The sequence below is a fragment of the Protobothrops mucrosquamatus genome, unplaced genomic scaffold (genome assembly GCF_001527695.2).
Source record: "Protobothrops mucrosquamatus isolate PMUCROS unplaced genomic scaffold, P.Mucros_1.0 scaffold12, whole genome shotgun sequence".
Classification (NCBI taxonomy): Eukaryota; Metazoa; Chordata; class Lepidosauria; order Squamata; family Viperidae; genus Protobothrops; species Protobothrops mucrosquamatus.
Window position 1 is genome coordinate 2,089,584 of NW_015386399.1, and position 71,620 is coordinate 2,161,203.

Below are 71,620 nucleotides of genomic sequence, written 5' to 3' on the forward strand. Positions count from 1 at the left end.
CAAGGCTTTCCGCAGATCCTTAAACTGGTTTAGGGGTCGACCAAGACAAGATGCTAGTTCCTCATATTTGCAAGGGGTAGACTTAAAAATAAAAATGACAAAAAAAAAAAATGTTTTGTAAAGCCTGGAAACGTTCTAATTTTTCCCCCACAAGAATTGTGTAGTTGTAATATGTGGGATACACATGCTCACAAGCCCCCTGAGAAAGGGCAGTGTTCTGACAAGGCAAATGTCTAATTCTCTGTATACAATTCCCTCCCCCCCCCCCCATAAGCTCCAAAGCATGTTGAAAATGAAGCTGCCCGCTTGCCAGTCTCTCTTTTTCCATTTTAAGTCTTGAAGAAAAAATGCGGATTTTTTCCTTCAATTCAGAAAGGAGATCCTATACGCTGCATTCTCCCTGGAAACCTGCTTAGAAGTCCGGTGCGTGTGCCCACCCGCTCAGACAGCCTAGAACGACCATTATATTTTTATAATATATTGTTTGTTGCATTTCATTTACACCTGTGTTATTAAATGAAACGTCTACACCTACTATACTTTCTTCTATATCTAACGAACTCCATGCCCTTCAAAAATATTCCCTCAAATAGGGAGACATAAATTGCTTTGTTATATATTCTGAGAAATCTTTGTTAAAGCGAAAGAGCACCAGTTTCAAAATATTTTCCAATTATTAACGTTGTAAGTCTGCTTTCTGCATTAGGAAACAAAATAGTTACTGATTGAGCTTGATTACAGCTTTGATTTTGCTGTTTGGCATATATGAGTTTCCCTCTCCTTAATTAGTCTTGCCTGTTCAATTAAAAGTTTATATGAGTTACTTAACTTCCGTTTTGCATTTCACCACAGGTGAAGTGGTTCCAAATAGCATCACCAGGTTAGATTAAAGGTATTATCTTAACAATAAGAATTACATACCTAACTACGATAGGCCATAATCTGATCACATAAATTTTATTTTTATTTTCCACTAGGACCATTTATTAAATATAGATGTTGCATTCCCTCAATATTTTTAAGGGTCAGATATAATTGGCTGTTTCCCTAATGTGGATTCTTAGTATAGCATTAAACCAGAATACTTTCCGTGCTTAAACCTTGAATCTTCCTTCACTGCTTCTGCATGATGGATTTGTGTGTGCATTTGTAGGTGAGAAAAAGGATGTACATTTTCAACATTTTCTCAATAATATCATATTTTTCTTTCATTTTGATGCGATGCATTTATGCTTCTTATATTCCAAAGACCTATTATAGATAAACACGAATTTCAATCATCTAATTTTCAGAAGCCAGAATGTGTTCCTTGCTGAAATGAGAATAAATGCAGTCCTCCAGAGCAGAAGCAAAAATGAATCAATTTTTGATCAGAAAAAAAAAAACAGAAAATATAAGAAACAAAAAAAGGTCCCAGAATTAAAAAAAAATACAGACTTTTGTACAGCCATTGGTATATCAGCTTGTGAGCATTTGCATAACATAATTAAATCGGATCCCACCGAGTCAAAATTGTTTAGGAGAGAACAGAGCCCTTAATTGCAGAAAATACATCTGCTGGAAAATTCAGTGGCTGGTAAATAATTTTCAAATTAAAAATTAGTTGGTTTATCCTAGCAATTCGGTTTGTGTGGCTTGGGGGGGGTGGGGAAGCACAATTTCAAGGACGGCCTGACCACCAAAGCAGGGCAGAGTCACGTTTGGGGAATGTAAACGAGGCTGAAGAAAGATACCCTTGTATTAGAAATAAAGATATTTGCGCCATAGAGGACTGCCTAAAATCCCTATTAAAACGGGGCTTATTTGTTGTGTTATGTTTTTCCAGGGGAAAAAAAATTCTGTCTATTTGTTCCTTTTGGAAACATGGCCTTTAAGCTCTTTCTTAGGGTTACTTCTACCAACGATGCAATCTTTCAATCATCCACTGTGGCTTTCCCAGATTTGAATTTTTGCAGCTGTAATATTCCTTCTATGCTTTCGGTAAAGATGGTGCAGCCTACTTATGTTTAAATTCTACATACCTTTTGCGGTGCGCTATTAAAAGCCCCGTTAGAGCATGCTGATGGAATACAATTGCACACAATCACACCATCATAAGACCATCCTGGGCATATTTACTAAAAAGTAAACCCCACCTAATTCAGTGGGGCTTACTACCTAGAGCAGCTTCCTGCCAGGGTGAGATTCAGGAAATATAAATAATTGTGCTGTGCGAATATATTTGCCTGCATGATTTATATTTGCATACAGATATCAATTTGTACATATCACAGCCAGTTAAATTATGGATCTGTTCTAAACACAAATGCATTTTTATTTTATTATAGGTTTAACAGTTGAAGATTTAATTTCTCCAAAGATGATACATTCTTGCATATATCCATAGGGATAGAATCCAATTCAGCCTCTTTATTGAGCTGAAATGAGCCATTTTAAAACCTGAAACGTGTGTTTGCATAGATGTGTCTGTATGTGTACACATCTATAGATATGTAGATGCACACATACAAATACACGCACATCACATATTACTCATGTCTGAAGTCACAACATACAAAATCAGATCTTTGATACATTTTTAAAATAATAAATAAATAAATAAATAAATAATAAAAAGCCTAATAGGTGAAATTAGGATTTACAATAAATGACATGCTGGTGAACAACTGGACTCATTTTTAATAAAAAAACTAGTTTAAATTCGCACTGCTTCCTGAGAACCTGTTTTTGGTGTGAATAAATCTGCATCCAACCCAGCATTGCTGCATTCTTTTTTTTTAAGCATTCAGATGTTCATAGGGCTAAACAGGCAATGAGCACTTTTGTCCTTTGTTAAAATCCAATCAGCAGTTTCCAACCCCCGCATATACAGGATGCTGCTTCCAGAAAGTCGACATTTTAGAATCTTCCTTTGGCAGCCATAAACATCACTCTCGTTTCCATGGAACAACACTGCCATCTGCTGTTTCTTCGTGGTCCTTGCAAGGGATCCAAAAGGTGCAGGACTCTTTACAAATGCGTAAAAACTGAGGTGCTCCCTGCACTGCAAACGTTTTAAATAATCTGCCTCGCGGTGCCTTGGCTATTGTAGGAGAAGTTCCCGGCGGCAAATTCATTATAGATAAACGTCCACCGTTCAAGCCTACATTCCAGAGGAAGGGGACTCATAAAGGCAGGCTATTTCCGCAGTCCGGCTTTATCTAAAAGAGCCAGACAAAACAAATGAAAGGGCTTTTGTAGAAAAACTAATTGCGGCTGGACAGTTGTAAACTCATTAAGGGCCGAATTCCAGACAGTTTGCAGACCCGCCGTTTATTAGGCCCTCCAAAGGCTGGAGCTTTGAAGTGCCCCCCCCTCCACAACAACAGAGGGCGTCCCAGATCCCAAACTCCTGGTGCAGACAGTAATTCCAGCTTCCTCGGCCCCTCCAATTTCCTTTCCCGTCGCCAACACAGACCCCGTTTTTCCACTTGTCAAGCATTGCTCAGAGATAAGTCCCACCTTTTATTTTTTTATATTTTTTTCCCCCCTTCGAGGCATAGTCAGAAACAAAAATAAAAAAATAACAGCCAGCCAGACCCTGTCCCGGCCCATTCTAGGGTTTCCGGCCCTTTGCACTCAGAAAGGGGTTATGGCCGTCATTTTCTTTTATTATATGTTTCTGATAACTGTCTTTATCCCAGACTTAGGAGTTCGGCGGATGGGATCGCATTTTTAGCTTTGAAAGGAAGAGGGGCATTCCTACAGTTTCTGATTGTGGGTGAAATTCTCTTCAAGTAGTTTGTGGAACCTGATTCTAAGTGCTTTCCCGAGATTCACTTGGCATTCATCTCAGTCTTGCTTACTGCTTTGAATCTAATCCCCATCCCACCACCACTTCACCACCCCTCCCATCCTCATATTTGTTTGTTAAATTGTTAGCTATGTCCAGCAAGCTGTTGCAGTAACATTTTGTGAACTGGACTTAAAACCACTACCTGGGTAATCATGCTAGAATCTGACTTTCCTGCTTATAAGAATAAGAACTGAGTTTTGCTATCTTTTATTGGAGATAAATGCCACACCTTGATTTGGGAGACACTGTAGAGGGAAATGAAAAGGGTGGGTGCCTTTCACAGAGGCAAGCCCATTCCTCAAGAAGTTACAAAGTGATCTTTCATACCGGGGCTATGTAGCTATTTGCCTCTGAGAACAGCTTGATTTTGTATGAGTTCAAAATGAAACCAATAAAAAGAGCATAGGTATTTTTGCCCTTGAAGAAGACAGTCACAAGCAGCTGCTTGGTGTATTGTTTTGTTTTTAAATAAAGCCTCTATTTGTATATGCATCATTAAAAATTATGGACTTCCAGCAAGATGGCTAGTATTTTCAATAGTCCGTTGGGTGGCAGGGTCATTAAATGCTGTGATGTCAGGAAAAGGATGCACAGACTTATAAGTGATTTCATTCATAAGTTCCTAATATCCAAAGTATGGAGTAAATGCTATTAAAGGAGTAGAGATTTACTTTGGAATAATTGGGCTTAGAATCAAGGTTTTGCTGCTGGTTACTCACCAGAATAGATGCCATCTATGGGCTGAGCTTGTGGAGCAGCGCCCATAATAATCTTAAAACAGCACAAAAATATAAAAGAATCAATATTTTTTTTTATTTAGCAAAAAAGTTAAATATCATTTTGGACAAAACTATTTGGTCAGTAAGCCACGAGGTAAGTTTTGCAAAATATACAAAGTGTAGCTTCTGCATAAACATAAACTTTCAGGTTGTTAAAAAAAAATTAATACACATCTGCAATAACCAAAGGTAGTTTTTAGTGTATAATTTATTATCAATAAAATTAAACTTCATTACAATAGGAATCAAGTTATTTGATTAATCTTAAAACGTAAACCATAGGTAGTAGTTACCTTTTTCACATATAGGTATAGCTCCGATATCTGAGAACTGCTCACGGGTGCAAAAACAATATTCAAGCTAATTTGATTATTAAGGGTTTCTTTCTTTAATATATAGATAATATATATACAATTGACGAAAACTGTACTATAGATAGATAGATAGATAGATTGTGTGCATACTTAAATGAGTGGTTTCAGAGGAACCAATAAGCTCCTTTTTTATTCCAGATATTTGTTTTTCTTTTATGTTTAAAAGTTAGGATATGAAATGGATGATTTATAATTTTTATCCCGTAGGATCCAAGGTTAACTGTTCAATGGTACAGAAAAAAAGACTCCGTCCTTACACTACAGAGCTATACTCTATGCAATCTTTATAATAAACAACCTGAGTTCAAATTGTATTCTAGCTTACACAATCACATCTGGTACAGCACCCAAGCACAAAAATTGAGTCACAAATATAATATACCACAGTAAAACACAGTGTTCAAGTATTACAGCAGACCTTTCTCTCTCTGCCTTGCAACAAGCAAATAAATTTAACTACTTCAACTAACCTATACAGTCCATAAAGAATTGTGCATTAAAAGGTAGTTTTCTTTCTTTCTCTTTCTTTCTCTTTCTTTTTCTTTTTCATTCTTTCTTTTTTTTTTCTTTTCTTTCTTGACAGGTAGATTTAGACAAAGCAACGTATCACCCTGGTGCGGTAATGTCCCTCCTTTGCTTTCCTATGAGTAGAAAATGGAAAAAAAGACGGTACCTCCAAAATAGCACCAGGACACAGCGGTCTTTCTGGACGCTGGCGAGGTACATTCAAGAGCTGAATTGGCCAAGGACAAACAACAATGAAAAAATAAAAATATGCGAGGCCTGGGTACAGTTTCAGGATAGGGGTAGAGAAGTTGCATTGTGTGGCGCTGAAGGACCGCAGGGGGGAAGGGCGGATTTTGCTATTTTGACACAGATTAAACCTGCCGTCCAGGATCATTCATCCTTTGCTCGGTCTTTGTTAATTTTCTTCATTTTCATCCTACGATTCTGGAACCAGATTTTCACTTGTCTCTCGGTTAAATTCAGGAGCCTGGCCACTTCATACCTCCGGTCCCTGGTGAGATACATATTGAAGAGGAACTCTTTCTCCAACTCCAGTGTCTGATGCTTGGTGTAAGGGCAACGCTTTTTCCTAGTGGACCTTGCATGTAACCAGTTTGCTGCTGGATTATCTGCAGGGAAACAATACTCAGGTTGAAGGAAGCAAGGACTTTCACATACAAATGTATTTTTTTTTTTTTTTTGCCCTCATCACTACCCACTCTTAACACAAAATATTCTCTCACTGGGCAACTGTGGGTTTCAAACTGGGACACACTAGAGAGTCCTGTGGAATTGCAGTAAAATGTCAGCACCCAGTGTCCCTGATACTGTTTATCCAGAGTCTACTTTTAAAGCCGGCATTTCCGGCTTTCTCCCCACCTTGCCCCTGTCTCCTTCCTCTTCACCTCCCCCCCACCCACCCCCCAGCTATTGAAAAGATGGTGGTGAACAACCCATAAGAACAGGGCACCCTTTGTGAATACCTCTATATTCTCTGGTTATAAGGGGACAAAAGACAAAAAACCTCCCCCCACATTCCAGCTGTTAAGGATAAACCTGCCTATGAACCTGATTTGTGGGTGTGTTCCTCTCCAAATTCGGCAGAGAAAGAAGGTGATTTTTTTCCCCCTGAACTGGGTGTTCTTGGATTTGTGAGCTAACGGAAAGGGATTCATACCCAGTGTTTTGGATTTCCTTCCCTCACAGCTCTCTCTCTCCCCCCCCCTCCACCCCCACACCTTTCTTTCCCCCTGCCCCACCCGAATTTTCCCTATCCAGCCTTCTAGCAGAAGCCATAGCCAGGGAAAGCATACATGTGACACTCCCTTGCACAGTGGGTCTGAGAAAGGCAGTCTGAAGCTGAGAATCAGACCATCTTTATGAACGGTCTTTTCTCTGCCAAGCCCACCGCGCCTGCAGATTCCGAGAAAGAGAGGCGAGGGAGAAAAGAAAAAAGAAAAGAAAAGAAAAACAACGACACACACACACACACACACACACACACACACTCACACACACAGACAGAGGCACACACATAGGGCTTCTCACCCCCACCCCCCCAGTTCCAGGGAGCCCCAGCGCTTTCCCTTTTCTGACCACCCATCCTAACACACACAACCACCCCCCCCCCCAATCCTTGCCGCATAGCTCAAGATGGATCCTGCCTCAGAAGCCAGCCTCGGCAGACCCTCGCTCGTTCCCTCCCTCTCTCCTTCTCTCCTCAAGTCCAGCGGGGCCCTGATGCAAGTGCACTTACTTGGATCCAGCTGGGGTTTGTCTCCGTTTGCCTCGCTCTCGCCATTGTTTTCCGAGAATGCCCCGTCGTTGGCTGGCTTATCCCTATCAGCTGGAGGAGAACCACAAGCATAATCAGTCAGAGAGAGTGCGTGCGTGTCAAAGGTGGTACAGTCACCCCTCCTGGCCGTGAGCGGTTCAGGTTTAATGCCGTAATGCCTGCTAGCCGGCAAGCCGGGGAAAGACAAGGAGGCCGGCATCGGCTCCAGCCACGAACGCATGTACCTGCCGTCGGGTGGCTGGTGATGCACGTACGGGTGGTAGACGGCCGGCACATTGTTGGCGCTCGGCGGGTGCACGGCATTCCAGGAAGTGCTGAAGACGGACGCTTTCGACTGGAAGCTGCAGGGGCTGAACTCGGGGTGCTCGCCGAGGGTCGCCTGCCTGGCCGGCTGGCCCAGGGGGGCCGAGGCGTAGCGCGACTGCACCAGCTCCTCGGTCTCGTGGAGGAGGAACGAGTCCACGTAGTAGTTGCTGAGCGTCCCCGACGAAGACATCGCCGCCCCGGCCAAACCAAAGGAGAGGCGAGCCCTGGCGAAATTATGAAACTACAGATTTCATGTAACAACTTGGTCCTTGCGAAGTAGTACAGTCACCTAATAAGTTGAAGGCTGCCTGTCAGCCCATTGGCTGCCGCGTGTCACGTGCCCGGGCAGCAGAACAATAAAGAATAAATCAGTCCGCAGGCTATTAATGGGTCAGTGTTTTCCAGCCATCATTTTTATAGCAAAGCCATATGCTCCTTTTTTTTTTTTTTTAATGCAAAGGAATAAGCAAGTTGTAGAGCAAAGTTTCTTTTAATTGTGGCCAAATGAGATAAAAAGATCAGACTATTTTTTTTTGAAGGGGGGTCTATTATGATCACTCTTTTTAAGTGGACTATTTTATATCATAATTAATCATTCCATCAATGGTTCTTGTTCCTTGGGAAAAGAGAAAGAGGGCGAGGGAAAGAGGGCACCGCGCAGACATGCTGCTCTTCTTGTGATCGGAGACCTTCACATAAAATTATACAATCGTTTATGCCATAAAGAAAGAAAATAACATTGGCGGCAATCTGTATTTAAATACATATTTATTATATTTCATAAGGAGTTATTGTTCCGGGAGCCACAGGCTGTTATTAAGTCAGTAACTATGGGCATATTCATTTGCGTTGCTCTGTTTCACAGTCGTAAAAATTTACGAGTGCCTGGAAAGGTTAAATTATACTGTTGTGTTTAGTTTGGGAACTCACTGTAAATAATAGCGCGCAGCAGAGTTCAGAGCTAACTGGGGCTGGCAGGAAAAAGTCAAATCCACCCCTGGGCTCCTCCTGAAAGACGCCCTGGTCCCAACTTTAGGGCGCCCCAACAGCGAGGCAAGACTCAGGAGAGGCTCCCGGCTCTCAGAAAGACCCACTTCTTTAAAGGCGCCTCCGATGCGGATTTTTCTGACTCGCAAGAGGGGTTGTTGAGTCGCCGGAGCTCAAGCAAACTCGCTTGAAGCTGAGGATTGCCTCTCCCCTCCCCCCCCCACCGCCACCGCCAAAACCAACTTTTTTCAGTTTTTGTGTGGGGGCTCAATCTATCACTTTATCTTTTGCCACTAAGGTTAGATAACTTGCAGGTGTGTTGCAGGTTCTCTTGCTCTTTTTCGCACACACATGCACACACTCACTCTCTCTCTCTCTCTCTCACACACACACACACACACAGGCATTTGTGGCTGATTCCTTATTTCTGTGGCACTTCCCAATCTTATTCGGGACATCTCCCTGTGTTGGAAGGTGGAAGAGAGATATACTTCGGGGCAATGGCACTGGTAACAACCAGCAAAGGAGCGTTTTTTAAATAAGAGAAATGAAGGGGGGGGGGGAAGACGGCGAAAAGTGGAGAGAGAGAGGGGGAGAGAGAGAGAGAGGGAGAGAGAGGAAGACAGCGCGCCTAAACTGAAGGGAAGACCCGGACTTTTTTACGGACGAAATAAAGACCCCCACCCTCGATCAAGTTGACTGCAAGGAGAATCCACCCCCCGAGATTTGTAAGCCTCTTCCAGAACTGTTACAACACCTTCTCCTTAGGACGGCGCAAGCACGGAAAGGTTATGTGGGACGGGTGTATTGTGCGCTTGGGAGATATTGTACATCTATATAGGCACACACATACACACACACACACACACACACACACACACACATGCACGCGCACGCACGTAGGTATGTACCCCATACGTCTGTATGCGCGCTGGGGAGCCTGCAGATCGATCGCTTGGGATGTCTGCGGCATATGTATTTATGTATAATATCTGTGTCCTTGTATCTACGGTTGATTCCTAAGAAGGAATGGGAAAGAATAAGAAGCCGCCTTCGTCGTCCGGTCAAAGCGTTTCCCCGCTGGGCTTTTAAAGAAGGATTTGAGTCCCAAACAACTAGGTTTGGGGTATAAGTAGTTATTTCTTCCCTGGTCTGCTCTGCGGCAGAACCTGGCACGTCGGAACTGAGCGGAGGGTTACATCTTCTGGCGAAACGAAAAAGGTGATTCGGTCCTCAGATCAAGTCCAGTGTTGTGAATTAAAGTTATGGCTAAATGCGGGGTGCCTGTGGCATTTGAATCCAGTATCTTCTCCGGAGGGTTCCTGCGCTTCCCCCTTAGGAGTTTTTTCCTTTATTCTGTGGGTGGGTTTTGTTTTTTTGTGGGGTTTTTTTTTTTGAGGAGGGGAACCTGTATCTCCATCACTAAAAGGAAAGAAAAAGAGATCTCTACAATCTCTATATTTAAAAAAAAAATTGCTTTAGGAAGAAAATGCAGAGTGAGGGAGGAACTGTGTGCTAATTAAAGTCATGTATGAATATTCAGCACCGAAAGGATAGATTTATTATTTGCTTTACATTCTTTGCTCATCGAAGGCTAAAAGTTGAAAGAAAAAACATAAAATTAGGAGTCCGCCATGTATTTTTTTTTTTAACCTAAGATCTTAAAATTACAAGAAATAATACGTTACACATATGAAGAAAAAAGTTTCAAGGGGGTATTATTAGCCACCTCATCCCCACCCAAAATTATTTTAAAACCAGAGGAAGATTTTTCTATAGTAAAACAGTTGAACTCTATGGTTGTGGTAGGGAGAAATAGCCCTATAGGCCACAAATGAATAAATGAATGAATCTATATATTTATAAATGTGTGTGTTTAATCTCTCTCTTCTATACGTACACATATCTAATGTATATTTATAAATGCGTATGCCTCTCTTTGTTAATACATGCAAATGGATGGCTTACATAATTTTGTTTAAAATCTAAAGTTTGGTATTGTGATGAACTTCCCCTCTCTTAGAAGGAAAAAAAATCTTAATAGCAGGGTTCCTAAATGTTTATATTCTATACTATGTTGCATTTTGGAAGCTACAGTTATTTATATTTCATTAATTTCTAAAAGAGAACTAGGTTTTATAACAAGTTATATTTATATTAAAAGAATAAAGTCTATATAAATTATTTAAATAGAGGCTGTGGAATAACTATAATAAGAAATGTAGATAAAGGGATATATTTCAATTTGAAATCACAGAAATGGATAAGGTACAACAAGATATAAGCAGACAGTTCCAATTTTATCTCTCTTGTATTCTTCCCTATGTCAAGATTTTATTTCAGTAACATCCACATTTTCACAACAATTCTTTGTAACCAATCTGTATAATTTTAATATAATAACAATGTGAAACTGGATGAAACTGGTTGGTTTGGTTCTGCTTATAATTCTATTATCATTTAAGTAAGTATTAAATTACTTAATGTGGTGCCCTGCCATATAAGGAAGCTAAAACAATTTTTTTTAAAACCCTGAACAAAAATATTTGGGATTATTTTCAAGAAAGTGTACTTAAGCATGCCCTTATGCATAAGTACACTTAAACATAATCCACTCATGTACAATACAGGGATTCACATAGAGTGTTTTGGGACATTTATTTCCTAATTCTGAAATACTAGTTCTCAGCATTCCCCCCCCCCTTCCAATCTAACCCCCAATTCTATTCCTAAGTAAGTCCCACTGATTTAAATAGGCTCTACCTCAGCAGGTGTTCACTTAACATCCATGGAGTACCACTGGGCTGTTTAAAATATCTACTAATTTTAAAGATAAAGTATTTGAACCTGCCTCCCAGAGAGAGCAAACAAAAGTTTTGAGCTGTTGAGTTCTTTTTTCTTTTTCTTTTTTTTTCTTTTTCTTTCACAGATTCTGCCAGTTAAAAAAGACATTTCAAAACCTTATTCCTTTTGCTTTCAAATACAGATTAGATTCCTCTATATTTAGACTTCTGCACACAGAGAGACAAGTCTGAATCTCTTCCACATCCACCCAAAAGCACTTAAAATTTAGAGGAAAATTTGATAGGAGGCCCTCCGCTGTGGAATTCAGGAGCTGTGAGACTTTTGGGGCCCCATAAGAAATAAATAAGAACTTAGCAAGAGAAGTAGTCTAGCACACATATACCCAAGAATAGCTCTTCAATGTCATTGTAAGGAGCCTTTTCCTGTTTATATATTTCATTAAAAAGTATGGTTTTTAGTTCAAAGTGTGTAATTCACACAGAGACACACATTACCTGCTTGGATGTTTATGTATATGTGTATAAAGGCAGGTATATATAGATGTGTATTTACATGCTTCACCATCAACCTGGATAATATATAGGGATTTTGTGTGTGTGTGTGTACCAATCTGGATAATATATATATAGTGTATGTGTGTTTATAAATACATGCCTATGTTATAAGCAAAAAAAAACAACAAACCCCTGTGCTGCGAAACGTGAGCTTTTCACCAATATTAAACGAAAACGCAAGGTCTAAAACAAATTTACAAAAATTGGATTTCCATCTCCAGGCCTCCTTTAATTGAAGTCTGAAGTCTGAAATCTGAAAGGTTTTTTTTAAAAAAAAATTAAAAGTGAGATGAGACAAAACAGAGACCAAGAAAAACGTCCTATTCTTGCGAACCCCACGTCGGCCTGCCCGCCCGCTCCCTCACACCCTCTGACACCCAGGAGAAGGGCCTTGTTCATTTACACTAGCGGTAAATAACGTGTGTGCGGGATGTAAACAAGACGGCGCAGCGCCTTCCTTCCGTCTCGCGGGGCTGCCGGACATAAAAGGGGAAGGCGAGGGGCCGGCACGCCGCCTCAGCCCGAGCGAGGTCGCTGTTGCTTATGCCGCCTCACTGGAATGCAGGCGCCCGGACCCATTCCAATAATGATCGTAACCGAGGCCTTGCCAGCCCTGGAGGAAGCGCTGCGTCCTCGCCTCTCGGGGCCCTCCGTCTTCCTTTCACCTTGCCCAGAGCGGTGTGTGTGTGTGTGAGCGCGCGCGCGCGCGCGGGTGGGCGAGGCGCCCTAGATGCCCCACTCCCCTATCCTCCTCCTCAAAAAAGAAAGAAGGAAAGAAAGAAAAAGAAAGAAAAAGAAAGAAAAAGAAAGAAAGAAAGAAAAAAGAAAGAAAAGAAAAGAAAGAAAAGAAAAAAGAGGTGAACCAAATTGGGGAGGGGGCGAGTGAAACCGAGGAGGAGGAGGAGAGTTGAAGGCTCGCGCTAGAAGAAGTTAGAGCCAGACAGGCGTCAAAGTGCGCGCGCGTCCCTCGCCGGCACCCCTTTTAATGCAGTATAGCTCAACACTGAAAATCGCTGTCAATTTTTTTTTCCCTTTCCTTCTTTCCTTCCTTCCCGTAAATAAGAGAGAATTGAAACCGGTAGAGCTGTGGAGAGGAGCGGCGGCAATATTATCCCACTTGCAGCAGAGCCTGCAGCCAGGGCCACAATCCCACCGCAAGGACGAGCAGCGGAATGGGTTCCTCGGACAGGAGAAGCATAATAATTATTTAATGCCCCTGACCTTGAAAGGAATCTCGGAGTTGTGGAAAGGAGTCCCCCCTTTCAAATAGAAATAAAAAATCCGAAGTCAACGGATGCCGCTTAGCCCTGAAGGTCTCTTCCATTCGGCTTTTTCATTGTTTCTTTCTTTTCTTTTCTTTTCTTTTTTAACGCCCCCCTCCTCCTCCGCCTCGGTTTATTGGGAGCAGCATTTCGGCGCGCAGAAAGAAACAATGGCGTTGGGACTTGACGCCTCAGGAGACAGCGTGTGTGTGTGCGCGCGCGCGCGCGCGTGTGTGTGTGTGTGCGCGCGCGCGCGTGGGGGGGTGTCTTCTCCTCCCCCCCCCCACAGATTCCTTCGGTAGTTAAAGGCGATGCTTTTATCCTCCTTAAGCGTCTGTTTGGGATTGCACACATTTTGATGATTATAAACTGAGGTGATGAAGGCAGTTTCGTGCTGCAGAGAGAGAGAGGAATGTTCAGCCTCAACAACGAGAAACTACCTAAATCACCGACCAGTTTTCAGCTTTCTAATTAACAGGGTTCCCCGTGGCCGCTTTCCTTTAAGCAAAAGAGCCCCGGTGTGGGGGAGGAATTAAAAAGAAAGAAGGGGGGAAACCCCCAGCCCATTATATAAATAAATACAAGCCAGTAAACGAAAGCCGAGCCTTCCTCCTTGTGTCCTCCTCCCCTTCTCCCACCAACAGCCCCTCCACCTCCACTTACCAAACTTCTTTGTTATAAATATTAGGAAATCTGACTGGCCATTTTTAATCGTTTCAGTAGAATGTTTAGAATATAAACAGGTGTGCAATGAGAAGAAGTAAAGGAAGAGTGGGGAGGTAGGCCGTGGGTGATTAAAATGTCTTCCCCGTAAATAGTCATTAAAAAAAAAAAAAAAAAAGATTATCAGGTCTAAAGTCTCCTAGGAGGACAAGGAGAAGGAGGAGAAGGAGGAGAGGAAGAGGAGGAAGAGGGAAGAGGACGAGGAAGAGGAAGGAGGAGGAAAGAGGGAGAGGGGTGAGAAGGAGATTATTGGCTGTAGCTTACTATTCAAATTCCCATCAACCTCGCCCAACAATCCTTGCTTTAATGATTCCATTGTTTCAATCTTACAGTTGATAGATATGGGTTTATACAGAACCCCAAGATGACATTTCTGCCTAGTCACATCCTGCAGCCAGGTGAATCATGGCAGAAAACCTGCAACACCGGCCAGTGAAGTTTAAAATCCAGATTCTTAGGGCTCCCCTTTTCACACTGTTTTCCTTTAGTCCTTTAGGTTTTGCTTTGGAGTTCATGCTCAGAGGCTGTACTAGATTAACTGAGAATCATACTCACGAAGTAGTGACAACAACAGCAGCAGTGCCAATTCTCTGCAGTCAAAGATAAGATTCTCAGTTTGGTTAGTCTATGCAGCTCCTCTCGCTCAACTGAAGATACTTTTCCTCTAAGATGGCTACAGTCCAGCTATACTGGCAAGCCATAAAACTGAACAAAAGCTGACAAATCTTACTGCACCATTCCTATGTGGCCCAGGCACATTAAGACTGTCTACCGTTCAAATTGATTCCTAAAATAATTTTAGGCGGCTTAGTCAACTATTCTTTAACGTAAAAGTTCACAAAATTTAATAATAAGAGTTCTGAAAATAAGCAGACACCAAAACAGTTTATTATTATTATTATTATTTGATGGTGGTGGTTGTTTTATGGAAACTCACAAGACATCTTTTTATTCTTCCAATAAAATGTGAACAGCGTCTCCAGTTTGCTTTATCTTCGTGCATAGCTGCATTAGGATATTAATTTTATTAAAGATTTAAGGTAAGAGCAAGAAGTAAAGCTAGCATCTAAATAACGAAAAGAATGCTTTGCTTCCAACTGTATTGGTATTTTAATAATATTAATTATTTTAATAATAATAGACATTTATACATATCTATTTCATAGGTTTTTTTCTTCTCTTTGTACTACACGCTTGATTTTTTTTCAATGCATGTAATTTCACAGTATCAAGGAAATAAGGGTTTTCTCCTTTGCTATTTCATACAGTCAGGAAATTCTTCAGAGTGTGTGTATGTGTGTGTATATAGACATACACACACATACACACACAGAGAGAGAAACACACACACACACACACACACACACAAACATTTCTAGGAATAGAATAGGCAAAACCGGGGGTCTTCTGCCCCTTCTCCATTCAATAAATGTTTTTTCTTTGTCTGTGCTTGTCAAACAGAAGGAACAAATGGTAAAGAACCATTTATCTAAAGCAAAAATTACCCATAACTACAAAATGTAATAATTTAACCATTAAGGAACATAAAACTGTTCTTATCTTTCAAGAAAAGATGGGAGCAGTTTCTCTCTCTTCCCCCCCCCCCTCTATCTCTCCCTGTTTTCAAAAAAAAAAAAAAACTTTTAAAGCTGAAATATTAAACATTTGGAAAAAAATAAAGGAGTAAACAAATGAACAGTTTTGGATTCTTAAACCATCTGACTTTTTGTTTGTTTCCACAATAGCTGCTTAACATTGGCTGCACAAGAAAATAGTAGTAGTAGTAGTAGTAATATCAAACCCGATCCGTGTTTGGGGTGATGTGGTCAAATGTTTAAATGATTGAAAACTACACTCAACCCCAGTTTGCAACATGTGGCATAGCTTAGCGGGGAGAGAGAGGTTCCGAATGCACCTTTCCTTTGGCTAGGTTACTTTTATGGTTGTTGTTTTTTTTTTTGTTGTTTTTTTTTCTTGTTGTTTTTTTTGTTTTTTTAAGGGGTAGGTAAGGAAAAGAGAATAGGCACAGTAGTGTTTGGGACATCCTATTTCTCAAGGGCCAGGGTCTCCAGAAGTGAGAGCAGAAGAAGGGAAATTCAGAAGGAATGTTGGGCTTGCCTTGCTATATGGCTTTATCCCAACGAAATCAATCACCCAGAAGCTATGGAGAGTCTGAGAACGGGACTGAAAGGTTCAGATCCACACAGGTGCCAATAGTTAAAGCCTGACCAAGTGGGGTGGGGTGGGGTGAGTTAGGGCGGGGTGGGGTGCAGGATTGTATGGGCTGCTTAGACGATTCAAAGGTGTCCAGAGGTTCATCAGGAGAAACTGAAGTTGGCTGTGAGCTCCCGAATCCGATTCTCTCTGTTCATTTTCTTCAGCTTCATCCTGCGGTTCTGAAACCAGATTTTAACTTGTCTATCCGTGAGGTGGACACTACGGCTGATTTCTAGGCGACGCTCGCGAGTCAGGTACATATTGAACAAAAACTCTTTCTCCAGCTCCAGCGTTTGGTGCTTGGTGTAAGGGCACCGCTTCTTTCTACCACTTTTCGCAGTGAGCCAGGTGGCTGCATTCTCTCCCTTCTGGCCGCCTAGTTTAAAAAAAAAAAATCAGCCAGGGACATTACCAAGGACGCCGCCGTGAAGGAGCTGAGAGGAACACCTGAGGGCTTCCTTACTGACCTTAAGTTTGTGGCAACCTTCAAGGGGCCCCAGAGCTCTTTTTAAAGCCCTTTTCCGAAGGTCTTCCCTACCCACACCCAGAGACAGTCAGCACCACCACCCCGCCCTGCTTGATTTGCTTCCCTCTCCTGGGCGCCTGAGCAAAGATGGCCAGATTTTGGAGTTGGCACCAGCAAGGTATGCCAGTGCCTTGTCTTTCCCTCAAACATTTCTCTTCCTAACCTCAACACCCCCCCCCTCCGAGCCTCTTCCTAAGTGAAAAGACAGATGGTGTGAAAATGTAGCCCCTTGAGTACGATGCTAAATTTAAAATTGCTCCACACTTTTCCCTTTTGAGATTTCCCCCCCCCACACACACACACACCCCAGCCCAAATCTGTAACTCAGCTCAGGCTAGTTAAACTAGCTAAATAAATAAATAAAAATCTGCATATTTGGGAACTGAAGCCATTTAATTCAACAGGGCAGGCAAATCTGCATAGGATGAGAAGACCAATTCATCTTCCACAGATTAATTATATTTACATGGGTTGCCAGGAGATAATTAGCCACCTGGCATACTGAAAAAGAGGAATAGGTGGTTCCTTAATATCTGCAGAGTTGCAAATATTATTATTTTTAGGGAGGGAGGGAGGGAGGGAGGGTTAGGGTGTCCTTCCCTTCTGGACTAAGGTTCCGTCCAGAAACATATTCTTGCATGTATTTGGATATGAGTAACTTGGGTACACTTATCATCATGGCTTTTAAGAATTATGAGCAATCAGTAATTAAAATATCCTACTTCATAAAAGTTTGGAAATATTCCTACTACTACTAGTAGTAGTAAGTGGCTGTTATTATCACTTAATGTTCCATGGTAGCAGGAATGCCTGCTGCACAAACTTCTTCTTTGCAATAAAAGGCAGAGGAAGAGTGATCCCAGGGCGCTCTTAAGGCCGTTCCCATTCATTGAAACGGCCCTTTGGATTTCTTCTACCCAGGAAGGCTCGTTAAGCCTCCAGGAGGAACACCGGCGGCAGGGCCTTCTGCAGTCTGAACGGACCCTGCCGCCTGGGGGAATTTCAGCCCAGCTGAATGCTCTTGAGGAGGGGGTCTGTAAAGGCATCCGAGATCGTAAACTAGAACTTAGGTTCTGAAGGGTTTTATTTATGGACGCTGACTTCTTGCTTACTTTGGCCTTTTAATGAACATCTCTGTTATCTGTTCAGGCATTTCTGCACCACGGTGGGCCATGAAGGCCTGGCTTGGGTGTGGTTTTTTTTTTTTTTTTTGCCCCCCCCCTCCCCGAATCCTCTTTTTTCTGCCGCCAGTGCATTAAGCGTTGCAAAATAAAATAAAAAAAGGATATGCACATGTGTTTGTCCTTTTTTGTCTCTCTCTCTGTATAAGCTTTTTCCTGGATTTATGGCTGGATATCTGCCGGCCTGTCTGCAGTCTGTCTACAGTATCTCCGCATCCTTGCACAAAATCTGTGGCGGTTGCTTAGGTTTGTCTAAACTGCCCTTCCTGGGGCTGGGCTGACCTGGCAAAAGTTCTTTTTGAAGGGGGGGGGAGGGTTTAAAATCCTTCCCCGCCTTGGGTGGGTGAGGAATCCTTACCTAGGGTTTCTTTCTCGGAAAGGGGCTTACTGCTCTCCGAGGGGGCTGGCGACAGCTCTTCTGCGGCAGAAGAAGCACCCTGCCCTTCTTCCTCTCCTCTCTGCGAATCCCCGGCCAAAGTGCTGGGTGGGGAAGAATCCTCGCTGTCTTTCTTGCCTGGCTCGGGCAACGGGGCGGCCAGAGGAAACGCCGGAGAAGACTCGAAGCTCACTTGGGGCTGCGGGGCAAACTGGGAAGCAGCCACCATTGGCCCTGGGTGCAGCAACGGCGGCGGCGGCGGCTCCTGCTGTTGTTGGTGGTGATGGTGGTGGTGGTGGTGGTGGTGGTGGTGGGAGCTGCTATAGCAGCCGCCGCTCTTGACGGCGCCATAGGCTTGAGACAAGCGGAAGTAGCCCGGGACAGGCACCCCCGCCGCCACGTTATTCACGGCGCAGAGCTCTGCGCTTAGCCTCGGGAAAGGCGACAGGTCGGTGGCCGGTGCCTCTTTGCGGGCCTTGTCCGAGTCGTAGAGGCAATAGGAGCTCTCCTCTTTAATGCTGGGAGCGAAGGAGCAAGAGGTCGCCTGTGGGCTTGTGGGCTCTTCAAGGCTGCAGGATCTCGGGGGTTCTAGCCAGACCTCCATCCCTGACATGTAAGTGTGCGGAGTGGGAACCATGCTTGGCGGCGGCGGCGGCAGGTCCTCACTGCATTTGCTCAGGACCGGGAACAGCCCGTAGCTTTGCAACCCGTACGGCAAATCGGACGCCTGTGGCAGGTAGACACCACCGTTGTTCGGGTAGTAGCTGCTGCTGCTGCTGCTGCTGCCGCCGCCTCTTCCTCCTCCTCCTCCTCCTCCTCCTCCTGCAACTCCGCTGCCGCCACCGCCTCCCCCTCCTTCCCCTCTGCCTGGGGCTGAGCTGATCAAAGAGTCCACCAGAAAGGCGTTTGCAGCTGGAGTCTCCGAACATGCCATTTCCGTGGAATAATTTGGCGAAGAGAGCAGAGAGCTCTTTCTGGCTGACATTTCTTGTGCAAAACATGCTGAATATGATTAGAGATACCCCCACGCCACGGCGACTGCGTGCAGCCAATGGAAACCCAGCCTTCGTTCACAACCCCTCCCAGTTTGGTTTCGTAGGCGGCGAGCTGCTCTCCTGCCCACGTCTGAATGGCGCGTGTGCGTGCGTGCGTGCGTGCGTGTACTTGTAGTTGTGCACGGAGGGTGCGTGGGTGGATATGTCTGTGTATAGATTTGAAAATATAATATACTGAAGGTGTGTGCCCTCGCATATATACATGCCTGCGTGGCTATATGCACACAAGCATGTCTAGAAGTATTCCACGTGCAGTAGGCCATCTCTTCACGTGGCTGCCTTTGCTAGTTTTCAGAGGGGGAATAGCATGCGTGGGGTTATATAACGAAGGGCAAGGTGGCAGCAATAGGAAAACAATAGAAAACACTGCCGGATTTTAATGAGACTCATAATTTAGCGCGTTCTGGTCTATTAGCTTATGCGCCAATATAAAACAGCAAAGGCGAGAGCTAACTATTAGGTCCTGTACACCAACAAGCCACCTGTAAGCCAACTGTTCAGCCTCTTCCTCATCCCACTCTTTTGCACAACTCGTGGGCTGCCTTGACATTTCTGAAGCTCAGACAGGTTCATCAACTTTGACGAGTCTCGGGTACCTCTCGGCTACCTCTCGCGGTTCGCCTAGGCGTTAGGCTAGGTTGATGGTCCTCTCAGCCTCGCCACCTCAAGTTGGAAGCCCCACCCGAGCCTCTCATTAGCAGCTAAGGCTTACTGATATCGAGAAGATACACACACACACACACACACACTTCTCTTCTCCCCCCCCCCCCCCGCTTCTTAAGATACCAGCTGCAGCAATGCGGACAATTCTCCCACCTGTGTTTGACTCACTTTCCCTCTGAGTCTGGCACACTACATTAAGAAGTAGGAGGTATTGCTTCTCAATACCTCTGCCTAGGAGAAGGTGGTTCACCCCCACTTAGCAAAAATATCACAGTACAAGCATCCTGTATAGAATTACCATACCAGCAGCAAAATGAAGAGTTTAGGGTTGTTGTTTTTTAAGGCGATTAATCCGTCCATTAAACCAGAAGTCCAGGTCACAAGCCTAAACTAAAATCTTTCATGGAAATGAAAAGATCTGGTAAAACAGTTCCATAATCTTTCTTTTTTTCCCCCTAGGATTTTTCTTTTAAGGATGTTTCAAGAGTATACACCCTGATTTATATAAACAAAGTAGAATTCTTTCTAAATACCTGCATTTAGATAAGGGAAACGCCTCTTCTTTTTTAAAAATAAGACCTTTTTTTCATCCAGGAATGGCCATAGCAAAACTACTATATAATTCTATACAGTCAATATATAACTGTGGCGGAGGGAGTCGACAGCCTGCAGACAAGAGAGGGAGACCAGCAGACAAGGGAGATGGATTTTATAATGAAGAAGCACCGAGAAGACTCTTTGCCCCTCGTTTGCTTGGCTTCTTAAGGTTTTGGAAGCCACGCAGACAAGGTCCCCGCAGCAAGAGCAACTCTCAAGCGCTCCTTGCACCTTTTGGGAGGCTTCCTTTTAAATGTTCTTCTCCTTGTTTAACACGAAAAGGTTGCCAATTCGTGTTTTACTTCGCCGTCGTGCTCCAAGCCGCCCCAGCTGGTAGCACTGACTGATCGCCTGTCTCAGTTCCCAGGCGAGTAAGAAATATTCTTTTGAACAATTCAATATTGTGCAGTAAATCTTTAGCTTGGTTCAGTTTTGGCCTCCGCTACGTCTTCGCCCATAACGCCCTCCAAAATGCTAGGAATGCCAAGGAAACCGAGGGGGCCAGGCGAGGGGGTTTCCTTCTGCCCAAGGTTTGCCCGCAGGCTTCCTTACCCTTGCCCTCCCATCTGCAGCACTTACCCTTGGCTTTCATAGGAGACAGAACGACTCGCCCTTCCCAACCCCGGGAGCCAGAGTGGTGGATCTGCCAACGGCTCTCTCTACCGGGTTTGTTTGGCCCGTGGGAAGGAAATCCGCCTGCTCCTCCTAAGAGCTTCCCCGCAGACAGGTCCCTTTGAAGTGGAAAAAGAAGGCAGGCTAGCCGAGGAGAGTTTTCCCGAAGGCGAGTAGAAATGGACGCCCCTCCTCAGGTTCCTAGTTTGTGCAAGGGAAGCCCGGAAGGGGGTTGTTGTAACTTTGCAGGACCATAAAATCTTTATGGAAAGACACAAAATCCCCTTCCCCCAGCCCTCACCGAAGCCCGTTTTCTCCACTAACTTCTTTCTCTCCCACCACGACCATCCAAGAACTGCACCCAGGGCTTCAGCCTCAGATGGTTTCTGGCAGAATTGAACCATGGAGGAAGCTCTGCAGACAGGGCAACTCAGCAAAAAGGAAAAATATACTTCTCTCTCTCAATTCATCCCCACACCTCCTCGAGAGAAAAGATTGTTTATATACGTTACAGGCTGTTAATGTGGAGCACAGGGGCATAATCAGATATTTAGAGCAGTATCATTTCTTCCAAAATTAATAGGGTAGAGACAACCGTTTGGTTGGTTAATTTGGGAAAACTAGTACTGGTCAGCGAAACCTTGGACAGAAACAACAAAACAGATACTGCAATGCGACTTTCCAGCTATCCGTCTTCCAAAGACCTGGTTCCACTCAGAGGAGTCATTAGAAGAAATAGATAAATAATCTCTTTTGGCCCGAATAGCCTGTTTCTCTTCTCTTTGTCAAAGCCAACAGAAGTGCGATGCAAATGTCCAAATCCATCCCCAAGATGGTTTTCAACTTTTAACATTAGGCTCATCTCCTGAATGCGGCTTGCTCCACTACAATCTGGGTCTTGGCTTATCAGGAGCACCCCATTTCCCAAAATTGGGGAGATCAATCAGACCTTTGGCCCAGTTCAACGAGGCTGTATGTCTGCCTTTAAGCTTCAACCACACCAGGCTCAAGAAAAAGCAGCAAGAAGAGAAACGGGTAAGGATGAAACCCTTTTCTTTTCTCCAAGGCTGTGATATTTCACAGCATATTCCGGAATTGCATTTATAGGAGTTGTGGGTTCCTTTAATCCCAAGTACAGGGCAACAGCAACCAGACATTCAAGTTGCTTTTATTGTGGCATGTTTTGGGAGCCAAATGCATGTCTTTGATGGTCAAGGCACTTCAGGGTCTGATCCGAAGCCCAGAGAGGTCAATAATAAGTGAGAAGTGCCTGAATTCCTCTGTGAGGCTTTTTTGAGTCACTAACAAGGCCAAGGCAAGCAAAGAGCAAATTGCCTCGTCAAACCCAGTGGAGTAAAACTAATAATGTGCAGTTGATTCTTAACTTTAAAAGATAATGGTCAATTCTGGAGCAACTAAACTACTTTGGCGTGCATTGTGTTTAGTGGCCACATTTTAAAGTCTTAACAATGAGTCTCAAACATTAACCAGGGCGTGATTGCATTTTTTGGGACCATTCTGTAACACTGGTTGAGAAGTCACTCTATTTTCATCCTGCTTCCATGTTTGTCTAGGAGATTAAGGTGGTTTGTGTGTAAACAACAGAAAACAACCAGACAGTTCCACAACTGAGTAGAGCTAAAGGATTTGGACCAGTGAAACAACAAGCTCACATTCACCCACCTTGCTGGAGTTACTAAGGAACTGAAAGGGACCTGGAATCTGGACAGGCCAAGAGGATGGAGGGAAGCCACCTATACTGACTAAAGGCACTCAACTTTGATTGAATGAAGAGGAATATAATGATGATGCCAATAGAATTATTAGGCATTTTATTAGACTAAAAAACTAGAAAAGCAAATAAAAAGTTTAACTTGCCAAAGCTAAGTGGATCATTCATTTCCTTTCTTTTCCATTTTTCAGAAGAAGGAGGTGTTACCCACTTATTGTTTCCAACAGTGATGAAAATATCCTGGAAAGCAGCATTGTATGCTAATTAAATTGGGCTTTGTACTTATGCGATGGACAAATTGAGATTTCAGGACTCGGTTTAGAGGAAGTGAGTTAGAAAAGAAAGAAGAAAAAGTCTGGAATCTGAAGCCGTCTGCTTCCAAATTTATGGCCTCTGCCTATATTTCATAAATCATAAATAGAATTAATATGAGCAGTGCATCTTCTTTACTGTTAAAAGTATCAAGTTGTCAAAAGATAACTGCTACCAAGACAATTTTCCCTCTGGATGAACTCTCAAAAAAGGCTATTCTCCATTATGTGACTGTTGTTGTTATTGTGCTGTTGAATATATCTCTGGGCAAGAAAGGAGAAAATAACTAAAGTAATTTTCATTTTCTTTTTGAAGATCTGCCACGCAAGAAAGAGTGACTATTTATTTTTTATAGAAAAATTAAAAGCAGGAATGAAGGTCAAGCTTGGGAGATTAATTCCCTTTAAAATGTGGTTTGTATTTGCACTTCAAATGCAGTTTTTTTTTTCCTTTCCCTGTTAGAATGCTTATCTGTTTGAAACCCCACCTTCTGGTAATTATCTGATTTCCTATTGATATCGATGGGATTTATTTGTGGTAAAAAAATCCCTCGCTTGCAATCAAAGCCAAACCAAACATGTTGGTCTGTAACTTGGTTAGCTGAGTTGAGTGGCATGCCCTGCCACTGCATTAAGGCAATGCCCTTTTAAAAGCATATATTTATCCAGGGGAAAATTAGGCTAAAATCAAGACAATCTTTCCTAAACCCATACATTTTGGAGCAGGAGTGTACAATGTTCATGATCTTTTTATCTCTCGGTGGGGTGTAAATTCAAAGGAAGGTCTCCTTCAGATTTAAACCAAAACCTCTAGACTGTAAGAAAATAATTCATGGCTATAATTTTATACATGATAATAGGAGTTAGGTAAGAATACTTTCTTTTGAATTCAGTGGGATTTCTGAGCAAATAGCAAATCACTTCAGGTAATTATTTTCACAAATATTTCCAGGTAATTATTTTCACAAATCCTCTATTACTTGTAGCCTGCATGTAATTCATTTTTAATAAAGGTCATTAGCATTTCAACTCATAAATGAGTTTTAGAAGGGTATTGATTTCTGTATTAGTGCAATATTAGTGGGTCATTCCTTCAAAAAGATTTAGTCCAGGCAATGCTAGGTGGATTGTAGCTAAAATGAGGAGTGCGTTTTGTAGGTTTTTTTCCCCCCACTCCACAAATGACATTTGACATAAAGAAGCATGACAATTCCTAAATAAAACCAAGATGCCTGTATTTCTAAGATGGTGTTCTTGTCAAGAAATTTTTCAACACTTAAGGCTGGTTTGCTTCAGTGGAAATTTAGTGAGCTGATTGAATAAGGAAATGAAATATGAATTTGATATCAATAAGTGGATGGAGAGAAACCATGCCTTATGTGAGCCTGTGTCCTATATACTATATAGCAGATCCATTGAACTTCAGAGGGTGAGACTCTGGATAATTTTGTGTGTGTGTGTGTGTGTGTCCCTGTTCAATTTTTATGGCTGCCCATTTGAAACAAGTAACCCTGGGCAATGAACAATATATTTAATTTATAAAATAAAATAAATGAAAATAAAATATGTATATAGAAGTTAAGTAAAATCATAACCATAAATGTTAACATAACCAAGAAATGGGGCTCTTAATATATTTGGGATCTTTTTATTGACTTTGAAAAACTCTTAATTTAAGGATAACTTGTCTCTGGAATCAACACATTATAAATGCTTATTTGTTTGTTTGTTTGTTTTATATTTCTTACAAAGTTATTTCAGTTCATAGGAAGAAAAGACGATGTGCTGTTTTTGTTAACCCCCCAAAATAAAAAAATAAACTGTAATTTTTTTTACTGAAGTCTCTAAATGATCTTTTTAAAAAATGGCAATATTTGGAACATTGTAGCAGTCCCCTTGATTTATATATTTGTTCAAATTAAATGGAAAAAGGATCTGCCAGCATATATGCACTTTATAATATTTTCTTTGTTGTTTGACAAGGCCAGATGTTATTATGATGCTGTGAAATGTAATAGAAGAGAAATCTTCATTCTGTGGACCGTACAAAAAGAAGACAGCCTTTCAGTCATAAGAAAATAAAAATAAAAATCTCTATTAGAGCAATATCCAAAGGTTGCAGCAAATGGATGGGGAGAGAAAACTTTAAAAGAGCCATCTTGTCCTTAAATTATTTAGGCACCATTTTTCAAATAAAGATTTCTTACTCCAAGACAGGGGTAGGCAAATGAGTGTGATTTGCTAACTAGATTAGAAATTAAGGAATTGGGTGGAAGCTTTTGCCTATGAATTCTCTCAATACTTCTCTCAATACTTTTGTTCCCAGGCAATATTGGTGGCAAAGGGTTGATTGCCACCCTAATTAGCTTCTGAAATTTCAACTCTACATTTCAGAAATTCAATTTTAATGATTGTGATCTAGAAAAAGCACATTTATTACATCATATGACCTCACTCAAAGAATGTAAATATCACAGGAAGACTTCTGACAGAAAATTGGGATCAGGAACACGCTGAGTAGCCTATGTTCTTTCTGCCTTTTAATTCAAGTAGCTACATGACAAGATTAGTTCAATGCTTTGCCTTCAGAAACCAAGAATGTTCCCCCTAATTTAGTCTATGTGTGACATTGTATAGATGTATACATCAGTTCTCTGCACATACCTAGCTCTCCCTAAGTTCATTACCTGGAAGTTTCAGAAATCAAGAGAAACTTTTTTCTTCTTTGGAATTTATCTTCCAAGGGAAATAATGCATCCTCAAACTCTGTTGAACTAAATGGAAAGCAGAGCATAAGCCTTAACTCATATCCTGTAAGTTCAGGGAGCCTTGTGTTTTATAAATACAACAATAACTTCCTTTTCAGAGTTTGATTTTCTAAAGACAAAATAAAATTAACATCACTGAGCTCTTAGTGTGTTTAGCATGATTAAGATATGAGGCTATTAACTTTTTTCATATAATTTACCTCTTGGATTATGACTATACCAATTACAAATCAATAAATATAGATCGATGTAGCTGTTTTAAATTCAATCTTTACTCAAAACCTGATTCAATATGAAATGGGGAGGAGAGTTAAATGAAAAGGACACTCTCTTGACTTCCAGTTTCATCAATTACTAGCTTTTCCTGTGCAGGGGAACAAGTTTGTCCCTCTAAGAAAAAGATGCACAACAAGTATTGATATTAATCAACTCTGCACAGATGAGCCCTGTCAAGTTAAAATGAGAAAACTACAAACAAAATCCAACAATGCCACCAGAAACTATTGATCTAGTTGATAGATGGTATCTCTTTTCCTTACAAGCCTCCAGATTCATCATATCCACGGATTTATTTTTTAAAATAAATTTGTTTTATCTTATACTTATTTTTACTTCTTCATGCACTAGAACCACGAAACCTTTGTAATATTTTCTGTAGCTTTGTTGCTTTCAAAGTCTCAACACCAAACTTCAAAAGATTCCAAATCACAATTACAACCACAGATTTAATCATTATAAGTTCCCAAAAAGTTAGAACATCTTCAAGATTTATGTCCCTCACAAAAACTTTAAATGTTAACTAAATTGCCTTAACAGACACACAGGTTGTATCGTGACAATTGTTTCATTCTTCCTTAATTTCTCAATTTAAGCCCCAAAGAAATACTCACCCTTTGGCATATTCTAAACTTGAAGAAGCAAAGTTCTGGCCATCTTTTTAGTTCACGCTGAAGAATTGAGCCATCAGATTCACCTTCTCTTTGTAAATATGATCATGGAAAAGTGAAATAATATAATGTACAGCACCCTGGACGTTTGGAGAACAAAGGCCACAATATTTTTTCCCCTCCCCTCCCTGTGCGGCTTTGACATTGATCTGAAGGACGCCCTCTTGTGGCTGTCAGCAGAACAAAGTAGCCAGCCAGTTTCAAAACAAGTCTTTTCAACACCAAAGCAGTGCAGACATTATCTAAACGGAAACATCATAGGATTTTTTTTTTAGTGATTGCTTGCCCTAGAAATACACACTTCTCCTTACCCTTATTCTCCTTCCTCCTTCCCTCTTCTTCCTCCTTCCCTTTATGCCCTTCCACAATTAGACAAAGTCCATGACTCCTAGCCCTTGAATAACCAGTTAATTTTTAACTGGCGAAGGAAGTTGCTGGTGGGATGTTTATGGCCACCCCACTATTCTCTGCTCGTCTGTCTGCCTCTCTCCATCTATCTTTCTATCTCTGCCTTTTAAGAGTTGCATTCCTTTGTAGCATGTTAGCAAAATAAACAAGCAAGCAAGTTCCCCCTCCATTCCCTCTCCCCATCTTCATACATTTCCTTGGGCCAGACAGTCTGGCTGGGTGGGGGTCACCAGCAAAAGTCCAGAGCCCTTCACCTCAAGTTTATGGGTGATGTCCAAAGCAATACAGAAGTTCAAAGCCAATAAACCATAGAGAGGTAAAATACGTGCTTTTTAAATTATGAATGGCAAGAAGAAAGGAGGAAATAGGGGTTGAGCCCCTTTTTGCCCAAAGGCACTGGGTGGGGTTTCCAAGAGACAAGCTCTTATACTGTGTAAGCAGTCTATGCCTTAGGGTGCTTTTGGCTAGCTCACAAGAGGGATATCCCCTTGGAGACAATTCGTTTCCACAAGTCTCATACAGTACTGGCATATAAATCCATTTCAATCAGCACAGTTTCACTTTTGAATTCTGCCTGAGGCCCCCTTTAGGCTCAGGTGTATGGTGGCCTGGAACAAACAAGAACAAAGGACTCTCCCCCCCCCAACACCCAAAATTGAGCTTTTGCAATGTATTTTACATCTATGAACAAAAGCACCAAGTCTACAGCCTGCAATTATTTCAAGGCGGATTCCCCCTGCTTCCACCCCTTTCTCTGCAACCCATTCAAACCTGGCCTGGTACCAGCAGCAGTCTGCCCACGCATTCATAAATACCAGACTTGATCTCCTGGCTTCTCAGAATTCAGTGCAACCAATAGGTGAGCGGGATTTCCACCAAAGCAATTAACTCAAAACTCATGTTTCAGATTTCCAGTCTGGGTCAAAGAAGATCCATGAGTGCATCATAAATCTTAAAAAAAAAAAACCTGTAAATTTCTCACATATTTATTTCCAATGTGCAGGATTCCACTGTACTCATGCAAAGAAAAGCTTTCTCATGTTCAAAGGAAACGGTATATATATATATATACACAAAATACAGGTTTCTCCCCTCCTCCAAACAGTGATAGAATGTAAAAGTATTGCAATTCATCAACCGCAAAAGAAATTTTATCCATTCTGGAAGCAGTGTAAAAACAGCCTTGATAGTTTATAGCTTAAACAAGAAAAGAAAAAAATCTGACACCTTCCAAGTGAAACAACCCACTTAAAATATTAGGAAAATAGCAACAAAACCATTTTAAATCATACAAGTTTTATAAAACACCATTATGGTATGAATCATACATTCAGATATTCTCAACAGTAAGTGACCTTTACAATAAAACACATATCCTTTGTAAACTGATATAGAACTTTAAATAGCTTTCTTTCTGTTAAAACAGTGTCTCTTTCCCCCTCACACCCTCTTTGGTTCCTTCAGAGAAATATATATATATATATATATTTGTGTGTATGTGTGTGTACACGTGTAGGTGTGTGCATATATACACATCCACACACACACTCCAAAAACTCTTAATTTTTTTAATTTTGCTGCTTAACAGCTAAGTAGGACATATGAGGCTAACTATAAGATATGACAACAAATTCCCTCTATTAACATTGCCTTCTAGTGGGCCTTCTTATGAAATACTAGTGGTTTTCATTATTTGATTTCAGTGCATTACACATATCTAAATTACAATTAAACATGGTTTGATATCTGCCAAACTGTACTTTTCTAGATATATTTCTTGAAGAAAGTTTCTGAGACAGAAATCAAAAACTTCTCTCTCTCATTTTAAATTTTAACTTTCTCAATTTAGAACTATTATCGTAATCTTTTGTCTTTTCTCCTCCCACACACATTTAAGAAAGTTTTTATTCCCTTGTAGTATTTAAATAATGGCATAATGATTTGTCTCCGATACTGTTATTCATTAAAATGGAAGTTATTTCACAAGTCTACCCGTGTTGTCTTCTCAGTGATTGCTTCTTTACCATATATGGCAAATTATTACCTGAAGTCCTTTTGAAAGGAAATTGTTTCTGTCTGAGGGGCAGGGGTGTAATTGTGGAGAGAAATAATAATTTGTCATTCAGGGGGACTAATAGATGGTCAGGGATTGCCTAAGTAGAAGCGGCAGGCGCTTTGGACATTTCCTTTTGAAGTTGTCCTCCAGCATGTATGATGCCCTGAGGAATCTTCCCATGGACTTTCCACAATTAAGGTAACATAGTTTTCAATCCACAACCACAATGTGAAGCCAGGAATTCGCTCCTGGCTTTTCACATGTGCTCACCCCAATTGGAAGAAGTTGTAGGGATACAAAATGGCTTTTGCAAAGGGTGGTCCAAGAGTTAAATGGATTCCACTTCATGTGTAAAGATGAAGAAAAGCACTTGAAAAGAAAACCCAGCCACAACAACAACAACAAAAAACAAACAAACACACCAGTTGGTCAATGTTGGAGGTAGGGTAGAAAAACACCTTAGTTTTTCAGAGTCCTCCTAGCCTCTGCACACCTCCTTCTTGTTGGTAACTCTGTGGCTTGACCTTACCAAGGATGACATCTCTATTCAATCTCATATAGAAAAACACTACAAGTTTTAAGCTTAAAGTATTGGATTAGCTGAGTAATACTGCAGTCGGTCCCTATTAATTTTTTTCTCTTTCATTCTTCTGTTTTGAAACCATATTTTTACTTGACGGTCGGTCAAGTTGAGCATTCGTGAGAGCTGAAGACGTTTCTCTTTGTTTATATAGACACTGAAGAAGAATTCCCTTTCTAATTCTCTAATCTGGTACTTGGTGTATGGACATCTCTTTTTACGGATGCGTTGTCCACCTGTGGAGCAAAACATAAAGGCAGAAGCCATTAAGTCTGGAATCAGATGTGGCTAGAGGGAGGACTGTTGCTAATATTGAATCAAGAGCATCCATATGTTTCTCTTTTAAGAAAGAAACTCTTGGCTCATTATTACTAAGTCTCATAATAGTGGTGGTCTCTCCTACTCAGCAGCTGTGTATATTAATTTCACTTTATCTCGGGGAAATAGCTTGCAGGTGCTGCTTTAATTCAAAAAGACCCTTCTTTGAAGCCCTGCTTCAAACAATAGTACTTCAAGCTCTACTCTGAACATGTTTGCTTAAGACTGGACTTTTGTGGTCTTGAGAATGGGCGATGTCTCCGCAGACGCTGCCCAACTGGTCTTGAGCAGTATTTTCTACCAAGAAAGGTTTTATGTATGTAGGGTTCAGCTGCTGCTTGTTGACCCAGCGCAGTGCTTTTACCACATTTCTACAATCAAAGCTTAGGAATAATAATAATAAAAAAGCTTCCTGGGCTGGCTCTAGTTTTAGTCATTCCACTGAAATCCATGCGACTTCCAGAATTTATTAATTTCTGGATCCTCTGATTAAAATGTTAACATTTATCTCTCTATTTACTTCACTTGTCAATCTATTATGTCAACAGGGTTTAAATATGAAATGAATTGTTTTTGCAATGTCCTTTTTCTTTAATAGCAAACTTTTCACTGTCCCAGATAACCACCCAGTTCACTGATTCTTACCAAGGGAACTTTCAAAATCCCAGTCCTGTCAAAATTTTTCTTCCAATCTCAGCCACGCTGGATACAAACCTCTTAAGCCATTCCTAATTTTCCTTAAAACAGAGCTTTGTATTTTCTTTTCTCATCTTAACTCTGAAGGGATTAAATATAAATATTCTGGCTTTTTCTACTTAAATAAGAACTTGCCAAGTTTTCCTTCACTGTTCAGAGTTAGAATGGTCTCCCACCCCTGCCTGCCCCACTGGCTGAAGGAAGTCTTGAAAGAGAGAAAAAAAATGCAAGTTAAAAAAAAAGACCAAGCTCTGACAGCTTGAAAAACAGTTGTGAGAAACCAATTGTTGGACACAAGGCAACATTTAAGTCAACCAGAGTTTAGGAGAAACTGATTTTTTTAGACAAAAGAGCTAGTTTTAGCTAATGTTGTTGCTCTTAATACAGAGTTGCGTTGCAGGCCCTCCCTTCATCTGTTAGACCCTGTTCTCCTGCAATCCATAAAATCTGAGGTGGCTTTGAATCCAAGTATCCCACTAAGCTTTTAAGAATAACACACATGACTTTTATAGTATGTGTGTAAGTGTTTGTGTGTATTAATCGCAGGATTACATGGCTATCAAAGGGCTCTGAAATCTCCTTTTGAACAAATTTTACAGGCGAAAAACGTGCATTATATTTTGGGGAGTTGGAACAAGGAGCACTCCCTCCTCTCTCTGTTGGGTCCTTTGTTTAATGATTTAGAGGGGAAAAAAAATCACCACCTGAGGGGGGGGATAGTTTGGGGTTGGGGTTTCTTTTTTTGTTAAAGGCATCCATTGGCGGATGGGCATTTCACGGCCAATTTCAGTCCTCGCCACGTGATCTCGCCTTTTACAACAAAGTTTTGTTGGGGGAAATCTAACGGCCCTTCATAAACCTCCTCTGCTTATAAAACAGCATATAAAAATTTAATAGCGGCGGTGCGCTATCCCCGTTCATAAAAAGCGCTAGGGCGCTGCCTTTATACGTACTGGAGCTGCTGGATTTCTCTTCGTTGTTGCCGGAAGACGAAGCGGGGCTGCTGCTGCTGCTGCTGCTCTCGGCCCTTCTCCGCCTCTCCTTCTCCCCCGCCGCCTCCCGGTCGCAGGCCGTCTCCGAACTCGACACCGCGGCTGCAGCGACTCCCGAAGCGGCGGGGGCTCCTGCGGGCGGATTCTTCTCCCCGGCGGTGCCCTTGTCGCCCGCGTAGTCCGAGGGGTTCTCTGCCGGGCCGTACGCGGTCTCGAAAAACTGGTCGAAAGCCTGGGGCAGCACCCCGTTCCTGCCCACCGGGCTATAGAAACTGGACGAGGCCGCAGCCGCGGCGGAGACTGCGGAAGCGGCCGGGTGGTGGTAGGAGCCGCCGGCCGCGGTCTTCCCGAACATTTCGCCCCGGCTGGCGGCGGCGGCGGCGGCGGCAGCGGCGGCGGCCACGGCGGCGGCGGGCGGGAGGCAGTCCCGGTGCCTGAGCTCGTCGGCGGAGTAGCAGTGGGGGAGGCTGTTGCGGGGGTGCCACTTACTGGCCGGCTCCAGGGCATAGTCCCGGAAAGTCACTTCTCGCACGGGTGGCACCTGGGGCAGGTTGGACGGATAGGAGTAGGGCACGGGGCGAGAAGACGGGCTCTGGGGCAGGAAGGGAGGGAGGCCGGAGAAGTCAGGGCCGGAAACGTAGTAAGTACAACTGGGCAAATACATATTCGAGGAGCAAGGTACTCGCTCGTCCAAATCCATAACGAGGCTGGCTACCTCGGGTTTTCCGCATTAGCCGAGCTTAACATGACGCTCTAATGCAGCTGTCTCTTGGAAGCTGAGCCGTGAAGTAAGAAATTGGGAGACGTAAAGCTGACGTGGAAAGCTTTCCCCTTCCTTAGCAGGGAGGCGCTGCTCACGTGACCAAATGTTAAAATTGACAAGCTATGAGTGCGGGCCCTCTTCCTCTCCCCCCCCCCCCCCCCCGCCTTTCTCCTTCCCCTCCTTGGGAGCCATCTCGGGAGAAGCAACAGATCGTCCCCAGGGTTCCCAGTCATAAAAAAAAAATAGAACAAAACACCGAAACACAAAGATTTAAATGCAGTTTATACCTATCTGACTTTGGAAAGAGAACTTCCAAAAGAAGGAAAAAAGGGAAGGGCGTACGTACTCTTTTTTTCCCAACCAGATACTTCCCCCCCCCCCAATTAAGCTATCTGGACCCCAATCTAATAGGTTTGGAAGCAGGAGGGTCTTGCTTCTCGCCCCTTCTCTTTCCTGCCCCCACCCCACATCCCCTCTCCTCAGCACAGACAGGTCTGTCTTCTGGGCTGCGCCGCTCCGCAACCTCTTGGGGGTCTTCCTGAAAGTTCCATTGATTAGATAATCCTCCAGACCTCCAAGCTTTTCAGAAAACCTCGGCCGACCAGCGTGTGCTAGGGTCAAGTCTGCACAGTGGTTTTCTTGCTAGACTGGGGTGTGTGCGTGCGTGCTGCTATTCCGGTTTACTTCCGAAGGAGCATTAGTATCTTCCTTCTGGTGGGCACCTCAGCTAACTTGGGAATTTTCACCCGATCTTTGCTTTGGACGTTGAATTTGTACATCAAGTGCCTTTCATCAGAGTTTCATTCTTTTCTTCTCTCTCTCATTCATCCCTCATATTCTTGATTTTTGTCCTGACTTCCCATACCAAGAGGTCTTGGGGATAGCAAGTGATCAGGAAAAGGACCTAATCTCAGAGAAACAGCTGCCAGGTTGAACGACCCCTTCTATCCAATCCTGGAAGCTGTAACTTTGAAATAAGAACTGGGTTTTGCCCACCGGTTGAGTAAAAATGGCATTTCAGAGAGTTAAGAGGATTTGTGTTCTCCCCAACACCCTTCACTAGCCGGCGGAAAGGTCTTCAAAAGCGGTGCCCAAAACGAATTGCTTCTCAAGATCAAAATTAACAGTATTATAACAGTAATAATAACGTATTTATATTTATATAGAGCCAAAAGAGAGAGAGAGACAGAAATATTGCTATACAACACAGGTCTGGCAGGTAACAAACATCATAATTCTGCGGGCTGAGTTATTCTGATGAAAAAGTAAATAAACTTGTTTTGGCTATAATTAATTAGAAACTCGTGTGCATTTGTGTATGTGTCTCTGTGTATGTTTCGGGTGTGTCTAGGGTAGAAAATTGATCTATGGATGCACTGCGGGCAATTGATTTTAAAACTACCCAAGAAAATAGGGCAGATTTCTTAATGGCAGGGTGATCCAGTCTCTGAATAATAGAGAAAAGAAAAGTGGAATTCTTGGGAGCCGAAATAATGATTTTCAGTTCTTTTCTCCCCTCCTTGAAAAATAAACCTGGATGTGAAAATCCTTACTCTGGATTCTGGGTGTTTAGGATTTAAATGTCGGGACCGATTTGTTTATTTATTACTAAATTAATTCTAACTGACTCAATGATATGTCCAATAATATTGGGTTCCGGCAGAAAAATACCTTGATTATGTATTTTCTTTACCTTTGATTTAAGTATACCAATTTGTAAATATCAATATTATCTAGTAAGTACTTTGTAATGTAACACACTAATTTATTAGCATTCATGTTTATATACTTTTTAATGCTCCCCCCCTTTTCTTCTGCTCTCCCTTTTCTTTTCTTTTACAAGGGTAACCATCGCAAATCAACCGCTTTGGACATATCCCTTTAATGAACTCTTTATTTTGGATCGCTGGAATAATTTTTATGGGCCTTCAACGTTTGTAAACTGAATTTGAAATTATTAATTAATCTCCGTCTTTGTCACGTTTGCCAATAGAGTCGATGAAAATAGGAGATAAGGGTGTCATCAAAGGACCGGTTACGGCTTGCTCAGGGTCTGTGTGGTACTATAAAATGGTTTTATTTCTCCTTTCTTTCTTTCTTTCTTTCTTTCTTTCTTTCTTTCTTTCTCTCTCTCTCTCTCTCTTTCTTTCTTTCTCTCTTTTTCTTTCTTTCTCTTTCTTTTTATGTTTCTTGAGGGTTTTTATTTTTACAGAAATATGCAACAGGGATGCTTGCCAAGTTGACTTTTTGCTTTTCCGTAATTTTTTTCTTTCTCCCCGAACCAAGCAAAATACCTGCCTCTTGAGTTCGCGCTCCAACCTTTCCCATTCTTGATATAAAAAGTGCGTTTCCTCTCCTTTTCTGAAGGGTCTCTCTCTCTCCCCCCCCCACCCCACCCCCAACTCCAGCGATAACAAAGGCGCCACCGTTGCACAGAGTCGCGCCCCGCCTCTGTGGCTGTACAGCAAACAGCCCCCTTTGCCCTTGCGGGAGAGGAGCTTTTCAAGCGCTCTTGGAACCCGGCGCGTCTACAAAGGGGGCGAGAAACAGCTCTCCACTGACCTGGGCTTTTATAGCACTTTTGGCAGTCAACTTCAGCTTGTCTCCAGCAGACGCGACAGAAAGCTGACCGAAAGCACCACCTCCTCCGAGGCTTTCAAGAAAAAAGTGTCCCTTTAGGGTAAAGGGGGCAACAGACTTGGAAAGCAAGCTCAATACAGTAATGGGGAGGGCTCCTCTGGGCAGCCCAGGGCGCCTGTGTATTCCTTTCAGACAAAAGAGAAACTATAAGGCAGAGGGGGGGGAGAGAGAGGGGGTATTGAAAGAGACGGGATGGAGAAAGTGGTAGGGGTGACCTGCAGCCCCAATGTCTGGTTCAGCTTGATTCTTCTGGGATTACGCAGCTAGTGGGGCGCTTGGAGATTTGGGAAAGGTGCATCCTAATTCAAGGCATAAAGAGCCTTCTGCTGAGCTTCCATACGGGTGGCAGATTTCCTTGAAAGGGGTGCCATTCTGCAGACTTCTTTGCCCCCGTCCTTTGCCAGGTGAAAAGTAGGGAAGGAAGGCCCAGACTCTTCCCAATAGTCCGCCAGCACCCTCAACTTTCTCCCAAGGTTGGTCTTTCTTCTATTCCCTCTCTCATTCCTTCCCCTTCTCCTCACTATAGGCAAATTTTTGAGGCCTCTCCTTCGGAAATGTTCCTGAGTTTACATATGGAGAATGGATGAGAAGAGGCCATGAAGGAGTACAGCAGCGCCCCAGTTTACTTCGTTGGAAACCAGGTCAATAAAGAGAGGCAATCCCTTTTAGAAAGAAAATTAACTCTGTATCTGAGGAGGGGTGTCTGAGAAAAATCAAGAAATCAAGAACGCTGATAATCCACACCCAAACTAAGTATTGTTGGAGAAATGTAGAATCTATACAAAATACAATTTTTTTTTATTTGAAAGAATACAAAAGGAACCTAATTAAAATATTCCCTTTGTTCTCTGTAATCTCCGATATAAATTATTTTTTAAATGTCTAGCTATTTTCTTAATTAGAAGTGGCTTTAAAAATTAGGATTATGTCAGGTGTCCAAACATGTCAGAGCATTCCATAGGAAACCTTTTCTTTTTGAAGACAGCTACGTTTGCAACATGTCTATGAAAATGAGTTTGTTACAACAGGTCTTCTATCTGCCATTGTTCCCATCTCATGATTTTTACCTTTTATTAATTTCGAGATGTGAATACATGTGCACATTTCACACAACTCTCTTAATGTCTATGGGATGTGCAACTTCTGCAACTTCTGCAATTTCTCCGAATTTCTAAAAGTCAGACTTTTAAACAATGGGTACAAACAGAAAAAGAAAAGTGTCATAACCATTTGGGTATTAAAGCTGACTTTCTCAAATGAAACCAGATCTTATCAGTGCAATATAGCTTAAATGATCAAATATTTTTTATAAAAAATGTATTTCCATTTTGTCAAATTTTCTCTCAGGATTTTTCTTAGATCTTTTCATAGTATTATTGTTTACAACCTTGCTGTTTTAAAATGAGATATAAACTTCTCAAATATTTTTCTAAATAAGGATCTAATGGGATATTAGATAGTTTGACTCTTCAAATGTATTCTGAGTGTGGAAGGCAAAATGATTCACCATCAGAATAAATGTTTAATATGTTTGCGTGTTTTGTTTTCCCCTGCAACAAAAGTGTGCAAACAAAATATTTTTGGGGGAATGAGATGCTTAGCGTAATCCTAATGAAACTAAATATAAATGCTGCTAAAATTAATCAATATAATTGAAAGACATTAAATACCGTATGCTTAATAGCCGCTAGTTTCCTCTGGAGATTCTATTATTGCCATTTCTGGTCGCTCTACAAATCTACAAGTTTAATTTTCTTGAAATATGTTTTATTTGTTCCCCATTGTTGCTGATCTTTGCTTCTAAGCTAGTTAGAAAACCATCAGGAGAAGCCACCTATGTCTAATCAGGAGTAAGTCCTATTGACTTCAATAGTAGTTTATTTCAGATTAGCACAGCACGCATAATACTGAAGTTTTCCACATTACATTTTAATGTGAAGATTCTCCACATTAAATTTTTTTTCCAAACCCCCCAAATTTGGGAGGTTTATCCCTACAAATATGAAAGGCAATTCCCACCATTTTTCCCCTCCCCTGCCACAGTCCCAATGAAAATATGGACAAGATACTCAAATGCCAATTTCCAACTACTGATGCAAGAGCACTTAGTTGCAGGCAACTTGATTCTTTCAATCAGGCTGAGAAAATAGTAAGCTTTGTTTTGACTCAACTTCATTTTTTACTTAACCCCTTAAGTTTATCAAACTGGTGCAAGTACATTCCTTACTTACTTAAATTCAAAATTAAATATTCTAAACCTGGAGTTAATTTTAAGTAATAGAAATAAAGTGGACTGTAAGTCTTTAATACAAAATTCCATGTCAGTTCTGTCTTCCCCCTTTCCCAATTTTTTCATTGGTAAAATTCAAGTGGAGGGTAATTTTCATGAGCTTGCTCAATAGAAACCCTTCCCGATCTCTCAAGTCATCCCAGGACCCAATCCAGTTCTAGGACTTTCTTTGATGAAAAAAATAGTATTTTGGCAATTCATTGTTATATAGAATATTTTCCACATTCAAGTGAAAGTTAAGCGGCACCAACTGAATATAATTATTAATACATACAACAGAACTTCCAATCTTTCCTGGCTGCAATACTATATATCAAACCGCCTTTTTTCAAAAGATCGTGATATCTCCATTTCTGCCTTGAGAATTTGTTGCATTCAAACAATAAAATCCAGAGTGGCCTCCAAGTTAACTTTAAAGAATCATTTTACTGAGACACTCCTAAATAAAAATCCAGGAATGGGTTCTGCAACAAGTGGGATACACCCCCCTCTTCCCAACAATTAAAGGCTATAACTTTTCTGTCTGGTTGAGGGGGGGGGAAAGCTGTCCCAAGTTTCTAAACAACTGAAACAATCAATGGACAACATTCCAAGTCTGACATATTTAGATGTATTGACACAGGTGATGCCTTGAACTTGACCTCAGGTTTGTTAATCAAGGAAATTCATAAAAATAAAACTCTTTCCTGCAATGATCACATCTTCTTAAAAATAAAACAAAATATAGAAATAATACATTTTCTTCCCCCTCTTTTTTTCATTAATCTTACCAATGAAATTCTTATTTAAAATCCAAAGAAAACCAGGATAATTCATTCTACTTATTGTAACTACAGATGCAGCTACAGCTAAAAATTGCTATTGCAATTTTTATTTAGAATCATCTCCCTATATAATCCATACAAAATAATATAGGTGCTTGCTTAAACTGTTGCAGAAGTGGATTTCCAGTTATAATATTTTCTATTGCATTCATTTTATTATATTCTATTTTTCTATAGCACCAAGCACACAAGAACTTGCTTTCTTCGATACTACAAATTATTCTAAAAATAACTTTACATATCCCCCCATAATCAATCATACATATCTTGCATCCAGTTTCTTAGTAGCCCTGTAGTCTATATGTCAGAAAACATCTGGATATCCAAATTATATGCTTCAGTGGTATCTTTCTCAACCAGACTAAACCACAAACCACAACATTGTACCAAAAGGGTTTAAAGCAACTGTATTCCTATTGGGTCATTCAGTCTTATGAACCTTCCCCGAATTCCCTGAAATTCACTGTAAGAATTTAATTTAATAATGTTAAAACCGAGTTTCATGTTGGATAATAAACCTACTAATTAGACAAAGGTGGGTCTGGTGCTTGCTGCTTATTGCTATTACCTGGGTTAAGAAGGGAAGAAAAGTACATTTTTTTCCATCTTCCTAAAGCATCTTCCTAATATGGTTGATACGATCTGCAAATATTTTACTTTCAGCATAAACTTCCTTTCTTCCTCCAGCCCACTAGCTAATTCTGTGTAGAAGCGAAAACGACGTATGGTTATTACCTTTCCATGTTATTTGCATCAATGATCGGTATCATTATTATTTGCAGAATAGATGGGGGTATAAATAAGGTTCAATGGCAAGAAATAATAGTTCTATGGCTGGTATGATGACAAATTATATCAGAGTTGTATTTTGCAGTGTCCACTTCAGAAACAGGAGAAGCAAAGCAGGGATAAGATCCAGATTAATGGAGCCATTTGGCTGAGTGGCTGAATTCAGGCAAAGCCTCCTTTATGCCCTTCTGGTCTCATGTCAGTCTGAGGTAACTTCCACCACAAATAATTACTGGAGTACTCCTGCTAAACATGGATAGTCTTAGAGTTGAACTGGATTACCATATAGTTTCATTTAGTAGGAGTATTAGGGCAGATCCAGATTGTAATTTAGTCTGAAATACATTGGCATTTTAAATGTATTTTAAAATGTATTTAAAAAGAATCCCTAGGTTGTTCTGATGCTGCACTGGAAGACCAAATTATCAGTCCCCATTTTTGGCCTTGTGGAGGGTGCGCATCCACTAATGATGCATTAGAGTCTAATTCATCATTGATATCAGAAGCGCCTGAGAAATGACCAGAAGGATAAAACCAAGTGGAGAGATTGCACTGATTACTTTCTCCGTTACAGCCCACCTTCTATCTTCCTCCTGCCTGCCTTGATTTAGAAGTACTTATTTTGTTCATGTAAATTAGATTTAGACAAACCAAAGCCATTTAATTCTAGTGCACAGCAAAGAATCTGGTATTTGCAACGAAATCTGACTGCTAATAGAAACACTTTAAAACTACAAGTAGGCCCTGTGGGATATCCCTTGAATTCCAAAGGAAATAAAGGCTAATGATTAAAAGGAAAAATGATTAGGGTGGAAGTGTGACAATTTTTTTTTTAAACCCCCTCCCAATGCTGCTTCAAGATAAATGATATGAACAGCTGCAGGAAATGAACAGATGCTCTTCTCCTTTGGAAAAACTTCCTTTCGCTCCAGTCCACAGAAAATAGATTGGCCTATAAGGGGATGAAGTAAGTGCTGTTCCAAGGCCAAGTGGAAAATATTGCATGCATCATTAATTTCTGCCTGCTACGACACATCCCTCCCCCCTTCCACCTCTTAAATGCATTTTTGTTTATAAGCCAAGCCTGGAAAATTAACGTGGCTTTCCCCCAATCTATTCTTATAAGGCTATTCCCTGCAAAGTGAGTGGGTGGTGTTTTTTTTTACCGCAGGGTGGAAGTAGGGAGTTTGTGAGGATTCTTGTTGTAGAGGAATGCTGAATCATCATCATCATCATCATCATCATCATCATCATCATCATCATCATCATCATCATCATCATCCTCCTCTGCAGGGCCTAAGCGCCCTAACATATTTTTGAGATGCTTTACCAACCTATTTGGGAGACTGTGAGGAAAAAACACCACACAGTAGGATAAGACCGAGACGCAGAAAGCTATGTTTAAGACAGTTTAAATGGCATCCCTGCGGCCTGGCGCAGCGGGCACGAGGCCTCTGAATCGCCTTAGCCGTGCAACATTTATTCACACTCGGTGGCTGGAGGTTCACGTGCTCTTTTCTTACCCCAGTCTCCTGGATCCAGTGTCCGGGGCGCAGAACATCCGGGCTGGGGGACTTGGCCGGCAGGGAGATTGTCTGGTCCGAGGCGAGAGAGCCGCCTCCCCATTTCAAGAACCGAAGCCGGTTCTGCAGGAGGCGACGTGCCGGCACCGGTTTCGCCGACGCTCAGCAAGCCCGCGGCTCTCCGGTTCGCTTTTCCTGAACTTGAGGCCAAACGTTTCCTCAACCGCTTGGCTCGTTGGCGGCTTCTTTCTCGTTCCTGCTGCTTAAACAGCCGGCGGCAGAGATGATTAAGCTGAACGAAGTCCGGGAAATCAGATTCAAGGGTTATGTAATCCCACGAATCTCCTGTTTCTGTTCCCCTCCCCTTTCTGTTCCCCGGTCTCGGTCTCCGTCTCGAAAGCACCGCTGCTTTTCCTGGCCAGATCCCCAGGCGCTGCTTCCCCGATTCACCAGGGGTCAGGGTACAGTAATGACCGTGGATCGCGCGTCGTAGGACTTGACCTTTTTACTACGTCGAAAAGGGGCTCCTTTTTTTCACGCCGCAGGAAGAGACGGGAAGGGAGGGGGAGGGAGGGAGGGAGAGGGAGGGCGGAGAAGGATGCTCTCTTTGGGGACTTCTCGTCGGAAACCAGGGGAAGGGAAGGCAGCGGCCCTGAGTTTTCCTTAGCGCCATATTTGGTCGACTTCACCAGCGCCTGGAGATGTTGTGCCCCCCGCTCCCGCCCTCCAGAGCCTGTAAATTCCATGAATCGGATACCCGCAACCCCAGGCAAATGGTCTAGGAAGGGCTGCTTCCCGGAAAAGGAAGAAAGGGGAAATATAGATCTAGAGTTGGGCTAGAAGCCTTCGTTCTTAATGGGTCCCTTCAGACGTCTTCATTTCCCCGAAAAGCTCTCAGAGGACGGAGGGCGAACATAGGTCCAGACCAATGTATGGGTGGGAGGGGAGGGTGAGAGTAGAGACGTGGTCTCTTTTGAGGGAGAGAGTGGATTATTTTCGGCGACGCGGCGCTCTTTGGGGACTTTTTCAACACTGCAGAATGAGCCGCTGGACTTCTGCCGTTCTAAGGCGCTCCTAATGTCTCAGCCCTGACCGGTTGTTCCCAGTACTCTCCTCCTTTCTGGGATGAAATTCATTCAGAGCCCTCTGTCACTTATAACACTTTTTCCAGAAAAAATAGATGCACCTCCAAAGTTTCATTAATATTTGGAGCTCACAAATGCACCATGTAGAGTTGTAGAGTCTCTGTCTCCCTCCATCCCTCCATCTCTCTCTCTCTCTCTCTCTCCATCTCTCCATCTCTCCATCTATCCATCTATCCATCTATCAATATCTATCTATCTATCTATCTATCTATCTATCTATCTATCTATCTATCTATCTATCTATCTATCTATCTATCTATCTATCTATCTATCTATCTATCTAAATATCTAAATATCTAAATATCTAAATATCTTCTATCTATCATCTATCTCATCCATCTATCCATACAAAACTTTTGTCCAGTAAAGCATAACAGATAGATTCCAGCTGAGGGGCTAAATGCTAAATATTTGAGAACTGGAGGATATTTAAAGACACATACCGTAAAAACAGCTCTCGGGTATACTCTTTGGAAAAACTCCTTTTGCTGAGAATTATTTTTTTCAGTATTAAAAATAAATATAAATTCAAATTTAAAACATTTTATTTCTATGAATTAAAATGGAGAGATAGCTTAAATGTACATTATTTTCAAACAAAACATATTTTGTCTTTAAAAAAAAGCTTATTTTTTCAAAGGCTTCTAAAACGATACTTTTAATAAGAGAAGGAATTAGATATTCATGCCAGATAATAATTCCAGATAAATGGGAGGCCTGTAATTTTCAAGGATCTGTAGCAGTTGAGAGTTACCCAACCTGTTAAATAATTTTCCTCCAGCCATTAAACACCTCTTTGCTACCTAGAACTTCTTATAATACAATGGTTTAGTCAACATTTATTTTATTTCCTAATTAAAAACAAGTTGAACATTCTCTGTAACTACAAATGTTTCCTTTGGAGAGTGAGGAGTAGTAAAAGTAGTAAAAGAAGAAACAAAGGATAGGAATTAAGTCAAGATTCAGTTCTTTAGAAATTGATCTTAAGTCTATTTAGAATAAGGAGGGAAAAATCTTTAATCTAGAGGTTACTCTGGGTCAGTTTAACTAGATATATGAGAATTCACAACTATAGCATCTTATTTGGAAAATGATCCATGGCAATGTGCTATGAAGTCAAGAAATATATCTGTGCTTGTGAACAAATTTCATTAGTGTATATGTGCCCAGTAAAGCAATACTACACACATATTTTTTAGTCCAAATGAGAAGAAAAAAAGAAAATAAGATATACAACAGCAGTTTACGTTAAGAAATATAAATACCAACATTTAAAATCTAAATTAAAATAATAAACATTAGGAACTTTTTATCTTCCTCCACAGAAAAAGATTAGGTATATGCTTTATATAGGAAAATTGATGAATTTTTCTTGACAGGTCAAAACATTACGGTATACATACGGTATAGCTACTGAATGTGAAATAATGAATTTAAAACAAAAAAGGAACTAGCACCATTCATCTAACTTGATTTGTCAAATAACCTTTTCTACTAAACATTGATGCTATTTTTGTTATTTGTTTGGAAGTTGTAGTTGTGATCTCTGAATTGCATTATCTGTAATAAGTCCTTATAAGATAATGGGGTTAGTTGTGAGCACATCTAGTTCACAGCTCCCAAATTTTAGTATAAGCTAACTTTTTCCAATCTGGTGTTCATTGAACATATTAAATTAAAACTTCTATCATTCCAAGTTAGCAGACTAAAGGGCAACGGGTTGGAAAAACAAACTTTGGTGTAGAACAGTCTTTCTCAGCCTTAGCAACTTTAAGATGTCTGGGTTTCAACTCTCAGTGGTTGGGGAATTCTGGAATTGAAATCTAGACATTTTAAATTTGCTAAGGCTGAGAAACACTGGTTTAGAGGAAAAGGCAGTAGAATCTGTCTGTTGAATGTATACCATAATAGCAAAACCTTTATATATCTGAGGCTGAAAAAGAAAACCACTCTGTATCTTGATCTTTAATTTCTGCTTTTGGAATTACTTCAAGGAGATATGCTGAGAAACAAAACCAATCTAACTAGATTATTTATATCAAAAAAGAAGCTACAAGAACTGTATGATCTCAGATACAATTATGGAAAATTTATATATAATCTGTGTGTATATGTGTGCGCGTGCACGCACGTGCACATGCAATTTGCTGTCTAAATATGGAGTATTTAAGTGGTGAACCACACTGAGGAATGCTCATGGTAACAGGAGGAAGAAGAGGAAAAATTCCATCAAATTCTGAAATTTAGGAGGCACATCTGAAGAGTTCTGTTAATTTCTTCTAATAATCCTTGATAGGAAATTCAGTGATAAAATACATGAACCAATTGCCAAGCATCTGAATTTTGATCATGTGAGCCTGGGGATCCTGCAAGGGTCATAAATGTGAAAAATGGTCACAAGTCACTTTTTATCTACCATTGTACCTTTGAATGGTCGCTAAACAAATGGTTGTAAATTGGGATTACCTGTAGCGTATAGTAGAAGATAATATTTGTAGCTCAGGGCTGAGATGAGGAGCCCTGGGTGCTCTCCGAGCCTGGTTATTTATTTCCAGATATTTCATTACCCAACTAGGAGACATCTTCAGAGCTAGAAAGCTTCATGTTTGCTCTCTGTTTAAAGACAAAGCTTGCCCTCTCAACGCTGGAAGAGGTATTCCATAGCATGATGCATACATAAACTCTGGCTTGTTGTATGACATATATAGCATATCTATTTGTACACTGCCCAGAGTTGCTGTAGTTGCTGGCAGTCTCTAAATATGATAAATAAATATAGCATGTCGTATACAATGTGTAGTATGTTCAGTAGCATCCTATAATTTAACCCTTTTCCCCCTATAAGGCAACATGTATTATATTTTCAGATATGCAATAGAAGGAAGATGGTTTGTCAATGCAGGGAGTATTATAAGATATGTAAATTCCAATCTATATAACAAAGTACTGCATTTGCTTAAGATTAGTATTAAAAAGGTAAAAGTTTCCCCTGTGTAGTCATGTCCAACTCTAGAGAGTGGTGCTCATCTCCATTTCCTAGCTGAGGGAGCCAGCATTGTCTGAAGGTGCTTCTGGGGTCATGTGGCCAGCATGACTATACACTGAGGCGCATGAAACTCTGTTGCTTTGCTACCAAAGTGGTACCTATTTATCTACTTGCGTTTGCATGCTTTCAAGCTGCTAGCTTGGCAGGAACTAAGAATGGGAGCTCACCCTGTACTTGGGTGACAAACTGCCTACCTTCTGGTTGATTTTTTTTTATTATTATTATTATTATTATATTTGGATTTATATCCTGCCCTTCTCCTCGCGGACTCAGGGCGGCTGACAATCAATTAAAATACATAAATAACAATTACAAATTTAAAATTAATTAAAAGAAATATTTGAACATTGTCCAATTAAAATATAATTAAAACCCCTCTAAAAATTACCCTAGGCCAGTCCTGCAAGCTGGAATAACCNGGGAGCGTACAGGTCGATGGGAGGTAATCTGCGGCAGGAGGCGGTCTCGAAGGTATCCGGGTCCGATGCCATGGAGCGCTTTAAAGATGATAGTCAACACCTTGAAGCGCACCCGGAAGGCCACAGGCAGCCAATGCAGCTCGCGCAGCAGCGGTGTCACGTGGGAGCGTCGAGTCCCCCCCAACACCGCCCGCGCGGCTGCATTTTGGACCAGCTGGAGCCTCCGGGTGCTCCTCAAGGGGAGCCCCATGTAGAGAGCATTACAGTAGTCCAGGCGGGAGGTGACAAGGGCATGAGTGACCGTGCGTAGGGCGTCCCGGTCCAGAAAAGGTTGCAACTGGTGAATCAGGCGAACCTGATAAAACGCCCCTCTGGTCACGGCCGCCAACTGATCATCCAGTGTCAGCCGTGAATCCAGGAGGACACCCAAGTTGCGTACCCGATCTGAGGGAGCCAATGTTTCGCCCCCTATAGTCAGCGATGGAATCAGCTGACTATGCCGAGGTGCCGGTAACCACAGCCACTCGGTCTTGGATGGGTTGAGCCTGAGTCTGTTCCTCCCCATCCAGACCCTCACGGCCTCCAGACACCGGGTCATCACGTCAAGGGCATCGTTGGGGTGGCCCGGGGTGGATATGATTTTACCTAGTTTTAACAGCTAAGTCACTGCAGGATACATAGGATCCCTTTATAACGCAAACATATTGTTTGCACACCACATTGCACACAAACACTAGCATGCGCAGACATGTAAAGTGGTAATTGTCCAGCAGACTTCTAACAGTTAAGATCACTGCACTCTATCTGAGCTTGCGAAAAGATTTAACTTCAGAAACACAATTTTTAAAATCTTTGAAGTGGAGGCTACAAACACAAGCAATAGCACTGAGCAGCACTGGGTACAATCACTTAGGCCTAGTTATGGATACAGAGAAAACAGTTACCTCTTTATGCCTCAAATGTGAAGACCTGGGTTCTGAATCAAAAGGTGGTTAGGAGTAATTCAAGGAATTATCTGGACTCACTTTGTCCTCTGCCTAAAGCCATTGCCCATTCCTGAACTGAAGTCCTCTCCACCAATCCAATTATTCTAGCATGGCATTTGCTGTCCCTAATGCCAATCCCCACCCTGCTTCTGTTCCCAGACACACCCCAAACCAATGATGACCCCTCCAAGGTAATGGGTATGAAAGGACAACAGATTTTGCACACCTTCAGCATAAGGTGGAAAATGCTATTTTACCAAAGATGGAGCTTAGTAGTACAACTGGTGATGAGATAAAAGCAAGGAATCTAGGCAACAGAACAGAAGGACATGGCCAAGAAACATTTGTTTGTCTTATATGCACATAGGGAATGGCTCAAGAGAGCCCTGGAAAAGGTCAGTTGCAGAACAGAGTTGTAGGTAGAGTGGGTAGGGCGTTCAAGGAGTCCCGAATACCTGTTTGCACTGGTCTAGGAAGTTGGATTTTGAATATATTAGAAAAATTATGAACACATGCACTTCAATAAATAAGCTGATGGGGGGGATAATCACAATGAGGACTGTTTTTTTCTCAATTGCTGGAATTGAGATTCTAGCAGATTCTGTCTATGAGATGCCCTTGAGAGATCTCTTATTCTCAGGAATTGTAACTTAAAGCCCCAGCAATCTCCAAAGGCCTTCAATTCACATACAGCCCCCGCAAAAAACATTCTATTCCAAACTATAATTTATGTTCTGCCTTTACATTTTACATTCATAGATAAAGGATTTTACTTTTTACTGATTCCTAGTATTATATTTTAGTGTTTTAAAGCACTACTTAGTGTTTTAAAAATACAGAGAAAATTCAGAGAAAATATTCCTGCTTGATTTTTTATTTTCTTTAAAGGGCAACAGAAAATTTTATCATATACCATAAAGAAAAATAATGGAAAGCTTTTAATAAATAAAACAATATAGTCAGAGCTCTCCAAGTGCTTAGTCCCATACTTCTTCTACAACTGAATATTTTAAAATTTGAATATGGTGGCAGGAAACATTACTTGGATTATTTCCATTTTGGTAACTTGTCATAGGCAGGTGAAGTAATCTTAAAAAAAGATGAAAGGAAATAGAATACTGAATTGCTAGGTATTTTGTCAACACAGTAATAAAACTTTTGAATTTTACATTTCTGAAAAGAAACTCACCAGATTCATTTAGTTATCTCTGTTATCTTCATGCACTTTCCTGAAAATGTATTAGCAGTTTCACGTTTCCACCAACTTTGTTTTTACAACAAGAGAGAACCCTATTTATTTACCAGTTAGGAAAAAGGAAGAGATAGAAAGTGCTAACCAAAGAAAGATTTTATCATTTTTCTTGTGTCATAAGCTATTATAAACAAGTCTCTCTATGATATGTAGACATTTAATAAGTTCCTATAATTCTTCCTCCTTTTCTCAAATTATCTCACTTAGCATATTGTACAGCTTTGATTCTGCTTTGAAGATGACTGTGAGTAATGATTTTGTGACACCTTCGAGGTGAATAAAATTATGGAACCATCCTAGGGATGCAATACATATATGTACAGAGAGAACCTCTCTTGGTGTCATCTAAGCAAATCACTACTTGAAGTAGCTTGTGATATTTTGCTGTTAGCACACACTTTCCTATTTCTGTGCCTTTAAAGTTGTCCCCAGGGTACTGCAGAGACATTTTCACAGACGTTCCCTGGTTCTGGCCTTCCAATTCTAGAGTAGCAGAGAGGGCAATGAGCTAGGGACCAGAACACAGCAAGCTATCATCCAAATCAAGTCAATTGATGAGAGCCTGACCAAGAGAAACCTTGCAATAGTGGTGAAGAGGAACCTGCCAGATGATCCTTCTTGCTTGATTTTTCTAGGACTCCTGAATATAACTTCTAATGCCAACAGACCTGAAGTAGGGACACGAGGTGGCGCCCTTGATCTACTAATCCAGAAGAAGACTAGTCATGAGCTTTCAGAAGTCAAGGTCACAAATTGCCTGTCTCCTCCCTCCCCCACTCCATCAAGGTCAAGGTTTGAAGTATTTCTACTCATTTCATTTCACCAGTACTAAAATCCACCTGCAACCGCTCCAACATTTAGCCCGTTTGGTTAATAGACCATAAATATAAGCAGTCCTTACATTTTCAATCTTAACTATTTTTCATTGTGGAAGAGGTAGGTATTCAGACCATGTTTTTATATTTCTTCCCCCCACCTCGCCCACCATTTCAAAATATCTGACAATTTAATATTTTTGTATTTGTGCTCTGGTTAGGCAATGTAGCATTTTTAAAAAAGTATTAGATTTAAGAAACATCTACCAGGAATCCCAGTTTTCACAAGACTTATATAGCAATGGAAGAAATAAATAAGGATTTAATCAGTCTTTTATTATAGTGACTATTTTATTAACAGGTAGTATCTATCTATAGATTTTAGATTTTAATTTTCGGTAAAAATATAAAAAATAGGGGTGCAGAAATACATTTTCACAGTGAATTTTTTTTTAATTATTATTATTTACAGGATAGTACTGTGTCATCTAGTGAGCAGGGAAAAGCATAGAATGTGCTGGTTGAAATAATTGATTTATTGGGGGGAGAGATGTAAAATGAATTCGTATTTCTAATGCAGCCTTATAACTGTAAAACAAAGATAGAAAACTATTTACTTATAGATCAAAATATAGGCATAGAAATCAAAACACTTGTGGGAAAGACACAATTTTCACTCTGGGCTTCTTGGAGATATTTGTCTTCTAAAAAACAACTTTTTCATCAAAATAATAGGGCTGTGCTGCCAGTTTTTATCTGTGTCACATATTTTAAAAGAATAATGTATGGTATTTGATATTTAATTAATGTAATTAATTATCGCTTGATAATTAGTCATTGACCTTGAAATGTATAAAGTTTCTTTACAAAACTAGAGAAAATCCCATTTTTTCACTGAATTTATGCATGATGAAATGAGTTATTGAAAAATATGCTAACAGCTTTTCCCAAAAAAAATTCTAGCAGTTTATCTTGCTTTTAACTCAAGATTAATCCTACATAAAAGTTGTTTCATTGCTGTCTGCCAAAATCTTTACTCAGTACCTTCCTTTAAAAGAAAAAAAAAATTGCTTAAATGAACAGCAACTGTACATTCTTTACTGCACCAAATTTACTATTTGACGTGTTTTTTGGGATCATAATATAAGCAATGGAATACTTGTATGTTTGTGTGTGTATATTTTTTTAAAAAAAATCTTCCCAATTATAATCCAAAAGCATTCTAAAATAGTCACAAATAATACTTACACTGTTTTCAACAATATGTTATCTTTTAAAAATTGAACTGCAATATCCCTGGTCCATCTGGATTTTATAAATCAGTCCCTGCAGTGGTGCCTTTTGGATTTTCAGGAGAGCGTCTTAAAAGGCGTCTAATAATCATAGTTGTTCAAAAACCATCTATCCAAAGACAGAAAGGGATTTTTTTAATAAAGAAAAAGTTTATTATTTTGTATTTTTCATTAGTATTTTAAATTGGGCCAGGCGGGGAAAAAATTAATTTTGAGGCCTCAAATCAGCTACATTTCTATTAAATCCATTAACTGCTTGTCTTCAATTTGTTGATGACTTTTTTTTCTTTCACTCTTCTATTTTGGAACCAAATTGTGACCTGCCTCTCTGAGAGATTTGTAGCAGCCGATATCCTTCTTCTCTTGTCCTTGGTAATGAATTTATTTGTAGCATATTCCCTCTCCAGTTCTTTTAACTGAACTTTTGTATAAGGCACTCGTTTCTTCCTTCCACGCCTGTAGGAGCTGGCATCGGAAGGATGTGAAACCACATCTAGAACAGAAAACCAAAAACAGGAAGGCAGGTGCTATTATTATTCACAATCCTTAAACACATTGTAAATATCAGTTCTATGGATCAACAGACCATCCTTTTGTAAGCTGGCTGGGTTAAGCAAATCAACATTTGCACAAATTCTCCAGGTAAGGAATTTCTTCTCTAGGACTAGTAATACTGCTTGTAAACTTCTTGGCTTATAACATAAGGAAAATCATATACAGTTGCCATAACCTACAGGGTGGCAACTGAGACCTTGTGAATCAAAAAGTATTTTTCAACTAACTTTTTGTGCTCAACAGTCTCTTTTTGCTCCTTGCCTAATTGTCTCTTAGGGCACATACAAAGAAAACCAATACACTATCCTTGCATTTGTTCTCACAATGAAGACAACTGGCATCTAACTTCAGTACAGCTGCAAAATGCAGTGGGAGTCCTGGAGGGGCTGACCCACATAATCTAGCAGTGGAGCCACCAGAACTGATAGCTACATTTTGATGTCAGAATAAAAGGGGGGAGGCTGCAATATCTTTCTTGAGGGGTAGTCAGGACAGCAAGAATGGAGACCAGCATCCTGATGACAGCACAACTCAAAGAGTCACTGTTATGAGATGGGTAGCTATATAAATGGCTTAAACAATACAAATAAATCCAAATGCCCAGATTGTTAATGAGAGGGTGGTAAGCTGGAAAGGAAAATAAAGCACACCATTAGACAAAAGTAATGGAAACTCTAATTTAAGATGGCTGTTAGAGCACCCATGTGCAGAAGGCAGAAACTATGTGAAATAATCAAAATAATCATATTATTTCTGAGAGTCATGATTTAATAAGAAATTGGGAGTTTACCTAAGAGGACTGCTACTACTGCTGTGCTGATTATTATTATTAACCTGACAGACATTAAAAAAAAATTCTTGCTGAAAATTGGGTGAAAATGGGAACAAGAGTCGAAAGCTCAGTTATTTGCACGATCAAGATGTCTGATTTTCCACTGAACCCTCTGGTTCAGACCCCTTGGCATCCGTGCCTGAGAGAAGAAAGCCTTGTCTGGGCAATAGCTGTGGCACCGGGTGCGGGAATGGGAACGTGTGGTGACACCCCCCCCCCCCGAGACTCACAACTCAGAGTCCAGACAACTTGAGGAAGGCCCCAGACCCACCAGACTCGCCAAGGGCCTCGAAACCTCAAGTCTTCTCCCGACCTTACCTGACCGGGCAGAAAGCACAGAAGGGCAGAAGGGACTCCATTTCCCTCGTGGGCTCAGAACGAAGGGAATGGCAGGCGATTCGGGGACGGGGAGCGAGGAGACCCCGAAGCAGCGGCCGCCCTTTGACATTTGGGCTGCAGAGCTACTTCGGGTGCTACACGCATACTCCGCGGGAAGGGAAGGGCCGCGCAGGTGCTTTACCCGGCAGAGCGGATTTCCACAGGTGGGGAGGCTGGCTCTGCTCCTTGGGGCAATAGACCTGCCCGTTCCAGCCGTTAGGGATGGCCCAGGGCTGGTAGCCTTCCACGGGCAGCATGGAATCGTGCCTGGGCTCGCCGCGGCCGCCGAGCGCGGGCACCACCGGCATATCCAGGTAACCCGCCGGCATGGGTTGGTAAGGTCCGGCGGCGTAGCCCTGGTAAAAGGCGAACTCCTTGGCGCGCGAGGGGAAATCTTCGCTGGAAGCCGCCACCGACGTCTCCATGTACTTGTCGGCGAAGGAGGAGGAGGAGGAGGAGGAGGCAGGCTGGGCGCAGGACTTGAACGAGGCGTTGTGGTGGTGGTGGTGGTTGACGCTGCAGGGGAAATAGCCGCTGCTGAAGTAGCTGTAGGGCAGGGCGGCGGGGCCCGATGAGCCCTGCACGGCGGCCGAGCAGGGACTGCACTGCTTGACAGCTGCCCCGGTCTCTGCCATTCCGGCGGCGCTGGGCGCTTCACTCGACGGATATGCGGCGGCGGCGGCGGCGCTGCCCGGACCGGCCAGCGAGGCTGGGTGAGCCATCAGATTCCGGCACTGGTTGGCCGCCACGAAGTTGGTGCCTGCAGCCGCGGCCGCGGCTGCCGCGTGGAACCCCGCTTCCATGTTCTTGTTGATCTCTTCCAGGCTGTTGTCGTAGAGAAACATGACCGGCTCGATCCAGCGAGGATGGAGGAGCACGGAGGCTGTCATAGCCCGATCCGCATTGAGACCAGTGGCTCTTTTTTAAAAGCCCCAAAGACTGAAAAAAGAGATATTCAATCTCTCAGAGTTGACCAGGACTGACGCGCCAGTGTCGTGCCAGGCTGGCTCCCATTGGCTGAGCATCCCCCACGTGATATGCAAAGCAGATGATAATCATCAGAGGAATAAAGTGCAGATAATTCAATAATGTTCTAATCGCGCTGGGGCTGGAATTCCTGCACGCGGACGGCACTGGCACGCGGCTGCCCCTTCCACTCAAGACTCTGTGGGTCAAGAGAGGCACGAACGGGGGTGCTTAAGAACAGGTATTTCTCTCCCCCCTCCAAAGTATGCCTGTCTCCTCTCCCCTCCCTCTCCCCTCTCTTCAGTACATTGCCTATGGGGCATTTTTTTCAGCAGGAGATCCGCGGTCCTGATGTCAAACTTTCGCTAACTCGTCCTTGCTGATATACTTGGTGGTAGATTTTTTTTGGGGGGTGGGGGTGGAAAGGGATGTTTTGTTTTGTTTAGATCCTCCATTCCGCCCACCCCGACTCACTCGACAAATTGATATCTTCTTACCTACCGGAATTGCAGAAGCATCTAGCTTTGTTCTGATTACAGTTACATTTACCAGAACCACATTTTAAAAAGAAAGAAATAACTACTTTCAGGCCACAAGGACATGGCAATGCTTTGGCAAAAGCTTAATGGCACACACTTTCTTCTGCAGGCCTGATTTACTTTCCAAAAATTATAGAGAATGTTACCGTTCTCTTTTACATCAATATTTTACCCCTCTCCAGAGAAAATCATTAGAAGTGCAGGTTGTAGATTGGCTTTGTCAGAGTTCAGAAAACAAGGGGTTAACTCGTCCCTACCACAGTAAAACGCAGAGCCTGTAATTTTTGCTTGAATCATCTTCTACTATAAAAACAAAAACAAAACCAACAACTGGGAAAATTTATTGCCTATGAGTGTCTACCGAGGTTTCCTAATAGTAGCAGAATTAATATTGCTGCTACTACCACCACCACTAATGTTAATCTAAACATATTCAATAAAAAATTAATACAAACCAAGAAAATGCTGCTGAAGCTGCAACTTTAACACTGTTTTTTTCTATTTAAAAAACCCTGTTGTCTGTGAAGGTGTGCCTGTATTCGAAGAAATTATACAAGGAAATGTGTACTGTAAACAGAGAGCTATTGAGGATACACATTCCTTGTAAACAAGTAAATTAAAGGTGATGTCGTTACTGAATGAGACCTGTCAGAAATTTGCCCTGTTCACTACTCTTTAAAGAAGGGGAAAAGCTTCGTGGTGGCGTTTTGTTTATTATTGGGGAGTTGCTTTAATTTTTGATGGTCATACTAAGGAATGGCTAACTGTGGGAGTCACCACACTTATTTTCTCTGGCTGGCATTTTAAACTCTGCATTGTTCAGCGGGGTTTTTCCCCCCCTCCTGGTCTGTAAGGAAGGAACTGATCTGTCAGTTCTCCGGGGCCCCCCAGTCTCGCCAGCCCTTTGCTGAGAATGGTATGCAATCCAGGGAATTTGTCCCTGAACAATATTTCAGCGAATTCTTTTAATTGTAGCCATAAAGGGCTCTTTCCCCTCCAGTCCCAACCTCTCCTGGATTATCTTTTTCCGCATTCTTTCTCATGGCCAAAGGCAAATATTTATTCCTAGCATATTTTCAATCCCCCCTCCCCGCCCGCCCGCTTCCCTTCCTTCCCTTCTCAAAAGTCTTGAGCCTTGGAAAAATAAGAGCTTCGACATCTTTCCATTATTCCACGGAAGATAGAGGGAAGCTTTCACTGTCCCTGACCAACTGGGGAACCGCCGTTCCTTCCATTGCAAGCCAGCCGGGATCGAAGGCAACTATCCTGCACAGAACAGGAGCCCCTAGTCTTCTTCATCCCCTTCGCGCAGGCGGAAGATTCAACGTTCCTCTAGATAGAAGATACTGGTTAAACTTGACTAGAGGCCAAGGTCAAGTTGAAAGCTGCGGGGTCCGGCTAATGGCAGAAGAGGAGCAGCAGCCCTCGAAGCCCCTGCAGCCTGGTTGACGCATCAGCAGCCCCTAAAAGAAGCTTCTTTCCTTTCTCCTGCCCCTCCCTTGGGAAAAAAACCACTTCTAGGTTGCTTTCACACTTAATATGTGTGCCTGTAAAAACACGTATGCAGACAGCCAAATGTAGGCATGTAGACGGTTATGTTCTTTCTTCCTTCCTTCCTTCCTTCCTTCCTTCCTTCCTTCCTTCCTTCCTTCCTTCCTTCCTTCCTTCCTTCCTTCCTTCCTTCTTTCTTTCTTTCTTTCTTTCTTTCTTTCTTTCTTTCCTTCCTAACAGCACTCCCAATGTTTCCAAGTGGTTTCAAAGAAAAGGAAGATCCTCCTGGGGAATACTAGACTTTGAGATCATCACTGTTGGAAAAGTGTCCCAAATTTCAACTTAATAATGTGCATAATGAGATTAGAAACCAGTAAACAAACAATTGAGCAAAGGTATATCTTAAACTGTAGTTAAATGGCTGCATTCAAAACTACCCAGCTAAAAGTGAGAGGAAAGAGGGGTCATGAGCCTGGGGCAAGATTATCACAAGGGCCTTGCTCCCTTTTATCCCACCTGACTGGACCGGTCAAAATCTGCTCGAAGTCCTCTCTGATTTCCTAAGTGAAGTTCTCACAAAGGAGCAACTGGCCTCGCTTCTAAATTGTTCTAATCATGGTGGATAAAAGGGCACGGATGAGCACTGGAACACAGTGTAGAAGAGACTCAACCCCAAGACTTCCCTCTCTCGCTGTTGCTTGGCACGTGAATCTGTTGGGGGGGGAGTGCGTGTGCTTGGGGGGGGTCAATACAGATATTTGTATAGGTGTTGTTGTATAGGTGTTGTTTCATTATGGATATTAATTTTGCAGAAAATATAAATACGTAACTTGCCCCCCTGTTAGAGATTTTTCTCTAAGCTGGAATCTTTCATTTGGTAAAATTTATTCGCTGCTATCAGAACCCATCAGGAATCCTCCTTCTCAATATGTGGCCTAAAGCATTATTTCCAAGATGAAAGAGAATTGCTTACTGCTGATGAGTATGATTTTCTGGCATCACAACAAAAATTTGGATGAATCCTGTGTTCTGGGATGGTGAGGACTGCGCCTTATTTCCCAGCCCCCTCCCCCCATGTGTATATAAGGAAAGGGAAGGAAGGAAAAAGGGAAGGAAAGGAAACAGTAAAGAGAAAGGAAAGAAAAAAGGAAAGGAAAAGAAAAAGGAAAGGAAAAGAAGAAAGAGAAAGGAAGGGAAAAAGGAAAAGAAAGGGAAAAGGAAAGGAAAAGAAGAAAAAAAGGAAAGGAAAAGTGAGCACAATTGGCAGCAATAATTTCATAACCATATCCTAATCTATCCCTTGGAGAAAATCTATAGATAAAAGTAAATTACCTGGAACAAAAAGTGATGATGGTCAGGTAATGAAATGTCTGCAAGTAGAGAATCGAGCTCAAGGCCCCCATGGAACAAAAGGCCTTTGACTATTTTCTGCCCTGTCCTGTCCCTCTACATTAGCTAAAGATTTAAAGGATTATATTTATCCAGGAGTAGTTGAAGATTTTAAAAGTAATGAGAGCAAAGTGGTTCCTTGTCCTTGAAGTCAGTAGTTCCTTGTCCTTGAGGATCGGAGGAGATTTTGTCCTTGGTCTTTCTCATTCATTAAGGTATTGGTAGCAAAAATTAGACAGTAGGAGTTTTACAATCCTAGAACAAAAAGACCAAGGCTGCCCTCCCAGTCCTGTTCTCAATTCATGCAGGGTTAGTGGTGTCTTTGGAATGAGCTTTCATGCTACATGAATGAATATGATGTCAAGATTTAACAGAATGCACAATATGAATACCAGATTAAAAATGATAGTTAAGTGGCACAAAATTTTACCTAGTATTAATAAGGGGAATTTGCATAAAATTAGGGTGTCCTACTTCTCTCTCCCCCCTCCCATCCGCCCCTCCAATAACTATACTGAAATATCACTGAAATTAACAAACTTGTTATTACTTTCCTGGATGTGTCAATTGAGAAAGTTAGCTCCATTGATTTCACTAGGATTTACACAGAGATAATTTAAAGCTTTATTTCAAAAGCATTGTATGCTGCATTATAATGAAGCCCAACAGGAAAAATCTCACTTTTAATTTTACTAGACTGAGTACTCTTATTGTAACCAGCAGCATACATCTGGTTCACTTTAATTAATTTGGGCTTTGCCATTTAATGACCTCGAATAGTAGTAACAGTTTGCATATATAAATGCATTCCATATTAAATTCCCTAGTAATCTCGCTCCCCAAAATGAAGTAAACTCTTGGATGATAGTCGGAAAACCCTTTAATTGAATTTAAGTCTTTATAGAACTTTCAATTTATTGGCCATTGCGTTTATTTTTCAGGGCAGCTGGAAGGATATATTTTCTCTGTAATTTTTTCCATAACAACATTTTTGAGTCAATTTTAAGAATGTGTTTCTCACATAACTAAACAGCTTTAGAGCAGCATTTGCATACTGTAGCCTCCTGAGTGTTAGGGCTTTACTTTTTTGGGGTGTGTGTGTGTGTGTGTGTGTGTGTGTGAGAGAGAGAGAGAGAGAGAGAGAGAGAGAGAGAGAGAATCGGAAAATAAGAAAGATATTCAAAAGATACCTAGATGTAGAGAAGGATCACCCAAATGCAGATTTCTCTTAAGTATGAAGGAAGGTATACAAAAGAAAATAAGCACAGGTAAAGTAAAAAGAAATAGTGGAAAATGTTCACTGGCCTTTGACTTTTGTGATTTAAAAAATGAGTATTTTATGAACCTTGATTCAGAATTCAAAAAATGTGTAAAACATTTAGGGAATATAAATAAGTCAAAGACTGGAGATGACTTGGTGCCTAGTGATCAGAATTAACAAAACATACGGTGCATATTTCTGTCAATTTTTTTGTCATTTTTTCATAACTGCATATCTGAAATTTGTGAATTAGATATTGGTGGAGAATATCTCTCTCTCTCTCTCTCTCTCTCTCTCTCTCTCTCTCTCTCTCTCTCTCTCTGTGTGTGTGTGTGTGTGTGTGTGTGTGTGTTTCTATGTATATCTGATGATGAAAACACTGAGTTGAAATGGATGAGATTAATTTATTTCTCTCCTATTAAGCCACATTGCTGAGAGGTAACTTTGTCAGCATTGTGCTAAAAGGGGAAAAAAGATTTACTATGAATACCTAGATGAAAATCAGATATTGGATCTGTTTCTTGGATGAGCAGGTTGATGTAAATCAAAGTTATTATTATTATTGTTACTATTTCACAAACAAAATAGGATGTCAATCCAGCAATTTATGAGAAGAACTATAGTGAGATAAAATAAAACCAGGATTTTAAAAAAATATTTGTTTATTAATTAATTAATTGATAATAGCTGTATATCAATATACTTTACTGATTCAATAATCAAAAATGCAAAAAAGATATAAAAGTTGCTATTTTGAAAATTAAATGTTCTTGAATATAACGTTATCTGCAATTGCAAGCATGTTTTTCTTTTCCTGATTATACCTGGAGCTTATATTAATTTCTTTCACAATTATTGCAAAATGTACTGTTGCAGAGAAATAATTAAATAGATTTCTGATATTGTTTGTAATTATTTCTGAATATCTACTTAATTGTGAGTATCTGTGAAAAATATTAAAAGTAACATTTATATATATATTGTGTATTTTCAAAATTATTTTAAAATAAGTCTTATTTTTTATCAGGTTACACTTTATAGAAAATATTTTTTAAACTTGTTTGAAAGTCAATTTTGAAACCAAGACATGATCCCATTTGCAAGAGAGAAAGCTGCAAAATAAAATAAAATGTTCTTGAACCTATTACACAAAACTCCTTTATCCCACTTCAGATTTCTCATACTCCTTAGAATTTACCTAAAGTATATGAGCTTTGGCCATTAAAGACACATAGCCATATTTTAAACTAAAAGTATACAGTAATCAGGAGTGTACAGTACTCCTTTGTGCTAGAATGTACTAAATTATGCTGTGTTATCTTTTCTTGTTTATTTTAATCTCTTTAGAAGTGAACATTTTTTATTTTGTGGATACTTCCAATGGAGAAACCAATTTAAGAGAGAGGAACATTGTATTAGATACGATACTGCTATGAAATATCTGAATGCTTCCTCCTTCCTCCATAGAGGGGCTGATACAGTATGGAGAAGCAGAAGAATTCCTCTTTGAAGGAATGGAAGTATCTTGTTAACTGATTGGTTTCATCACAAAAATTTGGAAATGCCCACAATGGTCACAATTCTCTATTTCCTGGGGGGTGGGGGGATAAAGTCCCATTAGCCTGAGCAGAAACTTTTTCTATTGAACTAAGCCTCAATGGTTGCACAAACATGATTCCAACTATAACTCTATGTGAGCAGGTCATTCACTGGAATGTGAAGAATATTTGGCCAAGAGTTGTGTGAACTGTTGCTGTACAACCAAGTAAGGGGGAATTATCCTCACACTCAGCTGCCTGGGCTATATGTCCTTGGAGACTCTGACAGATGATAGCTTTGCTCCCATTATGTCCAGGGACAACATTTAGGGTTTGGCAGCAGAAGTAACTTTCCTGAGGCAGCTGCAATCATGGTATAGTCATTTTGACACAGGCAAAACAGTAGTAATGTATGAGTGGCTTTCCCAAGATGCTTCAACTGAAATTGAATCCACTTCCATTCTCTTAGGAGGGGTGGGAACCCCTTACTGCCTACAAGAATGATTGATAACCAGGGAGAAAATCCATAAGTGTGGATGGTTTTAATCATTACATTAAATTAAAATACTTCAGAGTCACCTTCCATAATCTGGTACCTTCCAAACATGTGGGAAGCAATTACAGCTCCTCTAATTTCCATCCAGTTTGGATTCATATAGGCCAACATATTTGTTAAGTTAGGGTACTTTAGAGCAATTACCAAAGAGCTTAGAATAATGGAGAGGGAGGATTTGAGAACAAAGAAACTGCCTCTAATTGAGGATGTATCATAAACTTTGAGCTGAGATAGACCTACATTGGAAAAGTATTATAAGAAAGACATGGGTGTTGCCTTTTTTTCCTTTCTCCCTTGTTGTCCCTGACCCAAATACATCTTTGAATGTGATCAGCATCATTAGATGGTTATGAAGATGAAATTCGTTACTAAAAGGCAGTGCACACCATACAAACAAAGTTGCATAGAATATGGGTAGTTCTCAATAACTATGGTTGTTTACTGTATTAAAACCCTATCTTCTTTTGTTACTGAGATATGAGCATGCCTGAACAACTTCTGATATTTTCACCCATTCAGCAACCTGTAGCCTCAATAACAAACCTCTTCAATTTACAATACAAGTATTTTTGCAACATCCAAACTGTGGGACCAGAAGTTTAGTTTTTTGAGCTTTCAGACTCATGCTGGAGCCCCATCCTCGTTGGACTTCTCTCTATCAGAATATGTGATTTTTTGAACAAGTATTTTTGAATCTGAGAGAGCCTGTTTGAAGCAAGATCTCCTGATTTTAGTAAAAATTCCAATTATTTATATATTTAGGATAGAAGTGCCTTCTGCTCTAGAGCCCCCACCTTACCCCAGGGACTGAATAGTCCACAGATTCAGGAATTTAAAAAAAAATTCTATAAAGAAAATGTTATTGGTGCAGATTCCCTCATGGAATGTGCTATAAAGAAGGCCCATCTTTTAATGCACATGACCTTGGAAGTTTGTGGGATATCACTAGGCCAGTTACACCTTCAACTCAATCAGCTCACAAAGTTATTGTTGTGGGAATCTGATTAGACAAGGAAGGACTCTATGTCATATTGAGTTCCAGGAGAAAAAAGCAAATTGTGCCAAGCAATCTCTGTTCTAGGAAGGAGAGAGGGCTATGGCCCATAAAAAAATAATAAAATCAGCGGAATTATCTTCCAGTTCCTAGTTTTATGATTCAAAAAGATGTTATGAGAATTTTGAAGTGGGACTACCATTGCACCTTTAGATCTTACAGCAATCACGATTTGTGTATCAGATACATGCTATCTTTGCTGAAACTATCTTAAAACTCCCCTCAGGCAAGATGCTAAGAAGATGATTGAGCTCCCATAATACACAGAACCATAAACTACCCAACTAATTTAGCATAGCCTGCTATGGGCCCAACTTTGGATGGGCCCAACTTTGCAGATGCTATTTCTCATGTGCATTGGTAAGACTTCTTAGGAGTAATTCCACTGGTTTTAATGGGAGTTAATTCTGAGCAGACTTTTCCTGCATTCCATTCACGATCTAAACTCCAAACAATCTTACAGGGGGTTAGTATTACTTTAATAAACAGGAATTTTAAAACTCAGTGTGACCTGTTCTGATATAATGGCTTGCTGCAGGCCACCTTATTTCTGTTTAAATCAAAGGAGGGAGTGAATGTTTCATAAGGTCCGTTCCTTAAGCGGCACGTCCCGTTCTTGTGAGGATGGAGAACGATTAAACAGTTGACAGGAAGTGCCGCGGAATCTCCATCCAGCATGACAAAGAACAACCACGAAGCAAGCAAGCAAGCAGCTCCCCCGCCGGAATTCTTGAATGGCTATAAACACACTGAAGCCACTCCGCAGCGCCAGATCCATCCTTGGCACCGAGTCGTGCTCTACCGAGCGTTTAGGTGGAGATCGTTTCTGAAAGAGATTACCATCGCAGAGGGAGGATCCGTTTAACAAGTTTGTTGTTGTGGAACACTTTGGAGAGCTGAACAGGGCCCAACGCAGACTTGCCAAAACACAGGGAGAATTTGCATGGCTGTTGACGCAGAGCTTGACCTTCTACGAGTTGATGCCTAACCCTTGCGTTCAATGGGCTTGACGTTCGGCGCGCAGGCTCATCCACGCGGTCTTCTAGGGCTACAGCTCTCCGCTCTTGTGATGATATTTAACGCAGCGAAGTTTCGCGGTTGCAGAATTGCTAGGCCGCCTCTCAAATGCAATCAGGGAAATGATATCTATACATCTCGCTGTCACATCCACTACCCTACCTTACAGAAAGGGCTGCTGAAAACATCTGGGTCTGTTTACCCTACAAAACACTATATAAATTCAGTATAGTATGGCTTAAAGTCTAAAAAGGAGAAGATGAAGGTGCATATGCATAAGTGTGTTTATGCTCCCTTGCCTAATTTAGGAATAGTTCCCCTCCCCCTTCTTTTTTCAAGGACTCTAGAAGTTAAAGTTTTGATCTAGGAGCTGGGAGGCAGAAAAACCAAGTTCAGATCTTCCCCCAGCTTGTAAACCCCTGAGTGACTCTGGGGAAGTCACTCTGCTTCAGCTCAGCCTATATGACAACACTGCTGTTGAGGGTATAAAAATGAAAGGAGAACCTCATGTGAAAAGAGAATATAAATCTAATAAAGGAGTAGCTTTTTTTTTTTTGGCTTCCTTTGAGTCTGATAGTACTTATCAATATATTTATGTGGAATATTATGTGTGTGATATCAAATTGCTAACTAATCTTGGTTTATGAAGGTAATGGGGCAGAATATAGAAGGGAAGAAAACCCTAGGTTCTGATTTTGGACTTTCAATAAGCAAAGGTTTCAGCCATCTTCTCTGACAAATTGGGTTCTGGCTTTAATAAAACACTTTTGGAAAACATCTTCTCTCAACAGAGGCAGCAACTTTTCCTAGCAGGGGCAGGCCAATCCAAAACATTTCATTGTGATATATACTCATGTTATTGTAAGGCAGCTTGTGTATGATCTTTACAAAGAAAGGTGGCTTATGAATAACTAAGTAAGTGAATAATCTATCAGCTGTAACATAAAGCAGGGCGTTTTAGTGATTCCAGCTTCAATAATAAATGTAAGGATTAATTAAACCAATTTAACAGACATATATAAATGAGCAGAGCCTCAAGTATTGTTTTTGGCCACCAGCTTGATTTTTTTTTGTCCATACTCTCTCTCTCTCTCCCAAAATTGATTACCTTTTTGAGCTTGAGATTCAGCCAAATTATTCTCCGGGCTCCCTTTCCTTTCCATGTCGGGCTTCCCTTCCTTTCCATGTCTGCCTCTGGTTAGAAAACATCAGGTGGGTTAGAGAGAATCTGAGCACTTGCTCCAAAGCAAGCTGCCCTTTCAGTGAATTAGGAAAAGAAAGGCAGGCTGGAGCTGTTTGATGAAGGAATTCTTGAGATCCTACAGTCATGGAGTTGGAGGAGTCCCTGCTCATTTATGGCTAGAAGAGGTCAAAATGCTTCTTACTGTAAACATTCAAAATGGCCAAGTCTATCTTACCAAATATTATATGCTGTTGTCTTAAACTCTCAAGCTAAAACCACTTAAAAGATCAGTTCAGGATAAGAATCTGGAATCTTGCTGGAACTTGGGGACCCTTTCATTAGTGAACATTGTCTTGGGCTATTCTCTGCACGTGCAACATATCTTCTCTTGCCTCCACTTAACAGTGATAAGAAAGCTGAAGTAGGGTTGAAAGTTTCCAGTGATTGTCAGATATATTTCTCTCCTCTTTTGGGAGTTGCTATCCTGTCTCCTCTTAAATAGAAAAAGTCCTGCCTTTTAGCAAGTTCATCAGGAATGGAGGGAATTAGGTAAGATATCCTGGAGCTGAAAATTGTAGGTACTTTATTATTATTTCAATCAAGTTTGCTTTAGGAAACAGGCTTTCTGCTCATCATATTTCTAACAGCTTTATTCCATAGAAATGGTTCTAAGAGTTGACTTCAGGCAAAAAAAATTCATGCAGCTTTATAACCTAATCAGTTTTATAATCAATTTTATAAGAGGTCTTAATTTAAAACAAAAACAAACAAAAACTCTAAGCTCAGGGATAAATGCAGCTCATCAAGGCATAGCACACATGTACAAAGTTACACAATTTTTTTTGCCAAGAATCAAGCTTTTAAACAAAAATCCAGAAATACAGCAAATATATTTGTGCCTATTCTAACCCAATGTCTTTCATTATACAAATATCTCTCATGTCTTCTTAAAGTTAATTAGTCTCCAAGGAAATTCATTTACGGATAATTCATCTCTTTATTTTTCAGATCAAGACATTGTAGTTTCAGTGAAGAGATGTATATGTTATAGTTTCAGTATTTTCTTTCTTCACAAAAAAATAATTCGGCTTAGATATTACCAAAAGAAAGTCAAAAGTAAATTGTCTATCTTGACAATCATAGAGTCTCCCAGACAACAACAGAAATACATGATCCACACTCAATATTCCGGAAAGATGGCTTTGTATACTTATCCAGTCAGTCTCCCTCCTCTCCCCTCCCCCTCACTCTCTGTAAATGACATGGACTGTAAGTGCCAATTTGGGGAATTGATTACATCTGCTGTTAGCAGAACTAGATAGACAGAGGTAGTTAGACTGAGGTTAAAGAGAACAAGATGAGTCTGTTTGCACTGTTGGCTTGTCAACCCCTGTTTGTGTTGCATTTTAACCCTTGGTCAATTGTGTGGCTCATCCAGAAAGCTTTAAAAATGTAGAATGGGGTAGAATAAAAATGTATTTGCAGACATAGACAAGGAAAAAGAATCCTACTTCAGTTTAAGAGCCAAACAGGTAAGACAGTGGGGCAAGAAAGCAATACAACAGAATTGAACCAACCCAGACAAAGAATAAGAAGTAGACATTTACATTACTTTACATTAATAATTATGGCAGTAAGCTGGCACCCTTGATGTCACAGAGGAAAAATACAGATTTCTAGCTGGTTCTGATCTAAGATTTCAAACACTATTTTTTTCAGTTTGACATAACAAATGTAACAAGAGTTTCTGCTAAACTGCAATCAAACTTACTGATTTCAATGAAATGAATTTTTGCTTGCCCTGTTGGTGTTTGCATGCTGGAAGTAGTGTTAATTCATACCATATGCCTTGAACAAATTCTTGTTGGTAACTTTATGCTGATTATGTAGGATGCAGCAAAAGTTTATGATTTAAATACTGTAACAGCAAATTATCACTTGAGGAACTGAGACTCAGGGACTTTACTTCTTAAATGTTTCCTGTTCAGATGACTAGGGTTGATTACCTTTCTTATTCTTCATTATCTGTGTAAATCAGAAGTTTCATCTGGATTCCTTTATTTGGAAAATAAGTAAATCTTCTTAAACTCTCTTTTCTTAAACTCTCTCTTCAACTTCTCTTCAATTCTCTTTCTTCAACTCTTTCTTCAAATTCCACTCCTGATGAGTACATGAATCCATCTACCTTTTTTTCCTGGCAGTCATACTTAGGTGGTTGGCTTCTTTTGGACTGCCTAATCTATTTTACAATGCTAGTATTATCTGATTTAGTAATAACCAGATCTACCTTGCTTAGGAGAGACAGATTATATCAGCTGAGTGTATCAGTTATTCAGGCCTGGTCAGCTATCCATAAGACAGAATGAGGCAATTGCATATCTTCAGTGTTATGAAAAGGCTGTTGAGCTGACACTGAGAAGACCCAGACTCAAGTCCACTGTCAGCCACAGATGATCACTAAGTATCCATGAGCCCTTTCCCCCTTTTTCTCAACCCACCTACCTCACATTTCTGTGGTTTTTAGGAGAAATAGAAATGAGAAAGTAGAATATAAATCCAAAAAATTTGAATGCCTATGGAGTTTATTTTGTATTTCCAGGGACGGGAAAAGGTGTTTATCAAATGTTTGGATCATGTACCAAAATAACTTTGCCAGATAATACTGCATGCAATATTATTATGGCACAATATCAGGAAATGCCTTTCCAGAATTGAACCTTCTTCTGTGGACATGTTATCAAGAGAGGGCATGTTGCAGAGGGCCTCTGTGGAACACTCTGGGCCCAGGTTACAAATGGCATTTCATAAGCAAATGTTACTTGATCTATTCTAGAACGTGACCAGCCATTTGATAAGATTAGTTTTAGACTATTTATAATATTTATGGATAGATTTGAGGTGATATAATTTTAAATGTTTAGGCTGAGTTTTAATTTTGAGTCAGCTGTCCTGAGTCAATCAGGGTTAGGATTAGTTATAAATATTGCAAAATAAATGAGTAAATAGTATTATCCATGCCTTGATTTCTTTGGGAAGGGTGCATGCTCATGTTCTTTGCTATTCTATCCAATAATTTAGATTCTGTTGTTATTATGTAACTAATTCAGATTACCTATTCCAATAACTTAGTTATTCCTTCATTTTTCAAAATTGTTTAAAAATGTCATTTTTAAATGGTCTTTTAAATTTGTTTTTTGTTTATAGCCCTGTTGGTTAAGAACAGCATCCAACAGTAAATGGCAGAAACCATATTTGAAACTAGTTGGAGGTGGTGGAGAGGTGGGAATTTATGTGTAGATAAGCCTCTGATGTTGGCATCATTTTTATTCCATATCTATGGCTGTAGTCCTTTCCTTCAGGTATTCAATAAATGTATGTTTAAAAAAAAGAGATTTATTCAATCTGATCCACAAAACAAACCCTTCTTTAGAGTCTTAGAGCAAGAAAATATATTGGATGGAAAACTATATTAATGTAATAAAATGAATATTTGCCAATTCCTGAAAGATGGTTACCTTCAGGACACCAGCATTCCCATTCCCCAAACCATATTAACTGGGACAAAGGCTGTTCCAAAAAGGGATACAGAAGGATGTTGATTTCCACAAAATGGCTATAGTTAAAAATTACCATCAGGAGAATATTTGTAGCTCAGGGTTGAAATGATGGGGCCTCGGTGCTCTCTGAGCTTGTTATTTTCTTGCAGATGTTTCATTTCTCAAACAAGGTAACATCTTGGGTGCATAGTTTGCAGTAATTTGTAGTAGTACACTAGTTGGGGTAATGAAATGTCTGCAAGAAAACAACTAAGCTCAGAGTGCACCAACTACCTTCAGTTCTTTCACTGAGGTTTCAGCATTTCTGCTTTCATGTGGGCCATTAAACAAAGCAACTAGAAAACGTATAACACAACCTTGTGCATTTTGAGTTTGAAGCAAATCACATTGTTCCTCAGAGGTAAGTCATTAGAAAAGTCAGGAAAGAGGCCATAATCTTCAACTTGTTCCTAAATTATAGTTTCCAATGGAAAAGAATGGAACATTTATAATGCAACCACATTTGTAAGATTACAGTTTCCAAATATCAAATACAACAGCTAAAGAAACATTTATTTCTTAGTCTGGTGACTTTGTATGCAAATGAAATTTAGCCAGGGACGTATTTGTTTATTTAATCATTTATAATAATTAATGTTATTTATAACCCCAATCCTGCTTACAAAGGTCTTTAGCTAGTTCATACCAGCTTGGGAACAACAATTATAACAGCAAGAATATAAACTCAGAACCTTCTAAACCAAATAATTAAGAGAGAAAAGCATTAAAATAGCTAAGATGCCTACCAGGTGGATGGACTCAATTACAGTGGTGATGGGTGCTCTGTTGGAAGATCTGAAAGATCCAGATTAGGGACAGATTGTTATGGAGAAAATCTATCTATGTGGGTCGCTAGGAATTGACCCAACATGATGGCACATATTCAATCAATCTATATCAATCAATTGTTCAAGATGAACGATCAGAGGGGGCAGGCAGGGGGTCTTGAAACAGCACAAATTTCAGTTACTTATGAAATGCTGGAAATGTTGAGTCTGCCCCTACCTTTCTAGAATTATTTTCTGGAGCATGGAGGTTATGATTGAGAAGGTCTGTGCCCTTGTTCACGCCAGATGCTTCTTACAGATGGGGAATTCTCTACAAGTCCTGCCTAAATCACTACCTGATGGGCAGATTCACTTCTGTCAAGATATTGCCAGATAAATCTTGATATTGCAATGTAAATGGTTTTAAAGCTAATAATGAGGTCCTTTTTATCACTTTAACCATTTCTCTTTTTCTTGTCAGATCTTCACATTCCATCTTCACTTTTATTTTCCACTTTCCAAATCTTTTTGACATTTTTTTATCTCAGTAATCTTTACCACAAATATTGAAATCAATAACTATGGCTGGACTTCCCAAATACCATCTGAGGATCCTTGTGATTTTCTCTCGCTCTCCCTCTCCCTCTCCCTCTCCCTCTCCCTCTCCCTCTCCCTCCCCCCCTCTCTCCTTAGACCCAAGATTCTTTGCACAATAAAAAAAGGAAAACACACTACATTTTGACCTTCAGACATATGCACCTTTCTAATCTTATCAGTTGATCTGTTACAATCCTGAGATTACTTCAAAGCTTAATTATCATCCATGGATGCCCTGCTTATCAGAATTATCCTGCTCATTTTCCCATCTTAGGTTGTCTAAATTTTTTTAAAGTGTATATACATGGTAACCTTCTTTTTCTTTACTATGACCAAATAATTCAATAAACTCCATAACAACAAATTGTAAACATACACAACCACAAACAACAAATTGCAATTATATCTTTGGGGAGGGAAAATACGTTATGATTTCTGTGTTCATAATATACATTACAATAGTAGGTTATATAGGATGATGAATATAAATTTGTTTAATGAGTATCAAATTTGCCATATTGAAGTGCTCTTAACCCTTTATGCCTCCCGGAAACCCTGTTTGGTGTGGTTAAAGTGTCAGGCTAGAAACCAGACGATAATGAGCTGTAGTCTCATCTTAGCACAAAGTCAGTTATTTGACCTTAGCCAGTCACTTTCTCTCAGCCCTAGAAAGGAGGCAATGGCAAACCATTTCTGAAAATCCTTGCCAAGAAATCTACAGAAACTTGTCTAGGCAGTCTTTGAGGATCAGAGGTAATTAAGTCAAAGAAAAACGAAACAAAACCTCTCCATCTACATAATGGTCCTATTTTAGGTTTCTTGTTTTGTGTGTGTATGTGTGTGTATAAATAATGTTTTTAATTTATGTTTTTTTATATTTTCTAGCTTTTCACAATTTTTCTAGATTTTTATTTCTGCAGAGATATATCCTCTATGCTTTTAGTGTATTGTATGTCTTGTAGTGTACTCCACCCTCATTATGCTGGTTTTTGCTGATCTATGATCATAATAAAGTAAATAATAAAGTACATTGTTATGTTATGTTATGTTATGTTATGTTATGTTATGTTATGTTGTGTTGTGTTGTGTTGTGTTGTGTGGTGTGGTGTGGTGCTGTGTTGCGTTGAGTTGCATTGCATTATGTTATGTGTTATATCTTGAATTTCTATTTAGCAGTCATACTCTGTGCTACATAACATAACATAAGGTAATGTAACATAATGTAACATATGTTATGTTATATTATGTTGTTATGTTATGTTATGTTTGTTATGTTATGTTATGTTATGTTATGTTATGTTATGTTATGTTATGTTATGTTATGTTATGTTATGTTATGTTATGTTATGTTATGTTATGTTATGTTGTTACAGTATGTTGCACAGGGTATGACTGCTAAATAAAGGCATATAGAAATTAAAGAATCAGAATTCCATCAGCCTTTAGGGTTTCTTCCTCTCCCTCTTCCTTTTCTATATGCATTTTGCTGAAATGCTTTCCTTGGCATTCAGAACTTCCGCTCAAAAACTAGTAGCTGTCAGAACAGGAGTTGTTTTCTTAGGTTGTGTTTGCTTTGGTCTATTAAAGTTCAGCACAATCAGAGAATAGCTGGGCGTTGGTGTGGTGCTGGTAAGAATACTGGTGGCATTCAAATGGGAGAACAGGAGGGGTGGATAAAGTTGCTCTTCACTCACTATGGAATCAGGACGGTAGAGAACTTCCAAAGACCTCCTGGAATGGGACGGACATGCTCTTGCCAATAAATTAATGCATGGAATGAAAGGGAAACCATGAAATCAGCCGGTGGTAGATAAAAGGGAGGTTGTGAACCCCCACTTTCCCCGGATCTTCGTCAGCTTCTTGGAGGTGCAGTTCCAGGATGTTACCGCTAGATGTCTTCGCAGTTAGTGATACCGTACTTACTGTAGTTGATCTGGCTTTCTCAGTCCCAATGGAGAATAAAATAAGTCGATCCGGCCGTGAAATATGCCTCTTATGTTTTTGTACAGTGGTAAAATGTCCTTGCAGGCGTGCGGGCGCGCACACACACAAGCAAAAAATGGAAATAGTTTATCCTGTTATCTTTTTTGGGGGGGAGGGAAGGAGAGGCAAAGGAAATAGTGGTGGTGATCTCTTACACAACTGGAATATACTTTATTATTATAATTACTTTGTAATTGTCTGGAAATGACATAAGGAAGCTGACTCCACAGGATGCATCACACTTCAAACAGCTGAAATCAAGGACACCCGGGTGATAAATGAGTTTACTTTGGAAGTTCTACTTTAGTACAATATTTGGTTCAAAGATCAATTTGCTTTCACTATTACCTTAAAGGTGCAACCATGAGCCTGCTAGTCATGCTTATTCAATGCACCATGTCTACTTTAGCTTCCTTAAAAGGAAAATAGTTTATAGGGAGAAACTTATTTCTAATTAAATCTATAAATGTATGACACTTAAGATATATGAAAAAGGTTTACAAGCTGCATAGACACCTTTAGCCTTTTTTATAAAGAAAAAAATGGACTCAGGCAGGTAGTTAACATCTTGGCACACAGGTCTTTTTTAATAAAAGTATTCAAGTGAGGACTTAGAAGAAAACATGAATGTCACTCTCTATGGTGTATAAATTAAGCACATCAAGAAGCTTACATTCAACTGAATAACACCCCATTAAACAAATTTAAATTACTTTTATTACTCTAAAAAAGTAATATTTTTTATGTTCAAATTCTATGAATGGTTCTTTTACAAATCACAGTCCAGACCATGGTTAGGTATATTTAAATATCTACCCTTCCTTTGTAACAAGATGTAACCAGTTTTGGTTACCACACTATAAAAAAGATGTTGAGACTCTAAGAGTGCAGCAATGTTTTAAAGCCAGATTGCAACATATTACGCTAACTGACAGTGAAATGTTAAAAAATTCATTGTGAATTGTTACATTGGGTGGAACTATTGCCTGATAAGTGAACATAGAATTTCAATGCCACTTTTTGCAATTTACATAATGTATATGTTATGTATCATTTGATAAAAACTGCATGCTTCTCTTGCTCTCTCTCTCTCCCCCCCAAGATTAACCCTAAATTTGTTCCTTTTCAACATTTTTTTTAAAAAATAAATGCACATATTCCACATATTCGTACACTATATGCAATGGCTATAGTGTCTCTGAGATTTTTTAGGTTTGGATAGGTACTGGACATAATAGACAAAGAGCTCCTTCTTACTTATAAAATATTTTCTTACGTTTTTAGGTTCCTAGGGAACCTAAGCAAGAGAACTGGTGGGGATACGTAATTAACATCCATTTTCTTAAGAAAACTGATCCATAGAGGCAGCACAGCAAAACGCAACTAAAGACAGCTTCTAAATGCTTCAAATCTACTTTACAGAATTCTTTTTTTTTTCTTTTTTTTTTTACTGGTACAGGAGACGCCGAGGAGTGAATACTGCCTGATTCTAAAACCGACCGGGACTTTATACCACATAGGCTGGAAATGCTATCGTGTTTTCTCTTGATCTAGAAAAAAAGATTCATGCGGCAGAAAGTAAGAAGATTTCCCTACAAAAAGCTGACCAGAGAACAAGAAAAGTAAAATATATTACACGGCTCTTTTTCAATTAAATTCGGAGTAAGTTCCATTCTGCTTCTCTACCATTTTTCCAAAATAAGTTGAAAATTCCAGCTTGTGCACGCAGCTAAATCCCTTTGATTGGAAAGGAGAATTTGGAAAGAGTCATCCAGGTGTTTTATTGACATCACTAGGGCTTAACATCTGGAAATTTCCTTCTTACAAAAATATAATATTATTATTAGCACTACTATCCATCACATATCTCTTGAGAACTCCGTATATAGTTAAGAAAGACCCGAAGCTTTTAGGTTTATGCTTCCTTCATGTCACGGAATTTAGCGGATAGATTAAAATATGATTGATAATACATTCCAAGACAAAATATTTATATTTCCTTTGTTAAAGATCAACCGTTTAAAAATGTTTTTCGATTAAAATAAATGCAATAGAGGGTAAATAAGTAATTACATAAAATAAAATAAAAGAATCCCTAATGATCAGAAACCGAAGGGCACTTAAGCTAGACATATTCCTTACGCTTCTACAGGGCTCTTATGCCACCGTCTC

General features: G+C 40.5%; 4 protein-coding genes across 4 annotated transcripts; all 4 read right to left on the reverse strand.

Annotated features, from left to right (window-relative positions):
• Window positions 1-5,885: 5,885 nt before the first annotated feature.
• HOXA9 (homeobox A9) lies at window positions 5,886-7,786 on the reverse strand. The gene is made up of 2 exons (XM_015810620.1): window positions 7,252-7,786; window positions 5,886-6,124 (listed from the first exon to the last, which is right to left on the reverse strand). The coding sequence occupies exons 1-2, from the start codon at window positions 7,784-7,786 to the stop codon at window positions 5,886-5,888; spliced, it is 774 nt and encodes a 257-aa protein (XP_015666106.1).
• Window positions 7,787-16,245: 8,459 nt separating this feature from the next.
• HOXA10 (homeobox A10) lies at window positions 16,246-19,212 on the reverse strand. Its single transcript, XM_015810621.1, has 2 exons — window positions 18,210-19,212; window positions 16,246-16,520 (listed from the first exon to the last, which is right to left on the reverse strand). The coding sequence occupies exons 1-2, from the start codon at window positions 19,210-19,212 to the stop codon at window positions 16,246-16,248; spliced, it is 1,278 nt and encodes a 425-aa protein (XP_015666107.1).
• A 10,747-nt stretch (window positions 19,213-29,959) lies between these two features.
• HOXA11 (homeobox A11) lies at window positions 29,960-32,662 on the reverse strand. The gene is made up of 2 exons (XM_015810622.1): window positions 31,924-32,662; window positions 29,960-30,192 (listed from the first exon to the last, which is right to left on the reverse strand). Exons 1-2 carry the CDS (start codon window positions 32,660-32,662, stop codon window positions 29,960-29,962), a joined length of 972 nt encoding a protein of 323 aa, XP_015666108.1.
• A 17,332-nt stretch (window positions 32,663-49,994) lies between these two features.
• On the reverse strand, window positions 49,995-52,401 carry HOXA13 (homeobox A13). The gene is made up of 2 exons (XM_015810623.1): window positions 51,654-52,401; window positions 49,995-50,239 (listed from the first exon to the last, which is right to left on the reverse strand). Exons 1-2 carry the CDS (start codon window positions 52,399-52,401, stop codon window positions 49,995-49,997), a joined length of 993 nt encoding a protein of 330 aa, XP_015666109.1.
• Window positions 52,402-71,620: the final 19,219 nt, after the last annotated feature.

Coding starts and splice junctions, on each gene's coding strand:
- HOXA9 (XM_015810620.1), bottom strand. CDS start 7,786: ATGTCTTCGTCGGGGACGCTCAGCAACTACTACGTGGACTCGTTCCTC. Junction 6,125..7,251: donor CAAACCCCAGCTGGATCCAA/GTAAGTGCACTT, acceptor GTTTCCCTGCAG/ATAATCCAGCAGCAAACTGG.
- HOXA10 (XM_015810621.1), bottom strand. CDS start 19,212: ATGTCAGCCAGAAAGAGCTCTCTGCTCTCTTCGCCAAATTATTCCACG. Junction 16,521..18,209: donor TTCCGAGAAAGAAACCCTAG/GTAAGGATTCCT, acceptor TTTTTAAACTAG/GCGGCCAGAAGGGAGAGAAT.
- HOXA11 (XM_015810622.1), bottom strand. CDS start 32,662: ATGGATTTGGACGAGCGAGTACCTTGCTCCTCGAATATGTATTTGCCC. Junction 30,193..31,923: donor AGAGAAATCCAGCAGCTCCA/GTACGTATAAAG, acceptor TTTGCTCCACAG/GTGGACAACGCATCCGTAAA.
- HOXA13 (XM_015810623.1), bottom strand. CDS start 52,401: ATGACAGCCTCCGTGCTCCTCCATCCTCGCTGGATCGAGCCGGTCATG. Junction 50,240..51,653: donor GTGGAAATCCGCTCTGCCGG/GTAAAGCACCTG, acceptor TTTCTGTTCTAG/ATGTGGTTTCACATCCTTCC.